Source organism: Chenopodium quinoa, unplaced genomic scaffold (assembly GCF_001683475.1).
Source record: "Chenopodium quinoa cultivar QQ74 unplaced genomic scaffold, ASM168347v1, whole genome shotgun sequence".
Taxonomy (NCBI): Eukaryota; Viridiplantae; Streptophyta; class Magnoliopsida; order Caryophyllales; family Amaranthaceae; genus Chenopodium; species Chenopodium quinoa.
This window is the reverse complement of record NW_018743977.1, coordinates 2715458-2787546: the sequence shown is the minus strand read 5'-3', so window position 1 is coordinate 2787546 and position 72089 is coordinate 2715458. Positions and strand designations below refer to the sequence as shown.

The window sequence follows — 72089 nt, the reverse complement described above, 5'->3', positions numbered from 1 at the left end:
TATTAATCTCATGGATTATGAATGGGGTGTAACCTTCATAGGTTAATCGTTGTTGCCTATCGTTGTTCCTTAATCGTGGTTGCCTTAAATGATCCTTGAACAATTTACAAGTTCCTTAAAAACTTGTTAGTGGCTCCCTACTTTACTTTGTCCCTAATCGTATGTCAATTCCCACTTCATATGAGTGCCAAGCATATTCACAACATGCTTACATAGGCGTGCTTCGAATGACGCCTACATCTACTAAGTTAATCAAACCTCTTTAAATATGGACTAGGCGAAATGCCGAATAAATTAAAGGGGCATACCCCCAGTAAAAATCATTCGTACGCAAAAGCAGATAATGGCAGGAAAAAATGCGCAAAAATGCTAAGTATGGATGAAAGAAACTTATATATATATAAGAGTCGTTCAAATAGACATCAAACAAAAAAAGTATAATACAAGACCGCTCAAGCAGGCGGAAAAAACAGAAATTGTTCAAAGAAATAAAAATAAAGTACTCTAAGCTTAAAATGCTGCAGCAGAATAGGAGAGCTCTTCACTTGGCTAGCCCGTCTCCATTAGCACCCGCGGCCGACTCGCTTTCCTTGGCCGCCTCATCCGTCTTGGCCGGCTCGTCCTCCTTGGCCGGCTCTTCTTCTTCCTCCTCCCATCTTTATCATCATCACTTTGGGCGGCGATGAATGGAGGGACAGGCTCCCCAACAGCACTACACTCCTCTTTGATGGAGACATAGTCCAGCCGGCTGGTTAAGCGCTCCAGATAGTAGGAGACCTCACTGATGTTGAACATCATAGAGAAGGCCTCCTCAAATCGGTTTTTGATCCTTGTGACAGCCGACTCATCAATTCGAACCATCTCTTGAGGAGTTATCTCTTTGGGGGCCTCCGCCTGCTTCTTAAGACGTTCAACCTCTTTGTTAAGGTCGTCTGTGTTCTTTGGAGCGGCCTCCAAGGCTTGGAGGTTGGTTTCAAGCTCAGCCTTGAGCTTCTTGGAGGCCTCACCTCTCTCTTTCCATTGAGCAGCGTGGGTGATTGCCTCGTCCCTTTCCTTCTCGAGAGCCTCGCGAGCCAGCCGTTCCTTTTTAAGGGCATTGCCCATTTTGACGATGTCCTCGTTTTGTTTTGCCGACTTCTCGCTCAGCACGTTAAGGGCGTCCTCGTGCTGGACATTTGAAGGGCGAGTAACCCAGTGTACTCGTTCTGGATCCTTTTTATGTCATCCCAGGCCGACTGGATTTGGGGTCTCTCCCTAGGACGCCAATCTTGGAAGGCGGAGAACCTGAGGAAGAGCTGCAGACGAACATAAACAAAGTTAGCAAAAGAAAACAACGAGATAGACTAAGTACCAAAGCTTGAAGGAAGCTCAATTACCTCAATGCAGCTATTTATCATGGGGCCGAAGAACCCTTCATGGATTCCCCGGAATTTATCCTGCACTTCGGTCGGGACGGCCCTTAGCTTAGCCTCCCGGACCACCTTATGTTCGGCCCCGGTCAGTGACGTGCCAAGGCGTGAACATCCATTTCCTCAATATTGTCCATGAAAAGCACAAGTTAGAAAATTGAAACGAAGCAAAACCATCAAATCCAAGAAAATGTTGGACTTGGTACCTTCCGAGAAGGAGGGTGGTGCCTACGGACGCCTCTCCGGAGTAGGAGTAGGCGTAGGCGTAGGTTGCTTCTTGGTCTCCCAAGGCGGCGATTTCAACCCTTTAACTGCCTAGGAACCCTTCAGCCGAGTCCCCAGGTACTCAACATGCGGTGTTGAGTCATCGCCGACCGTTTGGTTCAGGGACGGCACTCCCTCTTTGTCCCCGCGGATGGTCTTCTCTTGGGCCACGTTAGTTGACTGTGGCTCTAAGGACTTGGAGGCCCCACTTAGTGTCAGTTAGGGTGATCCTCCTTTGGGCTGCTCCTTAGCAACCCGCGACCTTGCCTTGGCCGCCTGCGCCCCTAAGGGGGTTTTGTACGCAGAGATCTTGCGAGCTTTGGACGACCCCCTCGTCCTTTGAAGCGAACGCCGACCGCTTTCTCGCTTGCTTTGGGGTAGCTGTCTGAAAAATAAGAAGACAAAGAAAGATAGTAGGACGAGCTATTCGAGTGAAATTGGAAAGTACAACCTTCCTAAACATACTAACTCAGCCAAAATGAAGAAGGCCAGTACGTCCGAGTATAAAAGGAGAAGAACAAAAAGTTAGATTATATTCCAATAGAAAAATCATTCGGACGGTCATGTCACGAAAGTCCACCTTGGGTATAATTTCGGAGCAAGCCGAATGACGACATGAAGATCGAATCCCTAAGCTAATATATTAAGGGGATCCAGTTGGAGACTATGGGCACTTGCTTCCCATTCCTGAACACCTTCTTGACTTTGAAGTAGTCAAGTTGATGAGCATGGTCTGGATGAACAGGAGGCCTAGACGGTCGGTGATTTCCTCGTCTGAGCTGAACCGGCTCGGCGTTGAATCTGTTCATCCGGCGGTTGAAGAGCCTGTCTTTGGTCTTAATGCGATAGAAGCGGTGCTTCCAGTCACGCCATTTGGACGGCTTGTGCAGGACTATTAAGTAGTCAAGGCGGGTATTCAAGATAAACCAGTCATCCATATGTGCGTTTAACCGCACCATGTTGTGCATCTTACAGAGGACCGGGAAGTAGGGGGTGAAGCCATTCCTTAGGCAAGTCACCAAGTACCCAAAGATGTTGGCCCAGCTGTTTGGCGCCAGCTGGAACAACGCGATCTGGTATTCGTCCAGCATATCCTGGACGAATGGATGAAGAAGAAAGCGGAGGCCCACCTCTAAGGTGGCCCTGTAAACATTAAAGCCCCGGCGTTAGGCTCCCTCATCATCAGAAGCGACCACCGAATTAGAACTTCTGGGTGGATGGATATGAAACTCCTCCTCAAGCATGAGGAACTTCTTAAATTTCTCAAATATGTCATTGAGAAATGCAAGGGCCAAATCACCGACAGAGCAGGCGTACGGGTTGTTAAAGTCGATTGCATTGAGACCCTCGTTCGCCTCCCTGGCGTCAGGATTTTCAGCTTCCTGATCAGATAGTTGTGGTTCAGGAATCTTGGCCGAAACAAAATTAGAGGACAACACCCTGTCTAGTTCATCTGCCTCGGTTGAGCTGCCACCCACCGAGCCTTGACCCGGTTCGGCCATCACCAGGCCTTCAGGCACCATAGGCCTTTTGTCTTTATCTTTCTTTCCTCCGTCAGCATCCCACTGAATTCCAGAAGGAGGAGCACTACGAGGAGGCAGGTCGGACGACTCAAAAATGTGAATTACAGTCCTAGGTCTGGCCAACCTGATATGTTGTGAAGGGGGTTGTTGAGAATTTTGGACGGACGCCCCAGCGTCCGCCTAAAATGAAGAAGGATGCCTCTAAGAAGAAATCATCTCGGACGACATCAGGACCGAGCTGGTATATCGGGAAGGGGGACATTCCGGATTTCACCCGGACGCCTCCTTGGAAGAAGAAGTGCCTTGCTGATTTTGACTATCAGAAAAGGAGGCGGTCACTTTTACTGCGGAGCATGCACTACCACTAACAGTGGTGTTTGTGTCCTCCCCGTCCATATTACTCGGATCATAAGGGACTAGGGGATCCCCCATGCTGTCGTCCGGATTCCTAGGGGCATCTTTGTCGTACGTTTGCCTCGTACGTGCCATGTTCGACTGTAAGGACAGAGAAGAATAGGTGGGGGTGAATTGGTACGCACTACAAATGGACCCACTCCAAAGAGAGGAGGAATCGTCTCCGTCCATTCTAGACTCCTCACAAGTATTGTTTCGTGTTTAAAAAATAAAACAAGTATGGAAAAAGAAGAAAAGAAAAAATATAAAAGAGAGGAAATAGGCGGTTACCTCTATACGAGTAGAAAGTTTGAGGAGCTTTGAACATCTTGAACAAAGCTGACCGGAGAATTCAAAAACTCGAATGGAACCCTCAAAATCACGGCGGAGCTCTCGAAGATTTGGGAAGAACATCACTTTCTCTCTCTAAAAGCTCTGACTTCTCTCAAGAAAACACAAAAATCCAAAGTGTTTTTATGAAGTCAGACCGGGTCTATTTATAGGCTAAATTTATAAGGGCAAAATGGTAAAACCACTTTTCTCGCCCAAAAACTCAAACGACTACTTTTGAAAAGTTTAACCTAGAAGTTTGAACAGTTAAAAAACCGCTCCGTCTTTTAAGACAGGAAGATGTACGGCCACCATAACGGCGCGTCAAAATAAAAGGCTAGGTCAGCAGAATTCGAACCGTCAGTTCAAAACATACGGAAGACAGGTGTTCCACTTAATACCAGTCGGCACCACCCGTCCACCTGATTTTAAGACTTAAGTCCACTAATGAAATCAGGCGGACTGTTTAAGGCAGATAGCCTAAGGGAATAATCCCAAGACCAGACGGACTGAACGGTCTGTCTCTTTTTAATAATAATGCTCCATTAGCCCAATATTTGAACAATAATGGATGAGTAAAGATCAGAGGAGGCGGCCCGTAGGGTATGAGCCACCCCCTCTGATGGGCAAATGTTTAGGGTAAAAATAGCCCAAACACGTGGTCCAACAAAATAGTGACATGCGGCCCAATAGATGGGCAATACGTGTCCCAATAGGATGTTGACAAGTGTCATAACATGGGAGCACCTGAATGAGAGAAAGGCCTCCTTACATTGGGAGGCCCAAATCCCGAGAATAGCGCTAAAACGGCGCCCCCAAAAGGACACATGTCCTCTTCTGATTGCTGCGCCAATCAGAGCACACCATTTTAGGTCATCAAACCCTAGATGGCACACATTCCCACCCCTATAAATACCCCAATCATTTATGATGGGAGGGGTGGATTAAGACATATCATTCAAGAGTATTAAATTGCTCCAACTTCTCTCTACTTTCTTTCTCTACATTATTTCGTTTTCCGGTCACTTACTTGATCGTCGGAGGCAAATATTCCGTCAAACGGAATATTCGGTATTTTGCAGGTGTCCAAGACCGTCTGGCTATATTCAAGACCTGTATCCCAAGGTATTCCAAAAAAATCCGAAATACTTGGTTTAGGCGGAGACTTCGTATAGGGTGATTTCTAGTTGGTAGAGTGGTCAACCGATTCGTTTACTCCAGGTACGTACAAGATTACGAAAACCTTGACTTTAGGAACATGTTTAAGGAGTTGGAAAACTTAGTATCATGTTAGGGAACTTGTAGTTGAATGAAATTGTATGGTAGCAAGTTCATTGGTGATTAATGTGATGATTAGTTTGATTCATGTGTGACATGTAATTTTATGGGAGCTTATTTGTATGTTTAATTATCTTGTAAGCACTATGCAATAAGTTGCAAGTTGAGCTTGGAAGCAAAGGTATGTGAAATATGTGGTTTGAGCTATTTCACTAAATGGAATTCTATTACTAGTTCATGATAATTGAAATGGAATGAGTAAAGGGAGAAATAAAGTCTTATGCACTTAAGGTGTTTATACATCGAGGTAGTTTAAATGGATTCTACACTAAATATTGTTTATCACTAATTATTCAAGAATTATATTGGAAATGTGACTTGTGTGAGTGAGTAATGTTTGATTGGTTGTATTGTTTTGTGAATGAGTCAACACTAAGTTTAAACCGGTAAATCATGTAAAGTGCAAGATGGATGAGCAATAAAACTCTAGATTTTGTGCACATCTGGAGTATTAACAAACAGAGGTTGGGGTTCACGGGGTATTAGCCGTGCATCTTTCTTGAGGCCGTTTGCTCTACGAGTCTCTTTTATTTAAATACTTTTTTCTGAAACTTAAAGGGGTTAGTTGAGATCTTATACTAACTATGGTGACAGAGTCGCGCCCGTCTACCATCTGGATGTTTACTGATGTTTCCGAAAGGAGGCATGGGGTCTTTATTTATTTGATGTTCCTAATTGGAGCATGGGGAGACAACCTTGTCCATTGCTCTATCCAATTAAATAATTAAAACTACAATTGATTCTGAGGAGTCTTAGTGAAGTTAAACTGTTTGAGTTAACTAATTAGTTAAGAATGGATTGATTGTGTGTAATTTGTTATTAGTAGCATGCTAGGAATTTTGTAACTTTGTTTCCATAGCTTGTATGTACTTAGCGTTGCTGATTGCGTGTTTTTGTGTGTGTGTGTGTGTGTGTTTTTGGTCATGATTTTCGCCTTTCAATGACCCTGTGATGATCCAATTTTTACACTTGTAAAATTAAGGAGCAGATTCCTCATAGGTATTTGAATAGTTTGGACATGCATTAAGATGGTGGGAATTGAGTAGAGAGTTGGTCGCTACTCGTAATTATACTATTGCACAAATTTTGAACTTTCTTAAACATTGGTTTGATTTATTTATTTTATTCATTATTTGGGTTTTGAATAAGGGCCTCAATGGTTCTAATTTATAAGACTTAATTTGGTTTTGTGTCTTGGTTTTAAAACTTTATTTTAATTGAGTTGTTTTTCCGCTGCTAAATTCTGAATATTGTCTTAAAGTTTGAACACGTGGCAGTAACATGTTGATAATTCTCTTCATTTTAATAGTGGTATTTACAGGTAAAACGTGAGAATCATTGGGGTGTTACTATAGTCGATCCGGAAACCGTCGTCAATCACCCCATGATCGACCTATCATATCTCTTGTCTGCATCGAGCCTAGTCAACACTCAACGGGAAACTGGTGTCGGAGGGAAGGAGAACTAGTCATTCATGCTAGAGTCCCAGACGTCCGTCAACTCGTTGATGAGATGCGGTTACAACGACGCAAGATGGACGCTCGAGAACGAATCGATAGGCGTCGGACAATTGAACAACGCCAAATCTGTGAAAACGGTGAAGATGGGGCACGGAGCCATAGGCGAAGCAAAAGCCCAACATCTCCCAATTACTGACTGCCATCCTACCGAGAGAACGTAGGAGAATCAGAAGATCCCCCGAGACAAGACAAGTTCGAGCAAGATCCCTTCATATCTCGCCACACAACCCATATAGCTCGTGATGAAGGGATAAATCAAGATCAGGGTTAGCAGCCAATTCGGTTGCCATCACATTTATCTACACCCTTGAATCCTTTCAGTTAAGAACTTATGAATGCCCCTAGGGTGGACAAAGTCAATATGCCCACCATTGAATCTTTTGTTGGAACAACTAATCCAGAGGAGCACCTGGCCGCATATGTTGCTCAGATGAGTGCGCAAACAAGCTGTGAAGCCACATGGTGTAGGCATTTCCCAACCACGTTGAAGGGCCAGGCCTTGCTATGGGTCCAGAAGTATGTACCCAAGGGTAGCATTCATAGCTACCAATATCTAGAACGAGTGTTCGTTAACAGATTTAAGAACGCAACGAGACAAAAGAAAACAAGTGTAAATATGATGGTTGTAACACAAGGTAAGATAGAGACCTTGCAGAATTACAAACGGAGGTTCAACAAAGAGTCGTTGAAGATACATAACTTACCGGATGAAATCGCTTTAACAACCTTCCTAGCTAGATTAAGCTCTACAGATTTCAAGTTCAAATTGATTAAATAAGGGGTGTCTACCATAACCGAGGCAATGGAGCGGGCACAGAAGCACATTTAAGCCACATAAGTGTGCGGATAAAGCCACGAGAACATCTAACAAAACAATAAAAGGAAAAATGATGATCAACTATCAATGTGCACCCCAACCAAAAGACCTAACTTGGTCACAGACCAAGGTAATGATCTATGGTACAGCCGCAACCGTCGAGAGATATACTTGTACCTTAAGGGGATGAACATATTACCTCAGCCTTAGGCTGTCAGGATTCCCGAGGAAAGCAGAAATAAGAGACTTTGGTGCGAATATCACCATGAATGCGACCACACCACAAAGAATTGCCGAGAATTGAAGAAAGCATTAGACCAGTTGGCTGATCAAAGTAAAGCTGAACAATTACTTAAAATGTTTTAATGGCCATGATAAGGAAAAGAAGGATAGTGACGTACGCAGCAATGATACTGACGGATACGTGAGCTGACCATGGAACACAATCACCGTAAGAAGCTCTCATCTAGGTAATGTATCCATAAAAATCTTAAGTCTTAAATGATGCTACAGGGGCAAGAGATATGTAATGTAGGCAAGGGAATAATTGTATCATCACTATAAGACATTAATTTTTTTTGCAAATAAATACATTTATGTATAAAAGCATAGCATATAACGACAAAGGTTATCACTACAAACGTCATCTTCCCATCTGTCCAACACGCTCAAATACTTAAAAAACATCTAAGTCATTATATTTATGCCAATCCAAGGGGCTTTTAACCCCGGGGTGACTCATAAGCGCAATCGCCTATCCAAAGGGCTCTTAGCCTAGAAGGGAGTGACTCATATGCACGATCGCCTATCTAAGGGGATCTTAGCTACGAGTGGCGATTGATACGCTCGACCGCTTATCCAAGGGGCGACTCAAATGCGCAATCGCTTATCCAAGGGGCTCTAAGCCCCAAGGGGAAAAATACATCTTCACCCATCCAAGGAGCCAATCAACTCTAAAGGTTAACTCAAAACCAACCAAAAAAGGATACGTTAAGCCCTGACATATTCCATGATCGCCCTACCATAGGCAACCTTCATGGTTCCAAGCAAAATCGCCCTAGCATGGGCATGCGCCATGATCACCCAGCAAAGGGTGCACTAAACATGGGCCTATTACCTCATCGCCATCCGAGGGGCTCATTATCCCCAAAGGGCGAACCAAGAAAATCTTCACGCTGAAACCCAACCAATTTCATGGCTTAAATAAGATTGAGACATTGATTCATACTATTAATCTCGTTTATTTATACTAGTAAAAAAGTAACTTAATGTTGTCCGTGTAAAACTAACCCTAATTCATATTATACGAATAAAATCAATTATTAAACACAAAAAGTAATTGTTCGGAGCCCCTCTGTGGGCCCGACTATGGGAAATAATGAGATTACCAAAATGCCCTGAGAATAAACATTAGAGCTGAAATGTTCCAGAATCGTGCACAACACGCATTCCGAGAAACCTTAATATGGCCTAACAACGCTTAATAAGGCCAAGAACGGCTAAATTCCCTAATCCAAACCCTAATCAGTCATTTAATTTTCTCCAATAAATACAGGTCTACACAGATCAGCCGGGTAATTAATTTTTGTCCACTCTCTCCCTCTCTACAAAATTTCACTCTATAAACTATTAACTGACTTGATCGTCGGAGGGGCTTTCTCGGGAACACCCCCAGAGACACTTGACTCTCTCTGTTTTGCAGGTTTCAGTTCGACCAGACAAGTAGGTTCTCCTACTCACGCATCTTAGAATTCTTTTCCAAAAACAATTGGCGCCGTCTGTGGGTAAGTATCAAACAAAAAGTCATTGTAACACTCTAGAAATTCCTCTCCTTTAAAATACCTGTTTTGCTCTTTTTAAAATACGAAATAGGAAATTCTAAGACATTACCACCACCGTGAAAATGGCTAAGGCAATTATCAAAGACACGCAGCGGAAGACTCACTTTAAAACCATTCAAAAATATTTAACTTAAAAAGTCAAACCAAACGAAAGTAAAGTCAAACCAAAGTCAGACGAAGACAACCTACAACTTGGAACCATTGTAGGCCCTTATCAAAACCCTAAACAATAATAAAAACCTTTGTGTTAGTCTCACAAGCAAATATATAATAATCAAAGCGAATAAACACATCATATTCTTATGGAAACTAAACAGGAATCGCTCTTCACTCACGCCCATCATGAATATGCTTCAACACCTGAAAAGCTTCCCTTTACTGTGTCCCCACTACTCGCCATAAGAAATGGGTCGTCATAGGGCCAAGATAAAGACAAGACCAAATAAACATACAAACACACAATCAGCAAAGCTGAGTACATAAACTTAAACAATACACACTAACATGCTTTTATCCTATCAAAACACAACTTACCTTGTTGCACCTGTTACAAGCATACAACATTCCATACAACCAACCAATAAATAAGTGAATTGTTTATTTAATTTGATTACGCATCGCAAATCCATGCCCCAAATAAATTGACGTAAACTACACCTGAAGCTAACCGGGTAAGCAAATGCTACATGAAAGTAACTGGACGTCCTGCGCATAAAATAAATAAAGGAAAATACAGCGTCCTGTACTCCCAGTAGAAGCTATGGTTAAATATAAAACCCCATAACCCCCCCCATATGTTCATACTCAAGGTATATACATTTGGTGTGTAATCTCTTTCACTTTACGTTGTTTACATATTTTTAAACTTGGTGATGACTTTCAATCCACAACACAATCAATCATCATAAATCATTCAAGTAATCAAACATACCGATTTAATTATTGAACAATTAGTGACCATATAAATTTAATGTTGAACCCTTTTTAAATTAAACTACCTTGGCGTTAAATAACACCTTAAACGAATAAAGCACCGCAAATCCTATCCCTCGGTGTTTAGAACACTGTAAGTGCAAGTAGGCACCGCAATATATCTTATTCATGTGTACTAAGTAACTTAATAGCTCAATTCCCATGCTTAAAGCATCAATAAAAATTTTATGAACCATCATAAAATTCCTTTTTTATATTCCAAACCAAATTAAACATTTAGTTTAATTAAATATGCTCTCAATCATGCCAATAATAAAAGTGTGGTTCATATTCAACATGTCAACATAATTAATTCCATTCATCTATTCACCTCAAGTAATCCATACTTCACAAATCAATCACCAACATCAATTCAATCAACAATTCCATCCAATACCTATCATGATACTACCTTGGAATTAGTTAAACAAAGCCTAGCATGCTTCTACACACTTAAAAAAATACCGAGTACGCGAACGTACCTCAAATATGATCTCAAAATCACCACAACTACACGAAATCACTCACATGGAAATCTCCTACAATCCAAAATTACAAAGAGACATTATACCTATTCATAATAAATTTCAAGCAATATATACACTCCTTAAATCACTTTTAAACCCTTTAAAACATGTTCAAAATTCATTTAAACCAACTACTATTATTCCCAATTAATGGGTAATTAAAAATCCTTTTAAGAAACATAATTCTAACCTTTATATAAAAATTCCAGCTTTATAAAAACTTATAAAATTGCTGTCATTATGTTTAAAAACACGTATTTCAATAATTTCAATCAACTACAATCAATTTCCATTAATATTCATTAATTTAGAAACCTAGGGTTTTCAATTTGGGGCTTTTTGATTCAAAAACTAAATCAGAAAATTAATTACATAATAATCATAATTAGATCATGAAATTATCACACACATCAAAAAGTAATAATTAAACAAGGTTGGATTGATTTAAAACAAAACAGAGAGAGAGTTTATTTTTTATTAAAACACAACTGCCACTAGGTGAAAAATGGTAATCAGCACTGGTTCAAAACCCCCATTTAGCACCGATTTTGAACCGGTCCTGATTTGAGGGATGCCAAAAACCAAGAGATTCCGCACCGGTTAACCGGTGCTAAAAATGAGTGCCGCGCTTTCTATTTTTTGGTTTTAATTACAATTGGCACCGAACCGGTGCCAATTATGCTTACAGTGCCAATTATGCTTACAAAAAATAAAAAATAAAAATTGAAATTTTTTCACTTCAAAATCAGCATACAATGAAACAAAACACCAAAATCGTTTCCCTCAAAAAAAAAAAAACACCAGAATCGTAATATACATTAATCACCAATGAACACCAAAATCGTAATATATATATATATATCAAATAAATTGTTATTTTACAATTTATAAAAAAAAAAACGTAATAATGAACAACAAAACACCAAAATCCTTGAATCTTGAATCCTTCTTCTATGTGAAATCGCTGCAGTTGTAATTTTTTTTTGAAGGAATACTACCTACAACAATTAAAACACCAAAAATTAGAACCCTGAAACTTCAAACTCAGAAAAACCCAGAAAGTTCGAACCCACAAAAACCTAGAAATTTCGAACCTAGAAAAACCCAATGTCGAACCCAGAACCCAGAAACTTTGAACAAAAATAAAACCAAGAAAAAACCGAGAAAAACCAACAAAAATCCAGAAACCAATAAACCCAGAAAAGCTCGAGAAAAAACCAAAAAACACCCAGGAATTTTGAACCTAGAAAAACCCAAAAAAACCTAGAAATTTCGAACCTAGAACCTAGAAACTTGGAACAAAGAAAAAACCAAGAAAAACCCAGAAACCAATAAACCCAAAAAAACCGAGAAAAAACCAAGAGAAACCCATGACTCAGAAACCTAGAAAAAACCCAGAACCCATAAACCGAAACCCTAACCTCAAATCTTGATTATCTACGGAGGGCAGCGGTGGCTGATGCTTGCATGGTTCTAATAATTGATGGTGGCGGCGATGGTTGTTGTGCTTGGTGTCGTTGGTTGTTGAGAAGAGTAAGAAGAACGAGATAAATCAAAGAAAAATGAGAGATGAACAAGTGATCAGAAAGAAGAGAAAAACGAGAGATCAGAAGGAACAGAAGAGAGAGATCAGAGAATAGATGAGAGAGAAGATTAAAAGATCAGAGAAGAAGAACAGAGATAAGAAAGAAGAGAAGAACAGAGAGAAAAGGAGAGCATGAAAGAAATAGAGGCGGATGAGAGGGGGGGGAGGGGTAGGTTAAGGGTTTATAAGTTTAAAGGGGCACCGATTATCTTTTTTTTTTGGTTTTTTTCTTTTTTAATTCCGGTTTGAACCGGTGCCAAAACTATAATTTTGCACCGGTTTGGTTAGAACCGGTGCAAAAACTCTATTTCCCAATCCCACCTATATTTTTTAGCACCGGTTTTCAAAAAACGGTGCGGATTGTGCGGTGCCTATTTCATTTTTTCTACTAGTGTGCTTGGACAGGAGGGGGCTGCTGCTGGCCTCCACGCCGGCGGCTACTGCTGTTGGCTGCTACAGGCGGCGGTGGCCGGCCGGTGGGAAGTGGTGGTGGCGGCCCAAGCACCTTGTGTGTTTGCTTGTGAGGTGAAAAACAAACAGGGAGGGGGAAAAATTAAGGGAAGAGAAAATAAGAGGAGAGAGAGAGTTTACCTTTAGGTATTCTCCACCTTGGGCAAGGTCTAACTTGCTCATGTGATGGGTATTTATACCTTCTCTCAAAACCCTCCTAGCTTAAATTCCCCTTCTACCCTTAATGATTCCTTCTCCTATTCAAACTAGTCTTTGACTTTCTTTAAATTCCATTGACCTCAAAACTTCCTTTTATAAAATAGTATGCCCCAAAGTTTCTAACTAATAAAATAAAATATTTCCAAAACAATAAAAATGGACCTTTAATTAAAATAAACCTTTTCAAATTAATAAAATACTATAAATAATTCATTTCGAATTATTTAAATACTTCATAAAATAATGATTTAATTTAAAATACGGGGTATTACAGTCATGGTAACCACTCATCGAATCGATCCTTCTCAGAATGTTAGTGGGTAGAACAATATCCAGGGACAATCACGCCCACCACGTCAACCACGAAATAACCAGCAATCCAATCGAGAAGGTCAAGGTGAAAACATAGAAATTAACAAGCCAGTTAATCAGGGGGATCAACAACCAGTGAACAGACAAGATCAGAAAAAGCTGACCAAGCAGTTCAATAATACACTTCAGGAAACTCTCAAACAGATGACTGACGCCTTGAAGAACAATCAAGCGAGGCCTTCAACCCGGCCACCAGGCCAAGAAGGACGACACAGATCGTAGCATAGTCAAAGGGTATACTCATGACAATCTCCAATGAAGCGAAGGATGTAGCCGAGGGGCACAACCCTACGATGCAACTAGGTTTGCCCATAACCGATCCAAAAGCCGTCGTATTTCCTGTTTGCATCAAGTCTAGCCAACACTCAACGGAAAATTGCTGTGGGAGGGAAGGAGAACCTGTTGCTCAGGCCAGAGACCCAAACGCCCTTCGACTTATTGACGAGGTGCAGTTACAACGAAGCGAGATGGACGCTCGAGAACTTATCGATAGCCGTCGAACAATTGAACAACGCCAAGTCCGTGAAAACAGAAAAGATGGGGCACAAAGCAATAGGCGAAGCAGGAGCCAAGATCGTCCAATCATCGATCGCCCTCCCACCGGGAGAACATGGGAGAATAAAAAGATCCCTCGAGGCAAGAAAGCTTCGAGCGGGATCCCCCCATATTTCGCCACACAAGCCATAGAGCTCGTGATGAAGGAAGAAATTAAGATTAGGATCAACAGCCGATTCGGTTGCCATCACATTAGTCTACGCCCTTGACTCCTCTCAATCAAGAACTCGTGAATTCCCCTAAGGTGGACAAAGTCAAGATACCCACCATTGAATCTTTTGCTGGAACAACTGATCTAGAGGAGCACATGGCCACATATGCTGCTCAGATGAGTATGCAAGCGAGTTGCGAAGCCACATAGTGTAAGTATTTCCCAACCACGTTGAAGGGCCTAGCCTTGCTATGGTTACAAAAGTGTATACCCAAGGGTAGCATTCATAGATACCAAGATCTAGAACGCGTGTTCATTAACAGATTCAAGCACGTAGCAAGACACAAAAAAAAAAAAAAAAAAAAAAAAAAAAAAAAACAGAGAGAGAGTATAAATCTGATGGATGTAACACAAGGCAAGACAAAAGACCTTGCATAATTCAAACGGAGGCTCAACTAAGAATCGCTGAAGATACAGAACTTGCCGGATGAAACCACTCTAACAGCCTTCCTAGCTGGATTAAGCTCCACAGATTTCAATTTCAAATAGATTGAATCAGGGATGTAACACCCCCAAATCTCCTTCTACGAAAATATTAGAATAATATGGTTTAAGGAAATAAAGGCTTTCTTGGAGAATAAGTAGTGGAGATTTAATATCAAAATATATATCATTAAATATAAGTAAGATTTTATTTTATAAAAATAGGAAAACCTAGAAATTTAATTAATATAAGGTAAGTTAATTATTTTATGAAAATCCAAACAAAATATATTTAATTACTCATCACGGCCGAAATTTCCAAGTTTTCAAATTATTTTATTTTCTCAAGATTTTCAGACTAATTAAGTAATTAAAATCATATTATATTTTCTTTAAATATTAAAAAATTATTTAATTAATTTTCAATTTTATGAAAGCAATTATATTCATAAAATATTTAATAAAAATTGGACAAAGCATATAATAAAAATCAGATTTTTATATTTTATAAAATATCCGAAATTATAAACTATAAGTATATAATTTTTTGGTTTTTGTAAATTAAACAAATGGATAATTAAGTCTGAAAATAGATTTGGTGCCAAAATTCAAATACTCTTTTAGCTCCAAAATTCAAATAACTAATTAAATTACCAAAATAACCTATTTAAGAAATAATCAGTAATTAATTTATTAGAAAATACTTATAAAAATGAGCAAGCCCCAGTTTATAACTTTGATAAACATATTATGTTTATCAAATGGCATTTTCGTAAATAAGTTGCATTGAAAATTGTTTTTTTTTTTATTAAAAAATTTTTATTTTTACTATTTGTGGGCCACTATGACAAGTTGGACAAATTTTTGGAGTAAACACCGTTAACTCACCGTTTGCTACTATTCATCTTCTTCTTCCTCCCACCTTCTTCTTCTTCATGTTCATCTTCTTCCTCTTGTTCGTATTTTTTTCTTCCCATCCACTTTAATCTTCTTCCTCCAATCTTTGCTCACTTTCACATCCTCTTCCAAGTCTTTTTGACAAAAGGAGAAATTAATGGCATGGTTAACCCTAAAGGGTAGCTGAGTTTTCCTTCCTCCATTAAATTCGACTTCATACCACCATTAGCCGCCGAAATTAAACGAAAACCCAAATAAAAAAGTGAAAATAACGAATATGGTTAACCCTAGAGGGTAGGTAAGCTTTTCTTCCTCCATAGATGTCACTTGTTCGAGTCATAGTGAGAAGGGGTATTTTCCACCATTGAAATTGAAGGTTGAAGGAGGAGAAAGAAAACAACAAAAGTTTGAAGGAAGAGAGAGAAAACAAAAGTTAACCAAAAGTCAAATGTAATTTACATATACACCCTTTTGATAAACAATTTTTGTTTATCAAGGTTATAAACTTGTATTTTCTCTATAAAAATACACGGTGTTTCGGGTGAAAACAATGGGTCCTTCGTCTGGACCTTTCTTGTGGGGTGAAGACTGGACTCGGCCCAATCGTTGACTGAGCAAGGGTTTCCTGCACAACAAACACACGTAAACTAGCCTCGGGGGTTGTGCCGAGGAAGGCCCCTCCGATGCCGAAGTCAATACAGTGTTTTGAGAGAGAGAAAGCTATGCAAGAGAATTAATGCTTGAGGCTTAAAGTGAATGAATCTAGAGAGAGGGGAGTCAAGGCTTTTATACCTTACTCAAATAGATAACTTGGGCCTTGAAGTCAAATGGGCTTGCCATGTTGACCGGGCCTTTAACTGACCTGGCATGCTTTTAGGAGAGTTGAACCTTAATTGAATCATTTGTGGACTTGGCCCAATTGGAGTAAATTAGACCCAAAATACTTGCCCCCCAAACCCGATTCAAAAGTTTGACGAGTTGGGTTTTGACTTGCAAAATGGAGGGAGACAAATGATTAATTAGCATTTGAACTTTGTTGTTATTGAGGCAATAACTGTTGTTTAGTGTTAATGGAGGATATGGATGGTTTAGTGGGCGGTTAATTAGAGAAGAAGACGGAAAGGTGGAGCATTGAAGTGGAGTTAGTGGGGGTTTTAGTGGCATGGACGCCCAATATTCCCTTTTCTGAAAGGTATTTAAGCCACTCGTCCTACTCTTTCTCTTTATTTCATTTTGCTGATTTCCAATCTCTTCTTGCTAATTACCGCTGCTAAACCCTTTTCCTTTTTTTCACTCATATTCAGCCATCCGAGGCTTGAAATTGAAATTTGTTGCTCCGAACTCATAGATCGGCAAATTCCGCATTTGACCAAGGTAATTTTATTATTTTTTTATTTTCTTCGGTTTTCTTGCTTTGTCAAGTACCCTCTCGTTTTCCCTCTTTCGCACAACCACCTTCAAAAATGGCCATCGACCGTGGAAAGAAAAATGTGGATGCTGAGCCGAGTAATGAAGAGGAAGAGGAGGAGGTTCCAAAGTTGATCGCGCGGCGGAACCGCCCTCTGGCGATGATGCTCCCCTTAGCGACCAAAATCCTAGGGCTAGGGTTGGTCGCGCCGCCGCTGCTAATGGTTCTACCATCAGTGTCATTCCTTTGACTACTTTGTCGTCCCGAGCTTCGGGATCAGCTAGTACCTCCTGCCGAAGTGTGGCTTCAGCATCTAGGCCTCTACCCCCTGAGGAAAGGGAATGGCTAGACAAGTCGGCGAACGCGGGCGTTATGTCATCTCCCCCTTATGGCAGGTGGATTGGGAACGACGTCGAGTTCTACTTTGCCTAGCAAATTGAGAGTTGCAACGGAATTATGGAGAAAGATGGGTATAGGTATCGAATGCCCTCTTCGGATGAAAGGATTCACCCACTCAGCCAGGCTACATCGGGGTTTACACCCGTCAGTTGCAGTACGGGCTTCGGTTCTGACTTCATTCTTTTGTGACTTCAGTGCCAAATGGTTACAATATCCCGTTGTGCCAGCTAACCCCTAAAAGCATCCGAAGGCTGATGTCGTATCTTTGGGTGTGTTTGTTTTTCGGGCTTACGCCGAGCGTCCATTGCTTCCGTTGCACGCATAAGCTAGTCCTAAATGTCCAGGCCAACAAGCACCATGGTCCTGGTTGGTGGCAGATTGGGGATGAAAAAGGCTACCTTTCGGTTTGGCCGAATGATACCTCGGACAAGGATTGGAGGGGCCAATGGATCTGGGTAAGGGCGCCCTAGGACGAAGAACAACCAAACTACTTCGGCACGCCGAGGTATCTGAGGCAGCCTAATCCCGAAATGGCCAGCATTGGTCCTAATGAGTTCTCAGAGGCAGACCTGAAGCAAATGGAACATTTCGGCCGCTCAACAGTACGCGGCGCTGCTAGCCGAATGAAGACTGTCCCTACTACTTGGCTACCCTGTTGCCACTACATCTTCCAAGAAGATGCTTGTTGTCGTCGGCCTCAGCCAAAGATTCTAAGGCGGTAAGGAGCTCGGCTGGGGCCCAAGACTATTTTTTATTTGTATAACTCTTCGATGTTTCTTTTCTTCGCCGAAGCTAATTGTTGTTTTGTCTTTTCAGCGATGTACAAAGAGAACTTGGGCATCGACTAAAAGGTGCTCGGGATCACTCAGGAGAAGAATCCGATCACTAATATCTCGAAGATCACTGATTCGAAGGATTGGCCTCTTAGCTTACACGAGAAGAGGTTTCAAATAGTCAGCGCGGCTAAGGTATCAGCAGAAAAAACATTGGAGGGAGAAAAGTGACCCATTCTTTGTTCTGACTGCCGAGGAATAAGCCGCTACAGCTCGTGCCTTTGTTGCTGCTCAGAGTTTCGCTGCTGCTGGGACTTCTGCTCCTGTTGCCGAGCGAGCTGAAACAGCTGCTCCAGGAGTTGAAGGAAGTGAATACGAAGACGAGCGTTTGCTCATGACTTCGGCAAACTTTAAACTTGACTAATTCGTTGTTTTTTTTTTTTTACTTATACGGTTCTTTTCCCCCCTGTTCCTTCTTTAGTAGTCTGAAAAAGAATGAGGAAACAAGGGAGAACCTGCTACGACTGCCCAGGAATCTTCTTCAAACGAGGAAATGACTGGGCCGAGGAAGAGGAGAGCCACTGCGAAACCAGGGCAGTTTCAGGCTGCCCCCATTCCTGCGAAGATACTCGGCTTGAAGAGGAGAAGCCAGAGGAGATTAAGGAGAAGGCCATTCCTCCCGAGGCTCTAGCCGAGGAAGTAGTCGAGCAAAAGACTCCTCCTCCAAAGTCGTTGATCAACGTTTTGGATATCTCATCTTAAGTTTTTTTTTTTTTTTTTTTGCTTTTGCTGACTGGCTTTTCACCTCTGCAGGCTGTTCAAAACCATACCTTGGCAGTGGAAATGAACGAAGAGCTGAGATTTAAGCTTAAGGAGGCCGAAGCTCGAGCTCAAGGAGGATCAGGACTTGCTAAAGGCCCAAAAGGAAGAGGCTTCCTAGCTAGACTCAGACCGAGCTCAAGAAAGCTCAGAAGCTAGTGGCAGTCCAGATCTACACCCAAGCCAAATATGACAAGGGTTATGAGAACGGGTTCAGTGTAGCTTGGCGTTTGGAATTCCTTGCTGATCCTAACATTGACTGGGATCAAGTGGAGGTTTGGGCTTTCACCTGGCCACTGTCAGTCAAGCTGAGATTGACTTTCTGACTCGCTAGGCTGAAGCTGAGGCTCAAGAAAGAGAAGAAGCTGAGAAAAAAGAGAAGGAAGAAGCTCAAAAGAAAGAGTCTAAGAAAGCTCTTGCTCGACTTGCCTCATCCTCTGCTGGTGCTGAAACTTCTGCTTGTCAAGACGCAGCTGCCTCTCAGCTAGATCCTGCGAATGCTGAAGCATAGGAACTCAGGTAGTCGTCTACGGAGTCTTGTGGATCAACTTGCTCTCAGTTTCATAATGTGCCGCATCTGTTTTTGCCTCTAGTACCTTTTTGCTTCAGCTTGCCTTTATGTACAAACTCTTTACTTGCTTTTGAATTTCAAGTAGTTGTATTTAGTTCGGCAGTTGCTTTTATCCGTTTTGTGGATGGTTGCCAATTAGTATTTGGTTTTCTTGAATTTTCTGAACTTGATTTGATGTGGCTCGGTGATCCGAGCATAATCTATTTGCTTTAAATGCACTGCTTTCTCTTCCAAATGCCTTGCCTTTTTTACTTAGTCTTGCACTTTACTCTCTTTGTTAATTTTGTAAAAAAATTTCTAAGTGTTGAGCTTCAGCTTGGACCTATTTGGTCCCCACTTGCTGGAAAAGTAAGATTGGGATGAGTGCTTCTTGCCCCCCAGAAATCTGAAGTGTTAGTCTTCGAATTTCTAAGGTGTTTGCTTAGCTTTACTGGTACAGATGAAGACTTGCTTCGTTCTGCCTTGTATTACTTAGCCAAATTTTTGAAGTTTCTGATCTTTTTCTTTTCTGTTCTTTTTCTTTGGAGAATTTATGAGTTCGCTGCTCAGAAGTCTTAAACTCCGAGAGCACTATTCTCTCGAACCTTGAAATTTTTTCAGGGGAATAACTATCTGAGGCACAGTGCTAGAGTTTGGCAATGCGTCGGACATAACTCTTCTAAAGCACAGTGCCAGCGTTTGGCAATGCTTCAGATTTTTCCACGGCCTCTTTTGCCCTAAGGAACTGATTAATCCGAAGTACCGTGCCTCCGTAAGGCTATATTTCGGTGGTGAAATCATTGTTCCCAGTTGGGCGAGTTTGGCGGTGATCCGAAGTACGATGCCACTGTCGGGCTATACTGTGGACAGTGCCGAAGTGAAACTCTTTTTTTCAAAATTAATATAGAAGACAGAAAATAGAAACTCCCAAAATTGATAAGAATGGTGGCTCGGAGGCCCTTTCATTAATTTTTAAAAGATGCACTTACATGGATAACTCTTCTCCGAAAGGTTTACATATGAAATTTTTTCAGTACATCAGCATTCCAGTGGTTTTTCAGCTCGGTTCCATCCAACTGATGTAGTCAGTATGTTCCAAGCTGAAGTTCATCATAAATTTCATAGGGTCCCTCTCATGTGGCTGAGAGCTTCCCATGAATGCGGCTTTTTTTGCACTACTGCAACATTCCGAAGAATCAAGTCCCCAATTTTGAGTGGTCTTGCATTCACCCTTCGGTTGTAGAACTTGCTAACTCTTTGTTTATAAGCAGCCATTTTGTCTCAAGCCGAATCTCTAACCTCATCTAGAAATCTAGGGACTCTTTCATGAGTTGTTCATTTTCTTCGGCTAAGAAATGGTGCACCCGCAGACTTTCTGTGCAAATTTCCACTAGAAGAATGGCTTCAGATCCATACACCAGCTCAAATGGTGAATGTCTCGTAGCCACTTTCTCGGTTGTCCGAAGTGACCAGAGGGTTCTAGGGAGTTCGTCTATCCACTTGGACTTTTGATCCTCAACCCTCTTCTTGAGTGCGATGAGAATATGCTTGTTTGTTGCTTCGTCTTGACCGTTACTTTGTGGAAGGCAAACCGCAAAATAGGCCAACTTGATGCCGAATTGGTCAGTGTACCGCCTCAGCTGTAGATTGTCAAATTGCCTCTTATGATCGAAGACAAAGACCTTTGAAATTCCGAAGCGAGTGATAATATTCTGCCAGATGAATTTTCTAACAGTTTGCTCTGTGATGTTCGAGGCTGCCTCGGCCTCAATCCATTTGCTGAAATAGTCAATGTCGACTATCAGCTATCTCCTTTGGTACGGAGCATCAGGAAATGGCCCGAAGATATCCAGACCCCATTGGACGAACGGAAGAGGATTCAGAATCGGCTGCAGATCTCGGGCTGGCAAATGGAAAACTGGTGCGAATTTTTGACATTTCTCGCATTTTCTGACCAGCTCCTTAACATCTAGGATCATGTAGGCTAGTAGTACCCTGCCCTTAATGCATTGTGGGCTAAAATTTTCCCCCCCCGATATGATTCCCACAGATGCCGAGGTGAATCTCCCGAAGGATGTAGTTAGCATCTATTGGTCCCACACATTTCAACAGTGGGGCTAAGAAGGATTTTTTCAGTAGCTCTCCTCTGAAGACGATGAACCTTGAGCTGATTTTCTTCAGCTTTGAGGCTGTTTCTATTATCGGGAATCTCTCCCCGAAGTTTGTAAGGTAGGATGGGGTCTATCCAGCTCGGCTTGGGTGTGACGCAGCAAATTTCAAGTGCTTCGTCAACATTCTTTTCTTGCCGCACCTCCACATAAACAGAATGGTTCAGCTCGGTTAGACTTGAACTTGCAAGTTTGGAGAGTGCATCAGCTTGTGCGTTCTAACCCCTTGGGATCAGCTCGACGTCAAAAGTTCTCAGCTTCGCAATTACCGTTTTGATTTTTGCGAGGTAAGCAATCATTGAGGGCTCTTTGGCCTCGTACTCGCCTCGAATATGATTTGCGATAAGCTGAGAGTCTTTTTTAAACAAACATGCTCGGCTTCTAGTGATATGCACATTTCTAGGCCAGCAATCGCTGCCTTATATTCTGCTTCGTTGTTCGAAGCCCGGAATGCAAACTTGAGTGCATACTCAAAGGACTTACCGGGCGAGGTAGGTACTACCCCCGCCCCCAAACCATTTATGGTGGAGGATCCATCCGTAAAAAAGGTCCAAGTCTTCTTTTCTTCATCCAGCGTTTCCTGGTAAGACCACTCGGCCAGAAGTCCGCCATAGCTTGCGCCTTGATGGTTGTCCTCGGCTGGTAGCTGATGCTGAACTCGGTGAGCTCGAAGGCCCACTTTGCTAACCTACCAGATTTTTCCACTTCGCCGAGGACTTTTTCTAGTGGTTAATCAGTTAAGACCACTATATGATGACAATCAAAATAGGGCCTCGACTTCCGAGCGGCTACTACTACTGCATATGCAACTTTTTCGAGTAAAGGGTAGCGGGTCTCGGCATTTGTTAGAGTGTGGCTGACGAAGTAGATAGGCTTCTGGACTTTGTCTTCCTCCTCCAGCAGAACTGCGCTTATAGTGGCAAGGCTAACTGCCACGCATAAGTATAAGGCTTCTCCTTCGGCTGGGCGTGCCAACGTTGGGAGTTAAGCCAGGTACTCACGGAGCTTCTTGAATACTTCTTTTTGCTCATCCTCCCAGATGATCTCCTTTGTTTTGGGGAATTTCAGCGCTTTGAAGAAGGGTATCCATTCAAAGCTCCTTGTCCGAAGCTCTGGAGATGAACCCGGACAGGGCTGCCATTCTCCCGATGAGGCGCTGAACATCCCTCTTTGTTTTCAGCTCGGGAAGATCGAGCGCTGCTTGTACTTTGGCGGGATTGGCATCAATCCCCCTCTTGGCGACCATGAAGCCCAGGAACTTGCCTGACTTTACGCCGAAGACACACTTCTTCAATTTAGCTTCATTTGGTGCTTTCTTAAGTGGCGAAGGTTTCGGCCAGGTCCTCAACATGGTCCTTATCTTCTTTGCTCTTGACGATGGAATTTTCAACATAAAGTTCCATGTTACGACCTTTCTGCTCGGCAAAGACCTGATCAACCAGCCTTTAATATGTTGCCCCGACATTTTTCAATCCGAATGACATCATTTTGTAGTTGTACACCCCGGCGTTCGGGGTGCATGAAGATCTGTTGATACCCCAAGAATGCGTCCATGAAAATAAACAGAGCATGGCCACTTATCGAGTCGACCAGCTGATCGATCCTCGGCAAGGGATAAAAGTCCTTCGGACAAGCCCTATTCAGGTCCGTGAAGTCAACGCACATTCTCCAGGTGCCTGCATCCAGAAGTTATTTGACTTCGGCTACGATGTCTCGGTTCTTATTAGCGGAGTAATTCCGCTTCTTTTGCTTAACCAGTCGACAATTGGGATCGACGTTCAGCTTGTGGGAGATGAGGTTCGGATCAATCCCAGGCATGTCTGCTGCTGAGAAAGCGAACACATCTCTGTTGTCCCGAAGGAGTTGGATAAGTTCAACTTGGATGTTCGGATGGAGTCCGAGCCTAATGTTGACACATTTTTCTAGGTCTCCTTCGTTCAACTCAATTGACTCAGTCTGCTGGTCTAGCTCCATTGCTTTGGAACCGGACTCCTTACAATCTGGCCTGCTATCGATGTCAGCAGGCGTCCCAGACTTCGGCTGGCTTTCCGAATCCTTTGGTTCGGATGAGGAGCCAGCCTTTCCTTTCCCCTTATATTTTTCTTAGGCAGGGGTCCCTTGGGCCGAAGCACTTAAGCCTTTCTACTTCCTGGTGCTTCGGTCTTTCTCTTTTTCTTTTCCCTCATCATTCTTGTCGTCGCAACAAGCTTTGGATGGCTTGAGGTAGTTACATTCGTGGCCAGCCTATTGGCTCCCTTTAATTCTTTCGGAGTGGCCTTCGTCGAAGACATAGATCATCATCTGATGGTACGTGGAGACCACTCCTTGAATCTGATGGATCATAGGTCTCCCCATGATCGCATTGTAGACAGATGGAACGTCCATGACCAAAAACTCGGCCATCACATTCCGAGCTGCTCGGTCTCTATCGATGGTGACGGGAAGGGTGATCTTCCCATCTGGATATGTTGCAGATACATTGAATCCAAATACCGGTTAAGGTACCGGACTTAGGTCCTTAGTCTGCAGCTTCAGCTTGTCGTAGGCATCCCAAAATAGGATGTTTGCCCCACTACCACCGTCGATGAGGGTTCGCCAGACGTTGTGGTTCGCTATCCCCGTGATGATTACTAGCGGGTCATCATGGGGGTATGCCACCCCCCGGCAGTCTTTAGCTGTGAACGTAATTTTTGGCACCGGAGATAGTGGACCTCGGATGGAGGCATGGTTGATTTGATGGGTCAGACCCCTCAAGTGGCGTTTTCGAGCATTGTGGGAGCTCGTCCCCCCAGAAATGACAAGGATGTCAGGATTCTCTTTGTCTTACGGCTTGTCTTTTTTCCGGTTGAAGTCCAGTTGCAGCCAAGAGTCTTGCTTGGCTTTCTCTCTTCGCGGCGATTCATGAGATATTTTTTAAAATAGCCCTTTAACCATATCCTCGATATGATCTCTCAGCTGGATATAGTCCTCAGTGTGATTTCTAGGAGACTCATGGAACTCACACCATCGGTCTTTATTTTTGTTTTGATGCCACGACAGAAGTGGCCTCGACTTCTTCCACTTCTCTTCGTTCTTCGTTATGCTGTAAATTTTAGCACGTGAAAAAGCAAGAGGAGTGTAGGATTCGTATTTCCTTACAAATGGGGTTTTTTTTTTTCTCGGTTGCCGAGGATGGTTCTGAGGCTTTTGCCTTCCCTTTCCTCTGGCCTTGGCCTTTGGACTGCTGTCCTTTTGCCTGACCAGTCCCAGTTTGAGCTTGGGACTTGGTTTTGTTCCATTCCTCGGCTCGGATGTACTTATCCGAAGCGTCAGGGGCTTCCTCCAAGGTCTGCGAGGTGTGCATGACCATGAAGTCAAGGAACTTTCCAGCCTGTAACCCGTTCCTCAACGCGAAAATGGCTAGCCCTTGGTCCAGACTTATAATTCTGGACGACTCGTTGCTGAGCAAGTCAAGTAGTCTCAGAGGCTTTCGTCCTGCCCTTGCTGCAGGCTCATGAGCTCTACGCTTGTTTTCTCACGGCGGTTTGCCGTAGAAAACTTGCTCTTGAACTTGTTGGAGAGGTCTTTCTAACCAGTTATCAAGCCTTCCTTCACTCCTTCGGTGATCCACGCTTGTACAACACCCTTCAGAGTGGTTGGGAAGTATTTACACCAGGTCGCTTCGGACCTGGGATTCAAGTACATGTGCCCCTCATAGGAGGCAATATGGTCCTTCGGATTTGAAGTACCATCGTATGTGATGTGTGTCGGGATTTTTAACCGTCGACACATGCTCTTCCAGAATCCAGCTCTGGAGTGGGGAATTGGAGGGAACCATCACGGCTTTCCCTTTGTTCCTAGCCGTTGGGACCTCGCTTCCCCCTCTCAAAGAGGTTGAAAAAGTTTTCGTCCTCGGCTGGGACGGCGCAGGGTAAGATGCAGTTCCTTCGGGGTAGGTAAGGCGATTGTGTACGCTCCCCTCCCTAGGGTCGATACGTTCATGAACATTTCGGCAGGCAGACTCTTGCCGCATGGATGCGGTGTTGGTGCTTTTGATACTTCGGGGCTCAGAATCACCGGAGAACTGTGGGTTTCTTTTCCTTTCTTGTTCAGCTCTCCAAGTGTCTTCGTCCCAGTACTCGAGCTCCTTAAAAGATGGAACTCGCTCTCTTTCCTCTTGCCCTGTTCTCCTTCTCAAGTGCCTCAGTTGTTCTATGGTGTCAGCACGCACCGAAGGAGCAAGAGGTGGGAGATGTTGATTCACTTGAGCCTTCATGAAGTCCATGAAGGTAGCGAGGGCTCTTGCCATTTCCTCGTAGAGGGACCCGCTTGGGGCATCTTCATTGGACGAGACTGGGAATGGCGGCTAGGAGTTGGACTCCTAGCATTTAACCGGCTCGGCCGCCAAGAGTTGGACGGCTAACCCGTGTTGCGAGGTGACTTGTCCGAGGCAGCATTCCCTACCGAGGTAGCCTCGGAAGATGATGGAGAAGGCGGTCCCTTCTTTGGAGGTGAAGATGGAATTGGGCCTTTCTTCGAGGAAGAAGGACCATTCTTTTTGGTGCTCTTGGTACTCTTTCCACTCTTAGTCATGTTGCTAAGATGGTGGACTTTTGGCTTATTTTTTAATGTCTTCCCCACAGACGGCGCCAAATTATTTCGGGTGAAAACAATGAATCCTTCGTCTGGACCTTTCTTATGGGCTGAAGATTGGACTCGGCCCAAGCAATGACTGGGACGAGGGTTTCCTGCACAGCAAACACACGTAAAATAGCCTCGGGGATTGTGCCGAGGAAGGCCCCTCCGATGTCGAAGTCTGTACAGTGTTTTTAGAGAGAAAAAGCTATGCAAGAGAACTAATGCTTGAGGCTTAAAGTGAATGAATCTAGAGAGAGGGGAGTCAAGGCTTTTATACCTTGCTCAAATACATAACTTGGGCCTTGAAGTCAAATGGGCTTGCCATGTTGATCGGGCCTTTGACTGACCTGGCATGCTTTCAGAAGAGTTGAACCTTCTTTGGGCTTTGTAATTGAATCATTTGTGGACTTGGCCCAATTGGAGTAAATTAGACCCAAACACATCGTAAAATTATTTTTTTGGCCATTAAAGGGCACCGGTTCGGGGCAAATTCGGTGCCTTTAACTGATGTTAAGGGCACCGATTTTACCCTGGTGCCCTTAATTGATGTTAAGGGCGCAGGTTTTGCACTAAACTATTGCCCTTTATAACAAAGGGCACAATCCCAAAATCGACCGATATCGATCGTTAATGGTCGATTTCGTGGCCGTTTTGGGAAGGGGGCGTTTTGGGTGGGGGAAATGGGAGGGGGGCAGGTTCCGGTGGTCAGGCGGGAGGGGGTGCGCCAAGGTCGGGCGAGAGCGGTGGTCGCGCGGGTGGGGTGGGGAAGGAGTGCCGCCGGCGGCGGGGGTAGGGTGGCATGGGTTTTTTTAATTTTTTTTTATTATTTTTCTTATTTTTAACAAATATTGTGTTGACACATGGCACTGTGGTCTCCACTTAACGGATTTTTTGATATAATTCGTTAAATGGTGGTAAAATCCAATTTTCAAGCTTTTTATGGTGTTAAAATAAAAGGGTTTTTTTCGATGGTGTTAAAAAATAATTTTGTGCTTTTTTGGGTGTTAAAAGTCAATTTTTCCCAACAATTAAATTAATTTATAAATAAAAAAATAAAAAACACCACCACCCCTTCTAGCAGCCCAGCAGCCCCTCACCCCCGTGCCAACCGACCAGACCCCCCTCCCTTAGCCCCTTATCCCTGCCGCAACCACCCACCCCTCTCTATGAAAAATTGAAAAGATTTCAACTCGTCCCCTGATTTTTGCACTTCACATCCACAGTAATAACAATAAGCTCCAACACCCACATTTACAAAACAAGAATGGTGTTCAAAATCCAACAGAATACACACTCTAACAACGGCCACCTACCTCTACTGGATTGATGAGCAATACTTTTAGCATAACCTATACTCACAACAATATGCATTGCTCTTAACCCCACGTTCAATAGCAAAACAATTGCCATGAGGATCAAACAGAGTCTCTTTATTTATAAAGGCTGAAACTATCTCAAAGTTGACTAAAGCTAAAACCTTACAATTCTAATGAAGAACAACTTCAGAGATTCAAATAGTCAACATAAACATTCAAATGCCATAATGAATATTATCCATAATTTATATTCATAATTAGAAAGCCATTTGTGTTGCCTTGTTCAATTGCTCTTGGAATCTGACTCGCCTGGCATCAAACTCTTTTCAGATAAACCAGCCAAAGCCTTACTATCAGGTGTTCCTTCAGTAGTGTTTGTCCTTAAATCTGTCAAGAACAAGAAGAAATACAATGGCAAGTTAACAGCAAGATGGTAAACTCAAGACCTCCATGTAATATATACCCTTTTCAGACTTACCCAGCCCATGAATATATAACCAGATTTCTAAATATATAATGCAAGAATTAGAAGCACATGGAGAGATGTTAGAAAGAAGAATTTTCATTGGTCTTACAAGAAATTAGCAGGACGGTACCTGAATGTTCCCTACAAGCCTTGCAATATCTTTTAATCTTGTTAATAACCACTTCTCGCAGATTCTTTCCAGTATTTCCAGTACGTAAGGTCTTTTCCCATAGAATCTATGCGTGCAATAGTACTACATGTGGAAGCAAGCACACAGCTAGCACCTGTTGTCAAAGCCGAGGGAAAGGTTTGCTATATATCCGACTCCTGAAGATAGCTGAAGTGTAGCTGCGTAGAAAGTCCATCCAGATTTCTCCTTTGGGATCCCAGGAGCTGGACATTGCACGCTATCATCTTCCCCAATAGCTTCAATCCTCCGGCTGCCACCATAAGCTTTGCTACAACAGTTGTTCCGACAATAGCAGAGAGATTCGACGCAAGATACACCATCCAGCTATCCACAAAACAAGGAGCCTTTTCCTCAGTGAAACAAGATCCAGCACTTGATCACAGGCTTCATCAACAATTTCAAAACCAGCCTTCTTAACGGCGCAAACATAGTCAATAGGGTGTGCGACGAGGGACTCAGCTTCAGGAAAGTTTCGACCGTAATTGTCACGAATGAAAGCATACAGAACGTACACACTATCCTCAATATTTACCATTAGTCGAATATCAACTGATATTCAACTTTTTCCGCCAATTCTACTCCATAATAAGAAGAAACTGTTGGAATAAAGGAAGGAAATTCAAGGTAGTTTGATCCGGGCGCCCGACCGGGCGAGCACCGCACGACTGGGCGACCGCCCGGGCGAGCTTCGCCCGACCGGGCACGAGAGAAATCGTGAAATATGGAGTTCCGTCGCCCGACCGGGCGAGCTCCGCTCAACCGGGAGCGAGAGGATGTTGGACTCCAACGGTTTCCTTGGATTCTTCTTTTGGTTTGATTTCTTGTAACCCCCCTCTTAAGAGGTTTTTATGGTGATTAACTCACCATGTTTTTCTGATTTTATTGACTCTATGATCTTCCATCTTCCTCCATCCATCCTTCAATATAAATTGAAGGATGATCTTTTCTAAGATGTGACTTGAAACGAACACACTTGAAAAAACTCAAGCTAAACACATTCTCTCTTTGGGCATAAGTTTTTATAGACTTCACCTCTCACTCTAAAGTGCCTTAGTGTGAGAGTGGTGTGTAACCTTAGGGAACGATCCGGCGATTACAATTGTGTACCCTGGTTGCGCCGGAATTCGTTTTCAAAGGCAGTGATTCTTCACGCCACACCGAATTTCCTCTTTACTTTGTTCTTGTTTACTTCTTGTTGTAGCCTTGAAATACACCTTATTTTACAACAATTTTGAAAAAGAATTATGTATTTTCATTGGCTACTTATTAGGTATTGATCGAAAGATTGGATGATGTGAAGAAAAATATTTTTGAAGGGAAAAATGTTGTTCACGATTTTCTGGGAGCAGTCCCAAATATGGCCCCCGATCGAAGGTTATTTGTTGTCGGATTTAGCTGAAATTTTGGGAGCTTGTTCTGGACATATGAGGCTTCATTTCAACGATTGGATCGTTAATATCTGCTCACGATTTGGAATTATGACGATATCTTTTAGCTGCAGTTTTTTGGAGAGGATACTTGGGCGTACTACGGAGAATGCTCATTTTCGACACTTGAATTGATTCAAGGGAGGTCCTTTCTAAACTAATTTTAATTTGATTACGCTTAGCATGTGATTTTAATTCTAATAATCTTTTGACAAATATATGAGTTGTGATTTTTTGGCATTATAATGTTGGATGATTATTTTGTTCGTAACATATTATTTGTTATATGAATATTAGTTTATAGGCTAAAGTATAATCCATGTTACATATGTGTGATATTACATGGTATGTTTATCTCTTTTGTTGGTTCAATACTTGTGTTTGGACTTAGTTTTTAGAGATACCCCTTAATTGATTTAAGTATCAATTTTATTGGAGTTTTGGAGTAATATATATGTATGACTATTTCTATGTCTTTGTTCTATGGTTGTGGTTTGAACTTAGTACTTAGAAATATGTTAATTGGTTTTATTTACCAATTTGTTGGTTTTTCTTAACATAGGTATTGTTTTGTTCATTGAGAAAGTATATATTAGGGCTTTTGTTTTAGATTAATTTCTATTAGCAATATGGTGAGTACCTAATGTTTACATGCCTTTGCTGATAGATAGTTCATGGTTAATTTTTAAGACTTCTTAAGTTGTAGGTTTTATAAACTTTACCATGATTCTTGTGTTACGTTGAGTGTGTTATCAAATATTATTAGTTTTAGCATATATATACGTTGATATGTATATGTCATGCTTGTGAAAACTTTGTTCATGCTCAAATGTTTACATATTTCCATATGTCTTGAACTTGTGTAAGTTTTATCAAATTTAGGTATGAAAGTTCTTGAATGGGAATTGTTTGATTCTTTTGTGAAGAGTTATATATGTATTTCTCCATAGGAGAATATTTTGCTATAGTTGTTACTTCTTGCATTGTAACCCGTGTGTTACATATAACTCTTGTTGTGTTTATTGGTTAAAATATGACTACTAATATTTATTTTACTCTTGATGAAATTCTTTTGGTGGCTATTGTTGACGTTTTGGTGTGTTAACTAATAAGTTATATTGACCTTGTGGTGTAATATTTTGAATTATTAGTGTTTTTCTTTTAATTCAAAATTTAGATTACTCCTTAGTGCCCACCTTAAGAGTGTTGTATGTTTCAAGTGTAGTAGATGTATTATTTCATGTTTTTGCACTTGATTGTTCTTACTTGATTAAATTTGTTTATTTTGGCACTTGTATAAAGAAACTAATATTGGTTTCTTCATATGTGGAATAATAATTCTTAAGATTTTTATTTCTTTTGATGATATGTCTAGTAAATCTCCACATGTATGATTCAAGTAAGGAACATGGATCCAAATGTGCTTCAAGAAGCTTTGCATACTTAGTGGATGCACAATCACTACAAGTGGTGGTCATTGGGTTGTTCATCATTGATCGCTAAGGCAAATTTTAGGGGCACCATGGAGGTATATTCGCATATTCTTTCCTCCATAATCAACTGTGTTTTGTTTTTAGACTTAACCTTGGAATGTGGGGGCTATGATTCTATGAGTGTATAGAATTTTGTAGTTGGAGTTTAGTTCTTATACGTCCCATGTGAAAGGAGTATAATTTACCATGTCTAATTTCAAATACTTAGTTGAAGACTTCTATCGTCCAATATGGGGGAAAGTATAATATGAGAATAAGTGTTGGACTCAAAGTCTTGGTTTGTATGTGAATGTTGTGTGTTTTTTGGGTTATGTGTTTTTTGGGTTATCTCCATGTACCACATTATTTGGAATCTTGGCATCCTTTACTATAATAATTCGTTTTTAGCAATTCTATGCGTTATGTCATATTTAAGGGACAAGTGATTGACTATGCATATTGGAATTCTCATGTCTCTTTATTGCTATATTCTCATCTATATGACATATTTTGTTTATTGAGTAAACAAGTTGACTATAAGAGGATTAAGAGGCATTAATTATTTGATGCAAAGCATGAAAGTGACTAGTTATGCTAAGAACTATTATTTGTTTGCCTCGTTTTGTTATTTTGATAACTCTATGTTTGAAGAGTGTTTCCTTAACTTAATGAATTGATGACGTGAGTGATTGTGTACCTTGGAAGAAACTGTTGATGATAAGTTAGATTTTTTCTAACATGCTTAGAGTTCTCCTATTTTTTATGGAGTGTGTTTTCTAATATTTCTTCTAAAGTTTTTTAACGCCAATTCACTAAGTGTAGTTGGAAGTGGTCAAGGCTAAACTTTTAAGTAAAGGTTGTTTTGTTTTTCTTGTCTTAATGGAACAATGTAGGTCTTACTTAGATAACTTATTTTGAATCCTTGTCCTTGATGATAAGTTTTCCTTTGGTGATTGAAGTTTGTTAAGCCTTCTAAGTGGTGACTTAAATGAGTTGGTTGGTGAGTTTCATGTTGAAGATAAGAAATGTGAGTTGAAAGTTCAAGTGTGAGTTGACTTGAGATTATTCCTAGGAGGTGGTACAAGAGTTTGATTAAGTACCTTGTGAGAATCCAATACTTATGATTAAGTTTGCTTCTCACTACTTGCTTCAAGATAATATGTTCTTGTGTTATTTCTACAATGTGAGTAATGTGGTGGTGTTGAGAATCACATGCGTAATTGTAGCTAATAACTTGTTTGAACTTCCTAATCTTTCCAATTTGTTAAGCAATTTTCACGAATTTAAATATGACATGTGTTATATTACTTTTAGAATAATAATTATTATTATGATTTTTTGGTTTTTCCAAAGTGTCATACATGTTTCGTGATTTCAAAGTTTTTGCAATGATATGATATTTGTTGTTCATGTCATCATTTGACTGGAATATGTTTTGTATTAGCATGAATCATGTGTGCTTTAAAGAGGTCTTAAAGTACGTCTTGAGTGGAGTATGCTAGTACCTCTAGCAATGTGATAAATAATGACATGCATTGCAATTTATTTTAACATATATAGCATACATTTGTGAAATGATTGTAGTGCAACATTTTACAAATTTTATTAGTGGATGATTAACGTTGTTCAATTTTGCTTCATCTTTTACTAAGTATCTTTTTAGGTACAAAGGTTGTGAAATACACTAGCTTTCGGGAAAGGTTGTTCAAAATTTCCGGAAGGCAAGTGTTGGAGATCGGTGGTCGATGAAGTATGTTCACTAATGCGGCGGCTATGTTATTTTCACGGATTGGACTTGATCGAATAAATGTTTGGAATTTCAAGGTTTGGGTTGTCTTGTTACTTTATTAGGTGAATGTGACAAATTACTCTAAACCATTTGTACAAATTAAGTTGATGTTGATAACATGCTAGTTTTCCTTATTGGAAAAGTATTCTAGCAATAATAATTCTGCACTATGGTAAGGAAATTTGGGACTTGTAACAATCCTTGATAATCTGTGAAAATGTCGAGGGGGATAGGCCTTAAGCCCATGTGGAAAGATTAAAAGCATTACTTTCCTATCCCTATGGCACGTGTTGTAATGCTTGATTGAGGTTAGTTGAGCTCATTTGAGTTCTTAATGGAACAATAAACCGTTTAGGTTAGTGCTATTTGAAAAGCACTAGATTGATTCACCGCTTGAGGTTGAGTCCTTTGACTCTTAATGAATCCAAATGTTTGAGTGGACGCACTAAAACTTTGGAGTCACCGTTGTTTATAATTATTGTGAGGTTGAGCATTAAGCTCTTAATGAATCCATGGTCTTGTGGGGGTTAATTGCTACAATGTAGTATTAGTTAAGTTCTTATGAACATACTTTAACGCCATTGACTAAGTGTTTTTGAGAAGTGCTTGTGATTCACCTATGTGATTGTGAAGACTAGCTATTTTCTATGGAAAACTTGGGCGGATTTCCTAGAGTCTCCACTAGACCTAAGGTGAATATGCTTGGCTATAAAAGAGCATATCTCTTCGCGGAGTCTATGTGAATTTTGGAGTGATGTATGTATTGTGGGGATCTTGAGTTAAATCTTGGAGTTTCAAGGTTAGTCCACTCCATGATCAAGAGTCTAAGGGTTTCAAGGTTCTATCCACCCTTGTACTTGTAGCTCATTGCCTCATTTCACTAAACACTTAGATTTCAAATTACTTATGTAATATCTAAGTGTTACGTATTAAACTCCCCTTATGCCCAATATGTTTCTCATTCTCATCTTTTGTTGGCTTATCTTCCCTTCCTTTAGTGGGGGATTGTTGGAATAAAGGAAGAAAATTCAAGGTAGTTTGATCCGGGCGCCCGGCCGGGCGAGCTCCGTCCAACCGGGTGAGCTCCGTCCGACTGGGCGCGAGAGCAATCGTGAAATCTGGAGTTCCGTCGCCCGATCGGGCGCGAGAGGACATTGGACTCCAACGGTTTCCTTGAATTCTTCTTTTGGTTTGATTTCTTGTAACCCCCCTCTTAAGAGGTTTTTATGGTGATTAACTCTACATGTTTTTCTGATTTTATTGACTCTATGATCTTCCATCTTCCTCCACCCTTCAATATAAATTGAAGGATGATCTTTTCTAAAATGTGACTTGAAACACACTTGAAAAAACACAAGCTAAACACATTCTCTCTTTGGGCATAAGTTTTCATAGACTCCACCTCTCACTCTAAAGTGCCTTAGTGTGAGAGTGGTGTGGAATCTTAGGAAACGATCCGGCGATTACAATTGTGCACCCCGGTTGCGCCAGAATTCGTTTTCAAAGGCAGTGATTCTTCACGCCACACCAAATTTCCTCTTTGCTTTGTTCTTGTTTACTTCTTGTTGTAGCCTTGAAATACACCTTATTTTACAATAGGAACCTCGTCATCTTTTAGCAGCTCTTCAAATTTCTGCCACAATCAACAATTGAATTATTGAAATCATGATAAAATTAACTACTACAAAGTTGAAATTGACACAAATATAAACAAAACCTCATGATCTTTTAGCAGCACTTAAACTTTTTTGCCAAATTATCAACTGAAATTCTTAAATTATATACTAAGACTCAAAAATTCGGGAAAAAATAAATTAAAAAAGAGGTGCTGGAAAGATTAGCTGTATGATCTCAGGGTAGCAAGATGATCCACAAAGTGCTGACACATGATTATCATCATTGTCCTCATGCTCGCTTCCGAAACCATCAATGTTTTCGTCAATCGCCATTGTTAAACCTAACTTCTGCTTAATCTCCTCCTCAATCGCCATTGCTAAACCTGACGAGAGAGTTTTGTGTCTAGTTGTGATGTCGCCACATTTATGACTAAGAATTGTTGGATGAGGAAAGTTTAAATATGATAAGAGTTTTATATCTAAAAAAAAAAAAATGGGTGTTATCTTTGTAAACTATATATATTGGTCAAGATCATCAATACAATTTAAGCTATTATCTTATAAATATTTTACAATTAGCATAGTGTCCGTGCGATACACGGTTTATAAATCAAATTATTAATTCCGTAGGAAAGAAACAAAGATAATTCAATTAGTAATAAAGGGCTAATTTACTAATGGTCGATACAAAAGTAATGGATTGTAATTTAAATACTATTTTATGTTATTTGCATTTCTTTTAATTTTTATAATATTATTTTATTAATTGAAAAATAAATGAATAATACTCCACATAACTATACAAGAGAAGTAGACTAATTTATTTTCTAACTCCGTAGGGAAGAAACTAAAATTTTCTTGTCATATCATTCGCTTTACCAACTACAATCTAATACTTCCTTCGGTTTTAGTTATTTGCAACAAAGGAATATTTTATGTCTCACAAATAATACCCCTTTGTTGCAAATAACTAAAACCGGAGGAAGTACATGTTTTACTCGTTGCATTCACCAATTTTATAAACACGATAATAACCATATATTTGACCCACCAATATTGTATATGGTACATGGAGTAATATTTATAGTTAGGAATTAATAGATATGGAGAATATTTTAATTTAGATTTGGGAAATATGTGGATAAAAAATATCATAATTATATGATTTGGTGAATATTGTATATAATTTATAATATGTAAGATTGATGGCATTGAAAAATAAAATAAAATAAAATATTAAAAAAGGAAGGGAGAGTTTTGAAGGGAAAATACAGCACTCGAAAGTGACATATGTTATTCCTAATGTCTATTTTAGTATTATGTTATTGATTAATCTCGTTTATTTGTACTAGTAAAAAGGTAACCTAATGTTGTCCGTGTAAAATAATTCATTGTATACGATAATCAATTAATCCAATAAAGTATTTGTAATCGTATGGGTTATTTTAATATACTACCTCCGTCACATGATAGATGCAACATTTGGTTAGGTATGGGAATGGACTCTTAGGCAAAATATTATATGGGAGGGTTTTTCTCAATGGTACCCATGGGCTTTCAGGTTTTCTAAGGTGTACCACTTTTTTCAAAATTCTTAGAGGTACCCATAGACTAACCAAATTAATCATCCTTAGTCGTCCCGTTAACCCTCCGTTATTCCACCATTAACTTTAGCTTTTAATAATTTTAAAAAAGGAAATAGAAATAAAACAAAACAAAACACAAAAAAAAAAAAAAAAAAAAAAAAAAAACATCACCACCATCTTCTTGCAACTACTAGCACCACCTACAACTGCTACCATCACCACCACACAACCCAAACAATCACCCACCACCCAATAACCCTCATCCACCCAAAAAACCCCACCTGTTCCAATACCCCGCCTATTCCAGAAATTCGAGCATAAGCTACTACGACAAAACGTGTTTCTTGTCCACCGGAAGTGGCGGTGACGCGGCAACAACAGCAGCAATAGTGATGATTTACGGAGAAATTGAGAGGAGGTGGTGGTGTTGGTAAGGTATAGTGGTGTTACTGATGAGTAGAGGTGGTGGTGAGAGGAAGGTGGGTTGTTAAGAGGAGAGAGAAAGTTAGAGATGGGTTAGGGCTGTTTATCACATTCAAATGCAACAACCTTATAAAAAATAGAAAAGAAAAGAAAAAAAAAAAAAACACAGGACTGATGGGTTTCAATCATTTATTATTTCACAAATAATGTGGCTTGATAAAAACTGAATCCTGAATGGCCATTAATTTGTTTGTAAGCATTTAATCAAGTTCTTAAAACCTCCATGACCAAAATGACAGTTTCTAAGCACTTTGTCAACCTTCTTGACCAAGATCATGATCAATCTTAATTAAACACTCCAAGTTTCACGATGATAGTAGCCGTGCAACCTTTGCCTAAACCATCACTCTCAACCCATATCTGACCGCCCATAACTTCGACTAACCTGAATCCATAATAGTTTTATGTTAGAAAGGATTCTAACAGCTTCAAATTGCAACACTTTGATTAGCACGTTTGCCAACACACAACTTTAATGACTAATATTGTTAATAATCAATTAGCAATCTATAATCTATCTATAACTATATACTAAAGGTGAATAAAAAGTGACACGTGTCAATTTCTGATTAAAAATTTTTCCTCCAAAAAATATATGCTTTTTTTTTTTTTTTTTTTTTTTGCCAAAGCGTTGTAGGAAATTTTAATTCACTATAATTTTTTCTTCCTATTCCAAATCTTCCTCATCTTTTATATTAAAAAAAAAAAAAATTTCAATGTAATGCAATCTTTCCCTCTCAAATCAAAAAGTCTTTTAACAAATACTTATAAAAAAATAAGCAGATATATTATTAAAATGATATTCATATTATATATCATACAAGTACAACCTAAAATTTACTATTTAGAAAATTTTAAAGAATATAGACCTATATATCATACTTTTTAAAAGAGAACAATTTGTAAAAAAAAATGTTGAATTATAAATTATTGTAAATCTTTATAAATATGGTAAAACCGTGCGTTGCACGGAACTTAAACTAGTAAGTTACAATGAGTTCATACTAATTTAAAATTTTAATTGATAACTTTTTGTTTTAATATAATAGTAAAATAAGTGGTATAACCGTATAAATTTGTATATGAATAGAAAAGTCAGGTGTTTGCAATTATTTTGAATCAGAAGAAGCATATGACAATTATGAGTATGATAACATTACAAGAAATCTCCTAGAAATTCTCATCAAGGTGCCTTTCATTAAACCCAAATAAGTTATGGCAGAGAAATTCAAGTTTAAATATGTTACCATTTGCAAATAGGAAGTCCATGTAAGACACTAGAATGTCGATTAGAAGTGTTTGGAAGATTAAACAGGCTTGGTATGTCTTTTGGGTCGATCCCACAACCAGAATCTTCAACCTGCAGCTTAGATATGTTAGCATAGGACTAAGAATGTTTCTAACTATGTGTAAATACAATATTAGCATAGAACATTCTATTTCCTGCAGCATTCAGTTATTAGTTGGATATGTAAAAGACCTTTCAAGTTTCAAGACTGAGTTCAAGATTTGCAATAATGCACCTTGTTAAAATAAAAACTGCTCCTAAAAAGGAAAATACTAGATAAACAAGACGTATTTCAACACATGCCATTTCACATATTTATGACTAGTAAAAATAAATACCTGCACTTTCAAGTAAAAATGAATGTCACTTAATACCAAATGGAATTTAGAAGGCCGCCAGGCTCTACGAGGGTTGGGTTTTACCACAGATGCTTTTACTATTATATGGCCCTCCTTAGTGAATTTCACAGCATTACCCATTACAATCAGAATAACTTGCATTAGCCTTTCTATGTCCCCAAAAGCTTTGTCAGGCAAATCAGGGGCTAAAACAATAGAGAGTGGTAATTTTTTCACTTCTGCTGCAACCTTTATCACGTTAAAAACCTGAGACAAAAAAAAATTGCATTACATTTCACTGGTGTAGATATTCAGTAAACTTTAAATCCAAAATGCACAGCTTTAATAGAACACCTGCTTTATGACATCCGAAAGGTGGAAAGCCCTAAGATTCAAAACAAGCGTACCATCGTTCTCATTTTGTAACAGTGTTTCCACAGAAAAGATGACAGATGTAGTATCTTGAAGAAAAGATGACACATCACACACAGGTATTTCCATTGGATTGAAATTTTCAGTCTTATAATCATCAGGATTCTGGAGAGCTTTCATGATGTCCCATAAAGCCACCTCCTTACAAGAAAGTTGCTCCTTAAGATGATACCTTGCCATAAATGAATCTTCAATAGTTGAAGCATGACCAAGTGCAACTGATACCTGAGACAGCACGAGAAATTGGAATCCCATGATCAAATTTCAGCTTTCTGGATCCACAAGAATGATCAAAATTCAGTAAGCATACAAGCCATGATACCTGGAACGTGAACTGTTTGATGGAGATAGAAAACATAGAATGTGGTAGCCTGACAGGGCGGGTAGCTATTACTACTTAAAGAGTCAAATATTGTTGGCTGTATATTGTGTTAGTGAGCTAGCAAGAGAGACTCTGGACTGTGTTTAAGCGCATGTTTGGTATAAATTTGGGAAATGAAAACACGATAAGGAATGAAACATACAAGAGGGGAAAGGGTGATGTTAACTGTTACCATACTAGTTGTTTCATATAGCTAAGTCCCTTTGTATCAAATTGAGGATTGCGAACTGTAACCATTTTGTTACAATAGGGTTGAAAAGAGTAACAAATGGGTGGTAAAGACTGGTAACAGTAGGTAATGGAAACGGTTCAATGATTTTGTTTGACAATGAATCACCATACCAAACAAGTGGGTAGACTTAAAAATTATTACTGGTAAAATATCATTACATAAACTGACAAAAGTATAGTATCTAATGAGCCTTTTAGAAGTCTAATTACCAATATACTTCCCATTCACCAGTCTTCTCACAGGGTAGGCAATTGAAATGCTGACAGTGCATGAAACAAAGCACGGAAATAATAAGTCATAACGAGTTGAAAGAAACGATATTGACCATATAATAAACACAATATTAAAAAATCATTTTAATAGAACTAAGTATTAGGTGTATCATGCCTAAGCCTAACAAGGGTTTGCAGAAGAGGGAAAACTAGTTCAACAAAGTAAAAGAACAATTACCACTGAAAAACTTGCAAAAACACCACGTTTCTGTATAAATCCCAATTAGAAGATAGCTAACCACTTAGAGTAGAATTTATGAAAGCATGACCAAATACAATCTCACATGTGTGAAGACTTGCAGTACCATGGGTTTATAATAAGAATCAGTGAATGGATATTTGAAAGAATTGGAACCAACAAACTGCTTATGAAACTAGGCTGTCTACTGCAAAATTTTACTTACTACTCACAGTAAAAGATAACAAGCACAAAACAAAAGAGAAGCATAGATAATCACCAACCTGTTCCACAACAGCTCCCAGAAGTTCCAGTTCATACTTACGGAACTTCCTGATATTATCTGAAGGGAGAACCAGAACCATCACTGCATAGCTCATCACACAAGCATTAAGTGAGTCATCAGATTCAGAGAATGAAAGGGGTACTCTTATGGCCACAGCCTCAAACTTCATGGCTCTCTTGGTGAATTTATTTGCCCTCACCAACGGACAGGTGTACGGTATCCTCATAGGCACAACAGAACCAACAGAATATACGTGGTTCAGAGAGTGAGAAAGCAGCAGGGTCTTATTAGTGTGCGATGGAAACCAAAATGAACATTCCTCCAAGTCGAAAATCTTTCCCAGCCCAACAACAATTGACTCAACAATGTCGTACCCATCAACGGTGCTTCGAATAACATCTATTAGGTTTACAATGGATCTTCTTGTTGCTACTTTAAGAAGCAGAAGGCTTTTTTTCCTACTGAGATCATCAACCCTATTCTTGAGAAGATGTTCATTTTCTCTTATTCTTAAAAATTTTGGTGTCACAAAATACATAACCACAACTGTCAACCATGATGCCACAGCAGCACAAACTTGCACAATCTTTATCACCAAAGCAGAAGTTTCTGAGTACTGAGAGTATCTCCACAAATCGGTCACATATCTTACCCCACAGAGAATGGAGAAAATTCCAAAATAAATTATTGCCAATTTGCTAGGAAAAACTTTATACATCCGGATGAAATAGATAAGCTCCAGGGGAATAACAAAGTGCGTAAATGCTGTTAATGCATCACAAAAATGCTGAAGTTTCACCATAAAGTCGTCAGTTGACCATTCATCAATGCAATTACCGAACTTCATTGCTGCAAAAGGCCCCACTGAACCTGAAAATTTGTGAGAGTGGGGATTGGTAAGTGTCACAAGACTCACAACATCCAGAAGAAGAAAAAAAATTACCAGAAAGAAAGGACTAAGGAATAGAATTACATATATAAATGATATATGAGAAACCAATCACTTGTTCTTTGCAAGGGATGACTAAGTATGTAAACAAAGCTGAAATATATTTGTATAAATTGTATTGATAATGGGTATGGCCAGATTGACCACAGCTCTAGGCTAGATAGCTGCCTTTTCGTGACTAGCCATTTTATAAAATCCATACCCGGGTAACGTTGGACGACTTGGACCTTAATGTCAATTTTGATTCCTAACACCTTAATCTTTCTTAAAAAATGTTATATGCTTGATACACAAGATTATAAATCAAATAATGGTGATGAGTTTGCATGTAATTTACAAAGAACGTCCTATGCAAACATCAACGGCCCAAAATGAAGTGTCGAAGTGTCCTACTCATGTCCGAGTCTCAAGGATCTGACACGAGTTCTCGACGTGAAGGAAAAGTCTGAGTCACATAAGTATCATCTACATCTATCTAGAGGTGTGAGCATGAGTAACACTTGAAAATGCCAGTTAACATATATTACCATAAACAATAGCATAAGACTTCCCAAAGAAAAAACATTCAAATACGATAAACCTCTTCCTTTGATCATATACCAAATGGATCCAAAAAAAAAGAACCCTCATGTATACACGAAACGTTGATCTATATAACAGAGTTCATAACCTAATATTAGATAGACCTAGATGACTAGTAATAATTTCCAAATCTATCCCATAAACCAAGTTTCTGACATAGAAGACATATTTTTCTGTTCCAAAAGACTGTTAATGAACTTTTAATCCAGTAAGCTAGAGCCTTTCAATATGATAGAATCCAACATAATTTTTCAGCCAAGAAAAAACAATTAAAATAGCTACCTGTTTACTTTGCATTCAATAAAACTAGTTGAAAACTATCTGCCATTATGAAGTGTGATCTCACAGTCCAACTCATACACCCTCACAAGTTATTACAAGTTCCGTATAACCTAAAAAGACAAAATGAATTGTTCATCCACACACACATAAACTTGTACTGATTGCGTCAGATTAAAAATAATTGGAGTCACAGTATTGACATCAAATCAAAAAACCAGAACTAAACCAATATGTTCAAGTTGACAGCACTATAACTAATCAGACAAATCTTTTGACCAAAGCGCATGTTTGCAATTTGCTCTCCATATTCTAATACACTCTGTTATTTTATTGATGTACCCACATTCCTTTTTGAGATATTTTCATTTGATGTACCACTTCTACCTGATTCTATTTTTGGTACATAATTTAACATCTCGTCTCCCTTATCCCACAATGTTTACACCTTTTCACTCACTCTTTTAGTTACTTTACCTTCTTTTTTTTTTTTTTTTTTTTTTTTTTTTTTTTTTTTTTTTTTTTTTACGTCCACCCACCTTTTACTCCATCTCTCTTGCATTATTAATCTTTTTCTACATTCACTTGCTTCTAGTTAACAAGAGTCTCAGTAATTGGTTACATAAAAAAAATAAGGATGAAGTATGATAGTTTCTATGGCCTGAAAAATGTTTTCCCCTCAACATTAGAGTTTCCTATCACCATTTTCCCTTACCAAAACCTAGCAAATATGAAGAGAGCTCATTCTTCATAAATTCCATTTCCAAAATGCTAACAACTAGTGCAATGATGAATTGTATCGACTTAATACATATATCTAGACAGCTTATATTCCTCTTAAAGAAAAATCAAATCATTTAAGCATGAAGCAATAAATGCAACCTTTAGCAAGTAATAAAGATTAATCCAAATAAGAAATTATAGTTAAAATATATATAAAAATAAATAAATAAATAAATAAAAATAAATAATAAGAATAATAATAATAAAAGGGAAAAAGGTTGTCATCCATATCCACATATATTAATCTTGTTTAGGATACTGTTAAAACTAGCAAAACGTTTGGTGGGGTATGGCGATATTGGATTTGGGTCATTTCCAACTTCCAAGTCGAGACTTCTTTGGTTGTGAGTTAACAACCCTTCACCACAAACAAAAAAATTTCAGTTATAGGTCAGCTAGTAGTAAGATTAAAGGTGTTTTCATCTTTAAAAAATGGCAAAGTTATAATGTTCATTTTTATATTAGTTTTTAAAACAAAGATACTCTTTCCATTCCCGAAAGTTCTCTAGGAATGCATGGAAAAAAATAGTAACTGTAAGAAAAATGTGAATAAAGTAAGAGACATGGGTAAAAAGGTTGGGGTGTAAGAAAAAAATTGATAAAGTAAAAGAGTGCAAAAGGGTGTAAATAGTATGAGAAAGGAGGGATAAGATAGTAGAAGGGATTTTCCAATAAAGGGATAAACTAGAAGTGAGTCTAAGCTCATAAAACAACTCTGACAAAGCAAGTCGAACTTTCAAAAACAAAGGGAGTATATATAAAATGAATGTATTAATGATACTAATAATTAGAGCAAAATATTTGAACAATGAGTTTATAATTACCAAATACAATAATTATCAAAATGCAAGTATAAAAGAATGGAGCAACAATCCAAAAATTAACATCATAACTCAACTTTATTCAACAAGAGGACATAAAAAATTAAAAATACAATACGTAGTACAATTACTTTTATTGCACTTATTTAGTTTTGTAACTCGCCTTTTTCCCCAAATAAAAGCTCTATTTACCCAAAAATTTGTCCATACATAAAAGTCCCATTTCACCATTATATATGTTTATTTTTGATTCACCTTCCTAAAATCATCTGCAAAGGCAAATGAAACTTTTATTTGGGGACAAAGGGACAAGGTTGTTTTGTGGGAGTCTGAGAAATTCTTATTCCAAAATTCTACCACAAAACCCAACGAGTCAAATTGGTCTTGCTTATATTCGATTTTTAGAGTTTGGTCATATTTAGATTTCAGGTCCTTAATTTGTGTTCAAACCCAATATTATAGGACCAATGTTCAAATCAAGCTAGAATCTGCAAGGCTTAGAAAAGATGCATGCTGTGTAAATCAATCTCTGACACAATAAAGGCCAGTAAAGTTGGTAATTGGTTATAAGAACATACTTTTAACAATAATAATAATAAACCAATATCAATCCTTCCAACCATGGCATGATTTAGAGAGATCTAGATGTATGCAGCCTTTATCCAATCTAGTTTAAACTAATGAAGCTATTTCCAAAATATTTTTGGGCACGAAAAGTAACATGTAGATGATAATTATCGATTCTTTAGAGCATAATCATGGATTATTATCAACGATTATAAAAATTGAAACATTTATATGTTATACAAGAATGATAAAAGAAAATAATAGCAAAAGGCAAAAGGAGTCATACTTACAAACAAGAAAACTTGGTGGTGATGCACAAGCAAGGCTAGACTTCTTATCAAATAACTTTTATATCCTAAGCTTATACAATATAAATAATAGAGAGGGAAATGCAAGTGTACAATAATTGATGACTATGGTTTCAATTAATTTACGTTTTTACTTTTTCATTTAATAGGATATTAAGTGAAGTTGCTCAAAGCGCCTTTCAATTTAAATAAAATAATACCCTGACGCTTTTGGTGTGAACCCACATATATATTTCCATAATAGATTCATACCTATTAGGTAAAAAATATCAATAATTATAGAAACATATAACTATATATTGGAACAAAATCAACTAAGATTCCAATCACAAAAGTTTATAAGAATTTCTATTATATGTGGGTAATATATAATTTTGAAGAAATTTGATGGGGGAAGGGGAGGGGGGCATCTTATAATCATACATTTTATTGCACTTCAATAAATGTACCAAATGGAAATAACATTTACATAGAATAATTAACAACCTTTTTGCAAATTTTATGGAAAAGGATCATCTTAAAGACATTCCCTCTTTCTTTTCATTTTCCATGAAAAGGGCTTTGTTATAGGTTTTGGGGCTCACTACTTAGAGAATTTTAGGTTCTATCCCAAGAGATTAAGGATGATTGGAAATTAGAATTTGCAAATTAGCATGGAGTACCTACTTCATCCATCCCAATATAGCTTATACATTTGGATTTTCATTATCCTTAAGGCACGTTTTTTACTATTAAAAATTTTTAATTGAACATTATATCAACTATACAATATCAGTAATCTAAAATTACACAAAAATAAAAATCTGACAAGATCCAAATGATAAAAGTATTCTTTGTATATCAGTTCAAAAGTACAATCAAAGTACATGATTTTTGAATTTGAAAAGTTTAATAGCAACTATTTGAAATGTAGTAGTATGTGCTGTGCTAGATCCCTATATGTCACAAACTCACAATGCTCTCGTAGAGAAAGAATAAATATTCAAGGAGTATGTTATCAACAATTTCTGTTTTCGCCTGTTTCATGATGTACACTTTCACTTTATTCCGTTTTTGGCAAATCCTTTTTACTGTGATACCCCTCTTACCCAACAATATTTATTTAGACTGAAAAAGTTCAATTTAAGTTGTTTTTGTTTGTCCCAAATTTACCTCAACATTGTCTCATTCAACCTTTGTTTCATTCTACCTTCCGCTCTAGCTTAAAGCTGTCAACTATTGCTCAATCTGGTCCATTTTTAGAACCTTGTCCTAACACCCATGATCCTGTAATTTTTAGAACTAACAGATAAATAGATATAATGATGCCCCTTTAAAACCTTATGCACAAGAGATTCATATCCATGAGTAAAGACATCATATATGCACCTCTGTCTTAGTGCATTCAAAAACCGGAACTCAGACAAAAGAAATGTTAGGAAATATGAACTTAAAAAGCCAGGGTATTTCAAACCTTTTCAATCAAAGTCTTAGGCATAATCAGCTCTTAGCATACTTTCCCTCAATGAAATGTTCTTGCATAGAAGCTGTCTTTCCAGGGGATGATTTTGCCTCCCTAGCAGCAATATCATACTTCCATCACCATAACTCTGCTTCTTATGTGGACCGAGCTTGTTCATGAAGAACAGCCAGTCTTGCTTCAGCAACGCTGCCCCTAGACTCGAGAGCAGCTGCTTCTGCAGAAGCGTCATATCCTTCAGTTTTCTGCTTTGATAAGGCATCTTCAAATTTCCTTTTCCATTCAAAGGTTTTCTTGTTAGTTACATCCAATGTTTAAATAAGCTAGCACATACCTAAATTTTACTTTGTAAAACCCTGTTCTCTTCACCTTAATAAAATAATATTTAGTAAAAATAATTAAAATTTAGTAAAAATAATTTCAATTTAGTAAAATACATTTTTAACTAATAAAACTCGGTAACTTTAAAGAAGAAATATAATAGAGAATCTGTAAAAATAAGTTTTAGTTCTGTATAATTAATTTTAGTTAAGTAAAAATAATTTTAGTTCAGCAAAAATAATTACAGTTTAGCAAAAATAATTTCAGTTCAACAAAAATAAAGTGAATTGAACAGGGCCTAAGTTAAGTTAGTATCTGAGTTCATATGATAAATCTTTATATGTTTGGGACTTTTGCCTTTCACTAGCTTCTACTTTCTCGGTGAAAAGGCCAGCTTATCTTCACTGGCACTTCAATGTCAAGGCACATCGCTCCAGTCCATTCTGATCATGTTGTTTATTATTGTCAGATATTGGACCTTCCAATCTGGAAAAATTGCACACAATTAGATATAACATTATGACAGAAGAAGAAATTATCCATACTCCAAATCAAAATTTCAAAATTAACCTTTTCTGTAGGAAAACAGCCTTCCTATTTTCTTCATAGGACCATGACACGGTGCTTCATACTCGGACAAAAGATCACCTGCCAAAACAAATGCACTTTAGCTTTTTGTCCCAAATGAGCTGCCCCATCACTAACCTGCACATTATGCATGAAGCATTGGAAACTCAGAATCAATAACTTGTGCAAAATTAAGTTATTTTACATAAATCATGATAATTAAGAAAAGATCAGACTTGGCTCTGTTAATGTTGTGATTGTTGGGCCATCCAAAGTTCCAAACAATTATCTAGGAGGGGGTTGATAATTGAAGTAAACTGTGTTTCAACAATGCACATGATGCTTAGGTGTTGAGACCTCCCAACCGCCCCCCCCCCCCCAACCCCCTCCCAAAGAAAAAAGAAAAAAAATTCATACGAAGCATTTTGAGATTTTAAAATTAAGTTCCGCAAAGAAATGTGGTTCCTTTGATCAAATTTAATTATTTAAGCAATAACAATTGACATCATGGATGATGACACGAAAAAGCTGTAACATCCGGTCAAAAAATAAGTCGTACATTAAGGAACTGAAATAGCTTATAAAGAAGCATTGGAGCTATTTACAAGGACAGATGTGTAGATGAAGGAAGCAACTGAAAGAGACACTTGTGAAAAATGAAAATGTTAAATCCTCTTGTTTCCCTCTTTCCAAAATTATGCTCAAGTCCTTAACACATATATTCTTTACAAAGATGTGCATAAGTAAATTCCCTTTATCCTGAATATTTTATATGATTTATTATTGGTTAATATTTTCAACCATAGTGACTTGACTTGATTAATTATTTCATTAAGCAATCGTTACTCTATTAGTTGTGAAGTGATCCCATGGCTTAGAAGTCACACATTCTTGCAACAGCAGAGATAAAACATTATGCTTGAACACCCCCCATCATTCCCACCTAGCATTTCCTGTGAAACCATGCTATAATCGCACAATTCGATCACAATCATATACATAGCATGTATCAAAAATCTTCTTCAATTGAGCATGGAGGGCAATGAGCTGCTTTTTTGTGGGGTTGTGTTTTAACGAAATAAATCAGTGTAAGACAGTTCAACCGAAAACTAGCTATACCCCCATTATTCCTGCCTAGCATTTCCTACGAAACCCATGCTATAATCACGCAATTCGATCACAATCACATGTATAGCATACATCAAGAAGCTTCTTCAATTGAGCATTGAGGGTAATGAGCTGTTTTTTGAGGTGTCGTGTTTAGATAGCTCGCAATAAATTAGTGTAAGACAGTTCAACCGAAAACTAGATCGTCTGAAAGAGTGTGTTAACAATAATATAGGGAAAGTCACAAGCATGCCTCTACCCTAGTTCAATCTCTGAAAAAGGAATACAAAGAACAATTTTCGCTCTCATTTACATACTTTTGCAAAGAAATGATCATATTAATCAACCTAAACACAATTAATTTTTATTTTATTTTCATACAGTTCTTTGTTATTGCCCCCAAAATTCCTCATTATTATTATAAAATTCAACAAGCTTAATAAGAAAGCAACAACATACTATGAAGTATTAATCAAATTAAAAATAACAATGCAAATAATCAAGGCTCCCAAAATACGAAGTTTAAACTAAAACAAAATAGAATTCGAAAGAATTAAGGGTGTTAAACGACGATTATATACCTAGCGAGTAACTGATTTCAATTTCTGGAAAAGTTTGATACTTCATTTCTCAATTTGGAGAAAGAGGAAGGACGCTCTCTTTCCTTCCTGTAAGTGGTTTTATTTTTTAATTTGGGACTGGCTTTGTTAACGAACCTTATTTCTGTTCGTTAGGCGGGTTAGAACGTAGAAGCCAAGAAGTGTGGACAGGCGTTCAGCAAGGGCGTATCGGATTTTAAAGTTGAGTCATAATTTCTCCGATTTTTTTTTAAATGCATTTTTTTTTCTTGACGAATTAAATGCATTATCTTGAATTTTGCGCTATTCACATACCATGTCTAACTTTATTTTCTTACTATCAAAGTAAACATTTTCATATACGAGTAATATATCATTAAGTTAGTCGCAATGTCTATTTTCATAATTTAATTTTGTTACCATTTTTTTAAAGATGTTAATGTCAATGTTACATCTTACCAATATGTCGGTCAAACTGATACATTAAAATAAAATAATAAATAAATAAAGCGAGGGATTATTAAATTATTATGTTCATAAGAGTTAAAATCTAAATCGAATTTTTTGGGGTTAATCGGGTCATTTTTTGACAACTCTAGGAATGTATGTTTGTCCAATCTCCTCCTATAATCTCACAAAAAACTTCTTATTAATTACATATTACATATCAAAATGCGTAATATGAACGAATTAATATTTATTTATTTTTTGGGTTGGTAAGGAGAAGGGCCCTACTGGACCGAAACCCCTCACAGGTCCTCCCGACCCGGATTAGCAGGCTAGTCACTTTGAAAGTGGAGGGAAAAGGTAAAGGAATCTCCACCCCAAAGTGCCTTCAGTGGGGATTGATCTTTCAATATCTTGGTTGTGAGATGCACACTTTCCAACTAGAAGGATAAAGAGATTCGAACACCTAACCTCTTATAAGAAGAATAATTATTTAGATTAGATATCAATTTTTCATAAGTCCTTTGTAGTCAAATTTAGATTGTTGCCAAAAAAAACTTAACAGGGGATACGAGGCGAGAATCTTTCTATCATGATGTCTCAAATTCCATCTGACTTTCATTTCATACATCAGAAAGTTCACTGTATACTATGATGCTAACAGGTCTAATTGGAGAAATCTTGAGCCATGTTACAGAAGGCGCGCATGATGTTACCAGCAACATCTAGCAACTGCAAATACTCGTCTGCTCCATCAACAAGACACTACAAAACATACCACATTAAGGTTACCATAATATATTAACATAAAGCACAAGGTAAATGCTCAAGATAAGGTGAAATTAAAATAAAGTATCATTCGACATTCAGAATTCCTTATCCACAAATTGAAACAAATGCTCATACATTACGAGTCAACCAAAAAGCCTGGGCTACAACATATCATCCCACCTCCTCAAATGTTGATTTTCTGGTTAATTTAGTTTTCAGTTAAGTTCTCTAATGTTAGTTCATACAGAAATACAGCTAGATAGCTCAAATTTCTGGATAATTTACTGAGTTAACATGCATTACAAGTTTACAACTAATATCTGAGAATGTTTCATCAAATCAGCAATAATCAGTCACTACTGCTTGTCCTACATTATTTTTTTCATCTGATTATTAATTAATTACAGATATATTTTCATGTACAATAGAATCTGCAAATCAGTTTTTTTTAATTTATTTTGGACAATATTGCCTCCAATTTCTATTGACCCCTGAGTTAAATTTTCTAAGACGTGTCCCTACTGCATATGAAAGGTTAAATCCAGCTGCTAGAAAGGAGCAGAAAAGGAATCCTACTACATTCAGATTTCAGATACAGGGGAAATGCAAATAGATTTCAGATTCAGAAGCAGAAGTTGGGAAGGCACACCGAATGAGAGTCCCACACAAAGGCCTGAACATATATGACATGAAACCGAGCCATTCCAGCAACAGAGAACTATATGCAAACTTACCTTGTCTGTTTCACCCAACTTTTTGAAAATCCTTGCCTTGTGCTCATCTGACAAATCATCAGCTTCCACGATGATATCAAATAACTGGAAAATCACACAATTTGAAGTTGCGTGTCATGGAAAACATTTAACAGACAAAGAAGTTGCAAAAGAAATTAAACAGTATGTAACCTGAGAGATCATCTGGGAAACTGGATAGCCTTCTGAGATGACATTATTCACTGCTTTGTCAGCCAAATCAAAGTTACCACTCTTGCAAGCAGCCAACAAATCCTGTACAACTTCCTCCGGTATGACCTTTCAACACAAAAGAGAATTATTTAGGCATGAAAAACAGTTAAAAATATGTTGTCTGGACCCAATGTAAGCATGCTGAATGTCCTGTAGAGTGTTGAGTAGAAAATATGATTCCAATTTTTTTTTTTTTTTTTAAAAAAAAAAAAAAACTATATTTCGATGCAGAAGAGAGAAGATGATCCTTCTTACTAAAAGAAATGGCAATTGACAAACTATTATTTTCAAACTCTGTTTCAAAATAAACGCCCCACTTTGATTGGACATATACGCCAATGCAAAGCTTTAACCAATATTATTTTTAATTATCAATAAGTATAAATTATAAAAAGTTGATATTAAAAGATTATCCATTGAGATGATTCTAGCAAGTACCCACATGACTATATTTTTTTCTTATGTAGGAGTAATCACTAACATTGGTCAAAGTGGATAATGTGAATAATGCAAAAAAGTCAAAATAGGGCATTTATCTTGAAACGGAGGGAGTAGATTTCATACTCTATGCAAAATTAGTATTAGGCTGTTATGGACCAATAATCTGACTTGGTATTTCTGATTTAATAATGTAAATGAGAAAAGATTAAAGCTTGATATTATATTAAACTTGCTAATGGTTTCTTACGAAAGGTAGTAGATTTAGCCTACAAATCTCAAATTAGTGACTTGAGGTCACAACTCTCAAAAAGATTCAATCCAATTTCTGCTTATCTTTTCTTTCCTCCTCTCTCTATTTACACTAAAGCTAAAGACTCTAACCCAATAATACTAGACTACCAATATTGCCCTTCCTTAGGTTAGTCTATTACATAGGCATGAGGGAAAGTTGGAATACAGTTGACTGATGAAGAGCTGCCATAATGCTACTAATTCAAGAAAAATATTATTGAAAGTTGGCATTTGTTTCAAGAAAGAGGGAATAAATGAGTAATTGAACTACTCAAAGTCTCAAAGAGTCATCTGCAGACTACAGCTGGTTGTACAAAACTAATCTATTCATTAATTTAACAGAAGCAGTAGCATGGAATGATGAAGTTTCAATAATAAATTCATCAAAGGGGAAAAAATATACTCCAGACAGCTTACCCCGGACACACTAATCAAGTCCTTGGAGGATATGGATGATCCATATAGGCGAGCAGCTCCCTGTCACATAGAAATTTAGTCAGTTAAAAGAAAGATTAGTCATCCCAATATATTAAGTTACTGAAATCTGCACTTGATTCCAACATCATTCTTACATAATTTAAGATTTATTGTACTAATGCTTATTTCTTTCAACAAGACATGCAGAAAAATTCTACTACACAATTTTGAGGGTTTTCACTTTTCAGCAAACAATTTTTTTTTGCTTTCTAGGCCCATTTCTCTACATCAAATATTTAAGCAACAAAATATGATTGCAAGTGCCACAAATGACCAATTCATTTATTCCCAGAGAGAGAAACCAAATGCTGCCAAAAAGGTGTCCTTTCAAGGGTAGTGTGGAGGTGGAGAGCCAGGATATATAGCAGCTGGAAGCTACAAAAAGTAATAACTATACCATCATATAAACAGGGAGCCAGCAACTCTCCGAACACAAAAAAGAATGAACATTGACCAAAAAATAAATAAAAGCTTTGCAAACTAAAAACCTTCAATAGCGTCACACTACCACTATAGCCCCTTGATAATCATCAGATTTTAATGTACTCCCAGTAGTCCACTTATCAAGCCAAATTACTTGGAAAAAATAAATTAAATAACATCAAACAGTACAAACTTTGCAGACAACAGAGGTGAAGACATTATAGGGTATTCCAAAAATTTAGGATCCAAGATTTGGCTCAGTAGCCTGTTTGGTAAAGACATAGAAATGTAAAACATAAAAATTGGAGAAGTGTAAGAAAATAATTAAAGACTCGCATTTGACTTTATGATGCTTGGCAGGTTATTGACCAATGCTTTTCCTAGATGTTCATAAAACATTGAAACGCTCAAAGAAAATCAAGGGTATTTTCAAGTTTTCTTTTCTGTTGAAGTTGCTGGGGCAAAACAAATAGCAAAAAGATCATGTTACCAAACATTGAGTCAGCAGCATACTTGGACGTTTCAATTCCAGGGTTGTGTGCATTTATGATACTTAGCAGGTCATATAAATTAATGACCAATGCTTTTCCCAGATGATCACTAAACAGAAAGTGAGAAGTGACATCCCTACAGCTTAAATTTCAGCTTAAGATGCTTACAACTTACAACATTAAGTGCTGCTAAAAGTTTCTGAAAAGTAAAATACCTTCTTTCTGACATTCTAGTAAAAGTTTGAGGGATTACATTAATAATTGGTTCAACATGATGCTAGTAGAACTGAGCTGCAAGGTAACACGAGTCTAGACAATATCATAACGCTTCTAAAGTTCCTTCTTTTTTATAGGGATTGGGTGCTAAGAAAATACTCGACTTATATTACTAAGAAAGTATTCCATACATATACTCCATGTATATTACTAAGATAATACTCCACGAGCTACAGCAAAAATTATTGTGCCTTAACCATCATGTATCTCTCTATAAATAAAAGCAGAAACAAATGTTACTTCAGTTGCAACACTTGTTCGTACGAATTGTACCACACATGACCCTCGTGCAACAAAAATATCTTCACTGAAAGAAACTTCACCCTCAAATGTTGGCTTCTTTCCTTTCACATACGCCACTATATGGCTGAATGAAATAGTTTCTACAAATTCTTTTTTCTCCACAACAAAAACACATCTCTAGAATTGAGCAACTGAAGCCAACTTAACTTGGTATATAGAATAGGAAAAGGTAAGACAAAGTACAACAAGTAGAGAGAACCCAAGGACAAAATGTAAGGTCATAACGCACACTTATAAATAAATACGGCTACAACCTGCTAAGCTGATAATTCTCAAGTGAATCCAATTATGATCTTGTCTTTAACAGTTGAGAAAGCAAAAAAGCATGCTCTGAGAGGGTATTCAACAATGATTCTGAAAACTTCTCATGAAATTTCATGAGGGGCATCCCATGAAAATTTTCAAATATCAAAGCATGGGTAAAAATTAAACAATTGATAACTAGTTTTGATCATGGATGATGGATGCAACAGCCTTCTATAAATTTCATGAGGGGCATCCCATGAAAATTTTCAAATATCAAAGCATGGGTAAAAATTAAACAATTGATAACTAGTTTTGATCATGGATAATGGATGCAACAGCCTTCTATAATTCTGTGTTAAGCAAACACACTTATTTACTAACTAAATTGCTTGAAGATCCCACTAAATAAAATTTGTGGAAGGAAGGGGATCACCTAAACACCATCCTTTCAAATCACCAAAAAATGCCCAAAAAATATGTTCCACATATGTGTAGCCACCTCATAATGCAAGAAAACACAAGTCCCCATCTTGCAACTTTTAATGCACAAAATAACATCAGGGAAACTACACCATTCAGCAAACTGTAACTAGTGTAGTAGTGTTCAGAGTCAGACTCTTTAAACAAGGTCACATAAAGGCTTCAACTATATTTGGAAGATTATACATAAAGAATGTGTCAAAAATGAGTTAAATGGAGAGACTTCCATAAGTGACTAGAGAGACTCCCAAATAGAAATCCAGACAAATCCAACAATCACATTAGAGAAGCATAAGACTTTCAACACATCCATAGTACTTCCTCTGTGCTTTTTTTTTTTTTTTTTTTTAAATCTTCTCAATAACTCTAGCGCAAGTGGATCCTTTAGGAAAGAGAAAGTTGGTAGAGACATTGGTATTATTATATAATAGTATAATGTGGACCATGGTGGTGTAAGGAGGGGTGTAAGGAGATTTTCCTTTGAAAAAAAAAATCTAAAATGCAAAGTAGGAAGCTTTTTAAAAATAAAAAAAAGTACTATCTTATTAGAAATCCAATAGATTAAGAGCTCAAGTGAAAATAAAGGAGAGAATAGACACTACTACTTCTATAATCCCAATGCATCTCCAAGGTCAACAATTCAGATGATCTAGAAGAAAGCTAAGTTAGCTAACACAGCAAGCACCACTGACCCATTTCCATAAATTAAAAACGGAACATTATCAAAAGATTTATGGTCCAACTTATACATGACGCCCTTATAACTCCAGCTAGGCAGCTAGAAATGTCATTGCTCATGCGTCATTATAGCAATGCAACATCAAAATATTGTTTATCGCTTCCACACTGTTGATGCTAGTATTAAGAATTTCATGATTCACACCACAAATGAGTGGAAAAAGATATACTCCCTCCATTCTTTTCTAGCTAACACGTTTCTTTTTTTACATTTGCCAATGCACAAGTTCAACGACTAGTATCTCAAATTATCAATAAGTAAAAGTTATAACAAAATTGATAAAATGAAAGTATACATTGAGACGTTCTAACAAGAGCGCACATGACTGATTTATCATGACTATAAATCACAACACCTAGCCAAAATAGAGTTTGTAAAATAGTGTCAAAAGTAAAAAAGTGTCCACCAAAAAAGAACAGAGGAAGTATGTAACAATATAATAGAGGAATTTAGAGAAATTTAATATTTGAGGTTATTATTCCAAGGAAGACATCTAAACTAGCAAAACAAGTCCCTTCCAAGAACCCTAAAAAATGCCTACAAGTCAATTTGATAGATCTCAGATTATTGGAGCTCTTCCTAATAACTAAAACCCCATCCTGCAACAATAGGAATCTAGAAGATGCATAAAGCATCAAAGCAAAGATGTCAAAAAGGTATACATTATGAGCATTGCTCTAGTACTATCCCCATTTGTGACTTCGAGTTATTTGCAAAGGATATACAATCAAGCTGGATATTTGCAATCTTATCTTGAGCAAGCCTTGGATATGTACTAATGATTCTTTTATAACCTTAATTTTATCCTGGAGATGGAAAGTGTTCTTAGTTGCAGCACCAGCACAGTATAAATCCATATCCACCAGCATAATGTTGTTTAAAGCCACTTCTACTTCTTAATTTTCAAGAGGGGATGAACAAGTAGTTTTGCCTTACCGTTTAATAAGTCAGACTGTCAGAGATTCAGAGTATATGTAATATGTTTCTATATCGATGAACCATAGATTCGAGATCACACCAAATTCTTTAGACACTGTTCTGTCCTTTACTTTTGTAATAATTAGGTTTCTCCCTGATAAATTTTCCTTGAATTAAAACACATTCACGGTAAAAAGGGCAAAATCTGGTTATTCTCCCTTTCATTTTTTTAAGGCAAGGAAAAGGACTTTTTTAGTGCAATATTTGCGGGTTAGACACTTTGAGGGTGAGGAAGGGTAAGGGATCACAAACCTCAAAGTGCCTCTAGGGGAGATTGAACCCCCAACCTCAAAGTTGGAAGGTGCAATGCTTCTCACTAGACCAAGCTTAGTTTGGTTCTAATTTCTAATCATGGGCAAAAACAAAATAGGTAATACCTTTATGGAAGTATTCTTCAAGAATCAAGATAATATAATTTCACACTGTTATTTTTACACTGACAATAAATATTATTTTAATTAGTAATGAAAGTTTCAAAGTTGAAAATTGCAGTGGACAGATTGGAGTATCATCTAAATAATCTAGGAAGTGTCCTACTCTCTTGTATTTCTGTTTGGTTTCTTCTATACATTAATGTGGACTAAGCTTTATTCAACTGTACAATGACATGCTAACAAGTAATAAGCATGTAACTAATTAAGAGTAAGCTTTAGATTTTCAAACACAAATATAACACATACCCGCACACACATGTGTAGACACATGCTCACTTAAAAGGGAGGATACGTGTCACGGTCCGGGAATTTGGGCCCCGAAACATGCGGCGCGCTCTAGCCTTTTGGCAGCAAGAACGCTAGCCTTGTGCGGAAGAGGGGCTTGTGAGCACAAAGCAACACAAGCGGGCAATTAAATCTCAAGAGCATTCGCGTCTATTCGGGCGACGGAGTGCGGGTGGTCAGGACTTGTGACGGCCGATACTTCAAGGAGGGCACAAGCGGGTCCGAACAACGAATTCTTAGTGCATCAAGTTGGTGAGGAGGGGAGCTATTATGCATGTAAGACACAATATCTATAAAGGTCTAACAACAAACAAGCATAAAAGCAAGGCAACACTTGGTAGAAGGATTTCATTCAATCATTCACCCTCTAAAGAGCTTTAATTAGTCATGCATAGAATCCCTAGTGAACACTGAACTGACAGAGCTTTAATTAGTAAGGCTAGCGTTCTTGCCGCCAAAAGGCTAGAGCGCGCCGCACGTTTCGGGGCCCAAAATCCCGGACCGTAACAATATGAAATATCACAAGACCTCATATAGATTGATGCATTAATAGCATGCACGTGTATTGACGTGTTGATTTATGTAAATGTAGGAAAAAGGTAAGCATTTCAATTTACCTGCAAGTATGTAATGGCCCGACGAAGATCACCTTGTGATATGGAACTCAAAGTAGTAAGTGCCTACATAAATCACAGATCCTATAATCAACATTGAGTAACGGATAAAGAAGTCAAACTACAAATTACAGGATACTGATAGATACCTGAGAATCCAGATTGATGCCTTCTTCTCCACATATATGCAAAATTCGACTTTTCATTATGCCTTCCGGAAGTGGTTTAAATCTAAACTTGGCACACCTTGAAGCCAGAGGCTCTATGATCCTGCAATCACCATAGAAGGATCTTGTTATTAAGTTCAAATAGTACAGAATCATTCACATGTATCCGCTCCCAACATCAGCTTAATAAGTAACATTTATAATCCTAAAAGTGAACCAGTGGACCACCGTTGCTCCCACCTAACTATCTTCATAAGCATCATGCACTAGTGCATATAGGCCCTTCCCTACAGGCTCTAGTAACTTTTCCTCACAAAGGCTTGGCTGCTTGGCTCTATAACTAATGTCAGAACTATAGTAGGCTTCTTCCTCCAGTCCCATCCAATAGAGGAGCTACTTCTTCTATGGAAATAGAAGCTAAAAAAGATTAGTTAGACTTAAATTCATTCGAGGTATGGTTAAGAACAGTGGAATTCTACTTTTCATCAGATACATGAATATGCTCTAACTTATTCTCCAATAGGATTGGTTCACGAAATAAGGAAGATAATTGAATAAACAATATAAACATATACTTCCTCTGTTCTTTTTTAGTTGACATCACTTTTAACACTATTCACATATACGAAGTATTACGTAGAATATTCATATGGGATCTTGTTAGATTTGTATTGTTGTATAGTTTTAAAATATTAACATGTTATGATGTTAACTTATTGACAATTAAAGACATTAATGGTTGAAGTTTTACATTCCAAAAGGTGATAAAATTAAAATGTCAACTAAAAAAAGAGCAGAGGAAATAATAAGATTGACGACCAAGAATCTCTAAATAAATAAAGAAAAAAAATGAAGTTGATTTTATGAATGAGCAACATGTTACATTTACGTCCATCAACCTTACAGGCTTACACACTAAAATATAAAACTTAACTATATAACATAAAAATTTATTCAGCTATAGACGATATAACCTATAATTAGGGTTCATTATTATTTAGCATTTAGGGGTCTTAGCACATAGGAAAAACAAAAAAATAACCTCTTCAGCTGTTTCTTACGATGTTATCCATTTACCTGCTTCGGTTAAAGAGTGCACTGGGGGAGATTATTAAATAACAAAGCCCACAAAATGCGGGGTTGGGGGGTGGGGGGCGAAAAATAATAAATAAATTCTCCATATTAAAAACAGCGAGCAGAAGAAACAAGTTAATAGACAGTGATGGGTAAACAGTTAAACATGCAGAAGCCTCTATTAGAGAGCACAGATGGAGGACTGGAGCATTAATCAGAGATGAGAAAAGATAGAATCTTATTCAGTCCATTCTTTTGAAGAAAATTCCAATATCTTGCAGCTTACCCTATAGAAACTAAAATTGCATAGTTGCATTAATAATATATGTATTCACTCATAATCTACATCCTGAGACCTCCTACACCAAAATGCCTATCTTAAAAACTATTAGCCAAGCCAAAGACAGAGCTACAACCAAATTTGGGGTACACTAATATGAAAGTTATGGGTCAGTCATGATGCAATATGAAACTGCAGTGAACCACTATTGAATTCCCACATACCAGAGAGGTATCGTGCAGTAAACAGATATAACTTATAGTACAAAGAGACTAATCTATGAAAAGCACACCTTGGGTTTGCCCAAATTGAGCCTGATATTATACACTACTTGAACCTCTACAGAAAATATAACTTATAGTACAAAGAGACTAATCTATGAAAAGTAAACGAGCAAAAAATGCAGCGAGATTTTACAGAAAATACCAGAACATATAACCATAATATGACACGAATAGACTTGACCCACCTGCTAATATAGTTACAGATGAAAAAGAATCTAGTAACTTTGGAGTAAGTTTCCATTGTTCGACGCAATGCATTCTGCACAGAACAATGATATTGAGTAACATCATGTAATAGGTTTATAAAATAATATAAATTTGAAAATCACACCTGAGCATCTTCTGTCATGGAATCTGCCTCGTCTAGAATGATAATTTTATAAGGTGGACAAGGATAACCCCTAAAATGTTTCAATTAGAAAATCAGGCATGTCTTAAAACATAAAAGTACGTAGATGACTACATGAGAGAGAGAGAGAGATAGAGAGAGTGCAACAAAATCAAGACATCCATTTAAGCTCATGGTCCAATTCTTTACCCCGCTCGTTGTGCAGAACCTACAGCAACAGCAGCAAAATTTTTTATTTTGGTACGAACAACATTGATGCCACGATCATCACTAGCATTCAACTCAAGCACCCTGGACTTGTAAAGTTCGGGCCTGTAAAATGCAAAGCAACATAATTCCAACTATTCAAGCAATCAACAGTGAAAACTCCAATTGGATATTAGAATTATATTCACAATGCTGCGCCTCTCATTTCAAACTAATCAATCTATCATCTTGTGATGATCAATAGACCGAAAGCATTGAACAACAATTTCCTGTATTCTATTCAAGTATCCTGGCCAGAGTTGTTCTTTTAGACTGGGAATTATCACCCTATAGTTTAATACGGAGTACAACATTGCAAAATAATGCTACTAAACTATCAAGTTGCCTTAACCATTTAACTTCCATGCCTAAAATGTTATTGGCGACTAGTCAATCCACATGCCAAAAAAAGTGAACACGACCTCAATCATGTTATTATTTATTTATTCTTACAGTAAAGAGGACCCTAACCCAACCTCAACTCTCACGGTTTTTTTGGTCCAATATTTTCAGGTTAGGCACTTGGGAGTAGAAGGGAGGGTAAGGGAACCCTACCCCCAAGCACACCAACTTAGTAAAATTCAAACCCTAGACCCCTAGGATCTAAGGTAAGTTCCTTATCAAGTGAGCCAACAATTTATTGATAGCTCAATCATGTTATACTTCAGCACTGATATGCCTAAACAAACTCTCCAATAATCTTTTAGCACATGCAACCGGTACTACTTCAAATAAATCACTCAAAAAGATAAAAATCTTAAAAATGAGAGCAAAAAAATCAACTTTAATATACATCTTAAATACTAAAACCTAAATAACTTCATTCACCCAATCATATAATAAAGTAATCAATTTTCCAACAATATTTTGTGAAATTCAGAAAAATACTCCATCATACCCAAAAAGCTGATGAGCAATGGCAAGAGCGGTGGTGGTTTTTCCGGTTCCAGGTGGACCATAGAATAGCATATGAGGACACTACAACAACCAAAAAAATGCCAAAAATTAATCAAAAAAATGGGAAATTAATTAATTATAGGGTTCATAGATATAGTGAACAAAATTCAGCAGCAAAAATTAAAAATTGAAATTGAAATTCGATTACATTGGTGGTTTCGAGGGTGTTGGTAAGAACTCGAATGACTTCATCTTGGTGTGCAACGTCCTTCACTTGCTTAGGCCGACTGAAATTAATTTACAGAAATACGAATTCAGAATTTGTATAAATTTGTAAAAAATGGAAGTAAAGAGAATAAAGTGGAGAAAATTTGCTTACTATTTTTCCACCCAAGGTTGAGAGCTCTGTATCAATGGCGCCATTCTCTTGTCTCTATGCAACTCTTTCTCTCTCCTTGCTCTCACCTTGACACCTTCCTTCTCTTTTCCCGCTTTTTTTGGAGCAATGAGTAAACTAGCAAACAAAAGGGAGGAGAAGATACCAATTACAAGTTCTCAAGACTTCAAGAGGGTTTTTAAATCTTTTCACAATCGTCATTGGGGTAAAATTGTCGTTTAAATACTTTTGGGGTTGGAGTACGTTAGATTAGGGGTGAGTATGGGACAGGTATCCATACCGTTAGTATTGACGATTCGGATAATCGATAACAAAGCGAACCGATAATTTTAGGTACTCGAACTGTTCGGGTATTCGGATTTTCGGATCGGTTATCGAATACCCAATAAGATATCCAATAATGATAATTAAACTTGATAATGTAGTTATTATGATATCATTTAACATTAATTAACAACAATACCACATGATCTTGACCAAATTATTTAATAATATTACTAATCATTGATATTATAAAATAATTGTGAAGTAAAGTAAGAGTTTAGATTTTGGAAAAATAGATTTAAGTAGGAAAAAAAACAAAAAATTGATTATTGAATCGGATCGGGTAATCGTTAATTTTAAAATAATACCCAATAATCATACCCGATAACAAATTATCGGAATGGGTACCCGAACCATTATAGTTATTGGATCGGGTACCCTAACTTTCGGAACGGTTACGGATTGGGTTTTCGGTTTTTCGGGTAGTTTTGCTCAGTCCTACGTTAAACGGACGTTTAAATGAATTTAATTCATTATTTTCTCTCTCCTCCAACAATAGAGCTTGGGAATTCTTCAACAATGGAGCTCTAAAAAATCAATGGATGAGGGAAAACACTTACCATTTGGGGATCATTAGCGGAGCTAGTCTAGGTCTTGGTAAGACAAGTGCCTTAAGACACTCCAAAAAATAAGTTTAAATTAGTTAAATAGAATACAAAACTCATATCAAGTTTCCAGCTACTAGTAGTTGGATGTTACAGCTTAAGTTAGCCTTTGAACAGATTTTGGCGGAAAATTTGGCTAGAAGAGTTTGCAAGCTGCTTTTGTCATTTTCCTAATTGTTAGGAATTAAGATGCTTTATTAATTTTGTTATTAGCTTGTGGTGGTAAGAAGAGCTAGCTAGCTATATAGCTTAATTACTTAATTAGTTATAATATTCTCATTATGAATTAATACACTAAACCTATTCCCTCTTTCTCTTCCCTTCTCTTCTCTCTCTATTCTGTTATCATCGTCTTCTTCTTTTCTCTTCTGGAATTAGTTGCAATAAGAAATCAGTTAAGGATTCCTCCCTTAACATTAGAGCTAGCATTGTTTTTTTACCAAAGGAATCATTCAATTCTTCCATCCAACAACTATTTTTTTATTATGTATATTATTATTGACACAAATAAGTCACACGTGTTAATTATTGTGGAATAGAAAGAGTATATATCAAGACAATTATTTAAGTCTTGTGCTAATATAAGTAGTAGTTCATCTAATAAAAAAAATAAAAAAATAATCACTTTTAAGACTTTGTTGCTATTTCACATTTCTCTTATATCATTTTTTAAATTTTATACATTAAAAACATATTTACATGTATATTTTATAACATCCGTCTTTTATTCTTTTTATATATAAAACTAGATGAAAGCCCGTGCGATGCACGGTTTTTTCATCTAAGAATTTTAATTATTTGATTTATTGTATTTAATAATCTCAGACAAAATTACAAAAGTTTAAATTTAATTTCTTTTTTTTTTACTGTAATTTCTTCTGTGAGCAGACGATTTGCTGCTCTTCTAGTTAGAAAAGTACTTAGACCTACCGGTAATAATACAACTTTATTCATTATAATTGAATTTATTAAATATAAATAAATTGTAAGTATGATATTTCATCCGTTAGTTAAAATCTTTAATGTGAAAAGATAAATTTTTAATTTTTTAAATAATTTAAATCCTAAATAATTATTCATTGTTAATGTTAGAAAAAATAAAATTGATACAAATTAAATCTTTACATTTATATAAAGTAAATCAATATATTTACTAATAAATGAAATTTTTAGTGAAATTGAACAAAAAATTTTAATTGTATAAAATCAAATCTATGCATTGGAATTTTTTCATCATCTCCAATAATAACGAAAGCCATCTATATAATAAGTATACAACATCATATCAAATCGTGTGCCATTTGCCTTAGCTTCTTCTTACAATTTTTAAAATTAATTTGAAATAGTTGCATTAAATATATGTATAAAAGCTAAAAAATTAACTTGAACATATAGTTGCATCAAATCGAGTACTTTACAAATTAATTTCAACCACATATGCTTGACAATGCTCAACATAAAATTTCTTAGTAACTGAACTAAGCTAGTCAACAATTAGCTAGCTTCCACATTGTTATATTTTGTCTACAATGTCGTGGAGAATATACATCCATTACATCTTTAATCAAAAGTAGTATGATATGAATTGCATCAATGAGATCAAGACCACTAATTGCAATTAAAATGCGGTCCATCCCTGTGTTTATTCATGCATGGAACTTTTATTAAATCAATATAATGACAATATAATGACAAAAATCAAGGTATTGGATTGGAACGATTGGAAAGTATTTAAAGAAGTAAACTTTTTCTTCAATCAATTTTGGATGAAAGTGTTGAACAAAGCTGGTGTTAATTGAGGCATGAACGTAATCACCCTATAATTAAAAATAAGAAATTAAGTTATTTTAATAACTTGATTAAGCCACTTAAATTACAAATTTTATTTATTTTTAATAAAATTAATTAATAAAAAAACTAAAGATGTTTATAAAAAAATATAATAAATGTAAATTAAACAATTTATAAAAAATAAAAATAAAATACCTCCTCTTCCATTAGGACCATATCCAAACTTTTAAGCTATGTTGTTTACAGAAATTTAGTACGTCAAATAGCGAGAAACTTGTATTTTGATTTTCCAATCATTTTTGCTCGAATTTAATTCTCTAATTAAATTAGATTTGCATGTAAAAATAAAATTCAGTAAACAAAACATAAACAGATAATCGTTAAGTATCCCAAATAAATACAATGTAAGTACTAATTACAAATATAAATTTAAACATAGGATTTTAAAAATTACCCGGACATTAATGACCTAAAACTAACATAAAATTACTAACACAGAATTCGCTTGATCGGGTTTTATATTGATACAAATTTTGTTGGTGTAGTATGATGCGTTAGATGTGCATGTAAAAACAAAATTTAGTAAATAAAACATAAAATATAATCATTAAGTATCCCAAATTAACACAATGTAAGTAATAATTACAAATACAAATTTAAATATAGGATTTTAGAAATTAAGCTAAAAATTACCCAACCATTGATGAACAAAAACTAACACAAAATTACTAACACAAAATTCACTTGATGGGGTTTTATATTGATACGAAATTTTGTTTGTGTCGTATCATATGTCAATTTATAATGGTAGGTATCACAAATTTTGATTTAATTATAATTAACGAACAATTTTTATTTCTTATCATAAATACTATTAAAATTTATCTTGTAATGGTAGGTATCAAACTTTATTATAATCATTTATCATTTGAATATTTTTTATTTATTTTATTGGGTTATCATGAAGTCATATTCTCATTCCCAAGTATATTTACATGTACTCATAAATTATCATATTATAGTTACGTATATTTCTATTTGAACCACCATATTTCTCCACCATATCATAAATTAAAAAAATTAATATTTGAACCCACCATATTTCTCCACCAAGTTTAGTTACGTGGAGATAATTTTCACCATATCATAAATTTTAAAAAAAAAAAAATAAATATTTGAACCCACCATATTTCTCCACCAAGTACAGTTACGTGGAGAAAATTTTTGAATAGTAGGATATTTTCATAATTTAAACCCAATTAAATATCTTTTTGGAGATTTATCTTTTCCTATATTTTTTTAGACTTCTTATACTCGTAGTATTCATTTAATGAATTTATCTTTTCCTATATTTTTACTTTATTTTTTTTCATTAAAATAATTTAATTGTGGATTATAATCTACGTAGCATTAAGATTTTAGATATATCAAATCTAATTCGTTACTTTTATCTAGGTGGCAACATAATTTTTTAATTCAAAAATAAAATACAAATCTTTTTTCTTATTGGTCGAAATAATACCTTTTCTTACGTGGCGCTCCAAATGCTCTCCAAAAATGCCTACTTTATTTATATATATTAGATTTTTATAATGTTATAAAAAGATAATTAAAGGGTATTTTAGAGGGAAAAAAATAATTTAAGTATAAATAATCAAAGTTTTGCATTAGCAAATGTGAAGCTCCAAATAGTGCAACTATATATGTAAATTTAAAATTAAAAAAAAAAAAAAAAAACCCTTATGGAGAGTGATTCCTTTTATTTCCCTACTTTTTCTTATCATGGCCAAAAGAGGTACGAAGTATTAATAATGTACAAACAGCCAAGTGCATTCATCATGAATCAACCAAATAGCTGAACCAAGTATCAGAAAATGACCAAGAAACCAATGATATACATAACAGAGCTCTAACAATGAGTCATAACAGATGGGCAAGTATAATAATTCTCCCAATCCTAAGAAGGGTAGATATAGTCCAATACTAGAAGTTATTGGCTACTCCCCCCTCCCTCTTTTCCAAAACCCTCGCCTTTTGACTAAGAAATGAAACGAAGCTGGAGTTTTTCATTTCATGTTTCAGCACAGTTGCTGCAATCACCATTTCAAATGCTGAAGCTCAATTCTATGAATGTGAAGCTGCTGTTCCTGGTCATGTGTACAATACGTGCAATAACAGTATAGCAACCTCCGTTAAGCATCTTGGTTATCCACCCTCTCTTCCCTGTCAACGTAAGAGGAATATCGGTGACTAGCAGTTGTGTGCCACAATAGTCTTTATCTTCAAGTATTTTCTTGTACTGTGTAACTACTGGTAGAGACAGAAGCGGCATCTGGCAAGAAAAGCATCAGAAACTTCTTTCATAATATGGGAAGTTTGAATTGATGCCATCATCTTCTTTGAACATTTGCTTGCTTAAAAACTCGGTACTTCCTTGTTCTCCATGAACTTCAATTCCAACCTGTTGGACTAAGGCATCACTTGGACTTTTGCACAACCCAAGTTTGACCAGGAATGTTGCTACGGTTCCCTTGTCTTGGCCTTCGCTTTCAATCCAAATTTGACCACCCATGAGATTTACAAACCTGTTTTGTCCATAGTGAGACCAGGGAGAAAAAAAGAATATACGTACAACATTGCAGTGGACCAAAAAGTATCCGAAAATTAAGACTCAAGGTATGCAGAACTAGATTGGAAAAAAAGGCTAAAGGGCTTACCGTTTGCAAATAGCAAGTCCAAGTCCAACACCAGTGCTATTTCGGTTGAACTGAGTAAATTTATTGAATAGCAGAGGAAGATCCTGTGGGTTAATACCACATCCTGAATCTTTAACCTGTAAAAGTGTCAGATGTAATACCAATCAGTGAGATGCCTTTTCCACTCTCCATAAGTAAAGAAGTACATTTAGACTGTTCTATTCAACATAAAAAGTAAAAAATAAAAAATTCAAGTAAAAATTTTCTTAAAAAAAATTCAACAGATAGTATTTGATCACTACAAAAATCAAATTTAATCTGTAACAATAGATTCGATAAAATCAGAAATTCAGCCATCAAATGAAAACCAATCGTTATCAGTATTAATCAGTTTTAATTAATATAAATCAGCAAAAGCAGTAATAATCAACTCAGTTCAGCAATATCAGGTGAAAAGAAAGAAGGCCTTAGTTGCAGCCTTCAGGGTGACACAGCATCAAGTAAATTAGTTCTGAGACAGTATATCTTTAATATATGAAGCATTATTTTATACTATGGTAGTAAAACAAAAAAAGTAAAACATAAGAGGGGAGGGCGTGGGCGGGAGGAGCATGTCGTAGCTACGTAAAGTTGAAGATGATTTAGAATAGTGTAACCAACCTGCACTCTCAAGTAGAAGTGACCTTCACCCGAGACAGGGTAAAATTCAGAAGCTCGCCAATCTCTCAAAGATTCTGCTCTAGCAACAGATGCAGTCACTGAAATGTAACCTTCTTTTGTGAATTTTACAGCATTTCCCACAACATTTAAAATAGTTTGCATCAGCCGCTTTTCATCACCAAAGGCACAGATAGGCACCTCTGGAGCTAAGCCAAATGTCAAGGACAGCTTCTTTATGGATGCAATAGGCTTTATCAAGTGAATTACCTACAGCACCAGAAAAAAATAAAAATTATGTTGGACTAAAAGAGCACCATAAACTTGATATCAAAATTCCTTAAGATGGATGAAATCGAATCCAAACAAAAGCTATCAGAAGTTACAGAATTACCTCTCTGAAAACCCCATGAAGATTGAAGGTGGTAGTGTCTAACTCTAAGCTACCATCTTCTAATTTGGAAAGATCAAGCACATCACTGATCAATGTCGACAACAGGTTGCTACTCTTGAGTATAATTTCTAACATTACTCTTTGTTCGGGTGTTAGTTCAGTCCCCAAAAGAATAGATGATAAGGCAATAATAGCATGCATTGGTATTCTCATCTCATGATTCATCACTGCCAAAAAATCATTACGAGCACGAATTGCCATCTCTGCCTCTCGACGAGCCAAATCCAAAGCAACATTCTGTTCCATAAGCTGATCACGAGCTCTCATAGATTCCTCCAGAATTGCAGCATGAGAAAGAGCAACAGCTACCTGTAGAAGCAGATGCAAAAGAAAATTGAAGTCTGCTTTATGATTTCCTATTACAAGATCAATGAAGAAGATTTAGAGTCAAAAACACCCAAGATATACAATGTCTTTGTCTTCTTATAGCAACACTGGATTACAGGAACACAGGAAGCTGAGTAAGTATGTATTCAGAGATCTGTCCGACGACACTCCAAAAACAAAAGCGAAAAAGAATCACAGAATGAATGGAGGATGTGAAGGGAAGGTAGGGGAGGATGCAGAAGTAGGTTCCGCAAAAATGTACTCGAATATAGATTCAGTGCCCAGTGGATCTATGATAAAATACCCTATCACAATAATCAAAAGCAATACACTGCAAAATATATTTAAATCAAATGCAAACCCTTCAAAAGTAGTCAGTAGTCACCAGAAAGCTGTGATATTGAGCTGCAAAGTTGTCATGTTGATCTCCTAAGTTACAAAGCAGACATTATGTGATAACGTCATTACAGCTTAATCAAACTGAATGCTTTGCCACACTAAAGGATGGCCATGACCAGAAAGATCAAAGTAAAAGGTTTCTGCTCCACTTCTTAAGCTTTTTGATTCCAATTACCATGATGTGAGTAAAGGATGAGATATATATAGCAACATGGCAACTGGAATTAGCTTAGTTTCTAAAAGACGGGGAGGCAGGGTACAGTGGAGAGACAATTGAAGATGAGTATTAAGCTGACTAGTCTTCAGCAAAAACAAAAACAATAACAACAAAGTTTCAGTCCCATAATGAAATAAATTCTGCTAATACAATTTGAACCTTTCATGAAATGTGTAAAACTAAAAGTAAAGAGATAAGTTAAAGAAAGTAAGCAAGGAAAAGTGAAAGGTGAAACTGGAAGAAAATGAAACATAGTGAACATGTAAAGTGGAAACCAAATTATTGAGGATGTACAATTAAAATTGAGGAAATCTTATAAAAGAGGCCTAAGAGAAGATAGGAAGAGAGGGACAACATGCAAGAAAAAACAAAGAAACAGAAGAGAAAACCTCAAGAGTACATATTTGGAGTCATGTCATGTCTTTTGAGTAGATTTCCTACTTCCACTCCCTTCCGTCGAATGCCATATTTTCCTCAATCCCTAATAGGCTCATATCACTCTCAATCACCAAATTTTCTTAGGTCTCCCCCTACCCTCACAAATTCATCACTTTGTCACTCTTCAAGCCTCCGAACTAGTGCATCACGTAATCTCCATCTTACATGGCTAAAACATCTTAGGTGAATCAAAAGTTGTAACCCTTACTTTTTCCTATTTATCTCATTCCTTGACCAATTTTTCCTTGTATGGTCACACATCCAATGTTGCATAGCCATCTCCACATTAATCTAATGAAATTGACAGCCCATCATTATTTTCCATATAATAGTACATGCCATTCAGTAGAATCTTCCCTTCAAATTATGGGGCATGCCAGGCTCACATGCACCATAGTATATCGTCTTAAATTGAACTTGTCCGTTCGTCCATGACTATGGCAAAAAGAAAAAGGCTAAGTGTAGAACCTTATGTTGTCTAGTCTAAAAATGTATAATTCTGAACCATCCATTTATCCACTTTACTATTTGCTTGTTCTATTCTTTCTTTGTGATTCTAGTGAAACCTAAGTTTGGCAACATAGCATTTAACCTTAGCAAACCTTTTCCTGCCCTGGGTGACAAAAACACAGACATATTGCCATGTTGAGAGAGAGAAAAATGAGCAATGTGATGTCTGAATATATTCGATGTCGCAGAGGTAAGCAACACCTGTATCGATATCCTAGGTTAACATTGATAAGGAGAACCTCATAGTTCAAACATAAAAGATGGTTTTCAGTAAGTGCAGTTGTTTTTAAATTATGCAGCAATAGTATGAAAAGCAAAGATTCGCAACCTGATCAGCAACAACTTCCACTAGCTCCAGCTCATGGTCCCGAAATTTCCTTACACCATCAGATGGGGTTACCAGAACCATCACTGCATAGGTTTTTGCTGAGACATCTGGCCAGTCATTAATTTGAAAATTAGAATGATGTAGAAGGGGAACCCGAACAGCAACAACATCAGGGGGTATATATCTTCCTGCAGCTGGTCTAGTCCTCACTAGTGGACATGTATGCGGTATTCTTACTGCTCCACTATTGTTGAAGATTTCAGCAATGAAAGGAAGGTTCATTGAAACAGTAGATCCAACTACCATTGAGTGATTCAAAGTGTGAGAAAGTCTCATTGTCATGCCAGTTTGTGACGGCATCCATAATGTACACTCTTCTAGATCAAGTGTTCTACCCAATTCAACAAGAGTAGTTTTCAGTATTGTGTGTCTGTCAAGTGTGCTTCTGATCTCATGAGTTAGCATTCTAACATGCCTTCCAGTTTCTTCTTGGGTAAGGATAAGACCCATCTCCCTGTCAAGCTCCTCAGCTCTATTTCTCAAAAACATTTCCCTTGTTTTCACACTTAACAAGTCAGGAATAATATGGACAAGCATCAATGCTGTTACACATGATACAGCAGCCGTAGACATTTTTGCAATGGTCATCACTATAGCAACTGTTTTCGAGTGCATGGAGAATGTCCACAAGTTTATAAGATGTGTTGCCCCACATAAAACAATGAACGCTCCAAATTGCATGAGCACCCATCTATATGGGAAGAACGCTGACTTCTGCACAAAATAAATGAGCTCCAAAGGGATGGAGAAATATGCTAGGGCAATAAAAATATCCGACAGATATTGGTATTTTACTAGGAGCTCATCTTGCCACAGTGGATAAATGCAATCACATGACTCCATCCTCCAATAAATTTTTCCACCGCCCAAATTAACCTGAGACAAGCAGGAGAAGCTTATAAATACTTTCACCTTGTGCTTGGGTATAGTGATGCTTCTAGTTTAGAGCATCAACAGAGGGGATAGAAAGACACTATTAACCATGACTAATGAGGTTTAACATCAACACATTATAAATAAATTATTTAAAAAAAAAACAACAAATTCATTATTCAATTTTCAACCACATTCATAGCATACCCTGTCCATATTTCTAGTACATAGTTACAAACCAATAAACAAGGAGAGCAAGAGGAACTAACGCAGGTGACAATAGGAACCAACAAATCAAAGCGCTTACTCCGTTCGACTTAATAATAACTATTAACCCCAGGACTTAAATAAGGTTAGTTCAAGATGCTCAATAGATCACACAGGAAGCACACGGACAGGCACAAACCCTATAAATCTAAAAATTACTGTTGATTTTTGACGATAAACAACTAACGGTCTGTTTCATTTGATTTCCTGACATCACATTGTAAGGTGCCCCAACTATACCAGAAAAGCACCTTCAGGGTTCAAGCAAGTCCTTCGCTTTCGAAACGTTTGAGCAACATAAACACAGAATTTCCAAAACTTAAAAAATCAGATGTCAAATAATCACTCTGACCCTATGTCCCTATCAAAGAAATTCACTAGGACAACACACACACTAAATATCGCTTAAAGGACCCAATCTTGATATCGGAACGATACGGTTGCTCACATTCTACTACACAGATGACATACCCCCACCTCAAACAACAATCTCACAATAAGAACACCAAGTAAGACTTATAAATGAAGAATTTGTGCAACAAGTTATTATACATTCAATTTGTTCATAACAATCTCATTAACAATTCAATCTTGGATCCATAACATAACATAAACAAATCAAACATTAATCCCAAGTTAATTTCCCATCAATCCACTCAATTACTATTCATAAACAACTATTAGCATCACATCACTAATCCCAATAAATAACAAATGTAGAAAATAAATTGGGAAAAAAAACTGAAACAAAATTAAATTCAGAACAAAACCCATTTTCACTAACCAGGCATTAGAGATCCAAACCCTCACATCTGATCCAATCAACAGCATTCAGCAAAAAAATCACCTACCCACAAAAAACAAAAAGAATTAAACAAAACAAATTCCCATTTTTCCTAGATTTTTCAATACTACCAAATTAAAAATTAATAATAGTAGGAGTATAGATTATACCTTTGAAATCCCAGATTATTTTTATCCTAAAAAAATATTTTGCGGAGAAAAAAAAAGAGACTAGTTTCAAAGGATTTCTACTGTAATAAAAGTAGGAGAGAGAAAGTGAGAGATTTATAAGGAGTAAGAAAGAAAAATAGAGATTTGAATGGTGTGCGGAAAAAAAAAAACACTTTAAAGTTGGAGAGCGTTGACAAAAAGGAGTAGTAAAACCGTGGGCAAATAAAATAAAGTTAAAAAAAAAAAAAATATATATATATATATATATATATATATATATATATATATATTTTCACGGGCCAATGGCGGCCCATGCTGTATCTTTCATTGGTTCTTACCACGTGATTTGCCTTACCTCATAGGGTGTTTGTGTTTTTTTT

General features: G+C 37.2%; 3 protein-coding genes across 4 annotated transcripts; all 3 read right to left on the bottom strand.

Moving 5' to 3' along the window:
- Positions 1-34213: 34213 nt before the first annotated feature.
- Positions 34214-46328, bottom strand: LOC110689787 (probable ethylene response sensor 1). Of its 2 annotated transcripts, none has more exons than XM_021866594.1 (6): positions 45876-46328; positions 40132-41003; positions 38706-39008; positions 38352-38618; positions 37973-38085; positions 34214-34673 (listed from the first exon to the last, which is right to left on the bottom strand). In XM_021866594.1, coding segments are annotated over exons 2-6 (1533 nt in total). In that variant the 5' UTR covers positions 40981-41003; positions 45876-46328; the 3' UTR covers positions 34214-34672. The 2 variants fall into 2 exon arrangements, with proteins under 2 accessions (XP_021722286.1, XP_021722285.1); XM_021866593.1 differs by lacking the exon at positions 34214-34673 and adding an exon at positions 36838-37110 and having other exon boundaries at positions 45876-46327.
- Positions 46329-49378: 3050 nt separating this feature from the next.
- LOC110689786 (replication factor C subunit 2-like) lies at positions 49379-61000 on the bottom strand. The gene is made up of 12 exons (XM_021866592.1): positions 60792-61000; positions 60621-60699; positions 60414-60493; positions 59459-59581; positions 59252-59321; positions 59106-59179; positions 57265-57385; positions 57119-57181; positions 51787-51846; positions 50578-50703; positions 50407-50490; positions 49379-49666 (listed from the first exon to the last, which is right to left on the bottom strand). The coding sequence occupies exons 1-12, from the start codon at positions 60833-60835 to the stop codon at positions 49568-49570; spliced, it is 1023 nt and encodes a 340-aa protein (XP_021722284.1). The 5' UTR covers positions 60836-61000; the 3' UTR covers positions 49379-49567.
- A 4338-nt stretch (positions 61001-65338) lies between these two features.
- On the bottom strand, positions 65339-71861 carry LOC110689785 (probable ethylene response sensor 1). Its single transcript, XM_021866591.1, has 7 exons — positions 71710-71861; positions 71540-71602; positions 69556-70491; positions 67277-67645; positions 66886-67152; positions 66247-66362; positions 65339-66114 (listed from the first exon to the last, which is right to left on the bottom strand). The coding sequence occupies exons 3-7, from the start codon at positions 70456-70458 to the stop codon at positions 65877-65879; spliced, it is 1893 nt and encodes a 630-aa protein (XP_021722283.1). The 5' UTR covers positions 70459-70491; positions 71540-71602; positions 71710-71861; the 3' UTR covers positions 65339-65876.
- Positions 71862-72089: the final 228 nt, after the last annotated feature.

Excerpts from the sequence above, each read along its gene's own strand:
- LOC110689787 (XM_021866593.1), bottom strand. The coding sequence starts at position 40,980 with ATGAAGTTCGGTAATTGCATTGATGAATGGTCAACTGACGACTTTATG. Across the intron at positions 38,619-38,705 it reads TTTCGGATGTCATAAAGCAG|GTTTTTAACGTGATAAAGGT; the intron begins GTGTTCTATTAA and ends TTTTTGTCTCAG. Across the intron at positions 38,086-38,351 it reads ATTTTTACTTGAAAGTGCAG|GTTGAAGATTCTGGTTGTGG; the intron begins GTATTTATTTTT and ends TCTAAGCTGCAG.
- LOC110689785 (XM_021866591.1), bottom strand. The coding sequence starts at position 70,458 with ATGGAGTCATGTGATTGCATTTATCCACTGTGGCAAGATGAGCTCCTA. Across the intron at positions 67,153-67,276 it reads TTCATGGGGTTTTCAGAGAG|GTAATTCACTTGATAAAGCC; the intron begins GTAATTCTGTAA and ends CTGGTGCTGTAG. Across the intron at positions 66,363-66,885 it reads ACTTCTACTTGAGAGTGCAG|GTTAAAGATTCAGGATGTGG; the intron begins GTTGGTTACACT and ends ACACTTTTACAG.
- LOC110689786 (XM_021866592.1), bottom strand. The coding sequence starts at position 60,835 with ATGGCGCCATTGATACAGAGCTCTCAACCTTGGGTGGAAAAATA. Across the intron at positions 59,582-60,413 it reads ATTGCTCATCAGCTTTTTGG|GCCCGAACTTTACAAGTCCA; the intron begins GTATGATGGAGT and ends TGCATTTTACAG. Across the intron at positions 50,704-51,786 it reads ACTTGATTAGTGTGTCCGGG|GTCATACCGGAGGAAGTTGT; the intron begins GTAAGCTGTCTG and ends TTGTGTTGAAAG.